Source organism: Aulonocara stuartgranti, assembly GCF_965226115.1.
Source record: "Aulonocara stuartgranti genome assembly, chromosome: 18".
In the NCBI taxonomy this organism is placed as follows: Eukaryota; Metazoa; Chordata; class Actinopteri; order Cichliformes; family Cichlidae; genus Aulonocara; species Aulonocara stuartgranti.
In genome coordinates, this window is record NC_138954.1 from 769,039 (window position 1) to 839,617 (window position 70,579).

Consider the following 70,579-nt stretch of genomic DNA (forward strand, 5'->3'; position numbering starts at 1 on the left):
ACCACTTTTTTATGTCCGATACCGATATCATAAATTTGGATATCTGCCGATACCGAGATGAATCAGATAGTGTTTTTTAATCAACAAAACTGTTTTTTAAATATCTTGCTGCATTTTGTACAAGTTCATACTCAAGTTTAAAACAACAACTACACTAAAGCTATTCTGTTATACCTGTATGCAAAAAAAATAATAATTCATAGTTCAGCAATACTGATCAATCTAATAAACTTAAACCTACACCATCCTCCCTATTCTGGTATTTTAAAGAGTACTTAGCATAAATATTAAGCAACCTAACTAATAGGGTTCCAACTCCCAGCAACAACAAAAATAAAAAAATAAAAAATAGGGAACCACCCCTCACGCTCCACCTCATGATGCTTAATCGACGTAATCAACCTTAATTTGATGCAGTGCGAAAAAAAATGCACAGAAATCAATTATTTTTCAAGAAATATTAAATAGATTCAACATCTTTCTTCAACAAAATTGCAGACTGCACAGATGGTACCTTCCCAAAGTAAAAAGTACTATAGCTTACTAGGGTATATATATTAGACTTAATAGTTACTATATACAGTAATTGACTTCTATTCATTTTACATCAAATTAAAACTTTGTGTGTCAGATAATTATTTATTAAAAGCGAGACATTTTAAATGAGAATAAGAAAGAAAAGTATGTCTTTGTGCCCCCTTTTCCCTGTTCATGCCCTATCGGCCCCCCTGGCTACACTCTGCTAGATCCGCCCCTGCACAGTTACGTCAGCTGTAGAAAAAGATCCTGGTGTAGAAAGTAATATTAAATACATTCTAACAACAGCTGATCAAGCTTAAACCTGCTGCTGTTGTTCAGCCGCTGGTTTCCTCTTTCTGGTGCAAAGTGGGCCAAAAACAAACAAGAGAGACGATCAGCTGATCATTGATCAGTTTCATGATTGAAGTAGCAGCCGGAGAGCGAGAGGCAGTCGCTCGTTACAAACATTCAGAGATGGACTTACACACTTGCTTTACTTCTCTCGGGATAACTTTGTCGGAGATGAAATGCCGGGTTGCTAGCGAAGCTCCACGTGCTATCCAGACCACCGACAGGTCCCGCATGCCACAGCCGCTCTATCACGTGATGCATACTGCGCCGACGTGCTAACGTTCTGAGGCGAGTTACGGCGTGTTGCAAGTTTTGTGAGGTGCTTTCGTGATATTTAATGGATCGATTACATTTTTTATTTTTCTCCGATATCTGATCCAGTAATTTAGGTCAGTATCGGACCGATACCGATACGTAATATCGGATCGGTCCATCTCTAGTACGTATCACTCCGCGAGGCTCCGCCTACGATAGCCGTAATGCTCCGACAATCCATCAAGCGGTGCGGCTTCGTAGCTTAGCAAAGTCGTACTGAAACATTTGACAGATTTTCGAGCGCCGTGCACATAAAATCGTTTCGAGGTCAGTAAACACAACCAGAGTTCATACATAAGGCACACGGGATTATAAGGGGCTCTGTCGACTTTCAGAAAAATCAAAGGATTGATTTTAAGTGCGCCGTATTTTCCAAACAACACGGTAATAACGACGGCCCGCTAGCATGCGCTACCAAAAATAGTGCTTTGTTGTATATCTGATGGACGAAAGCCAAACCAGTTCCACACCAGTGAAGCTGCAGCATTTTTACAAACCAGTTCTGGTTCATCGTTTCATTCAATGATCCGCTTTCGCTCTTCTCATTCTGCGTCGCCGCCGTGTGCGTATGTAAACAAAGGCACTACGCATGCGCGTTTTACCCATATTCTATCGCCATGTTTCATTTTCCTATCGTTGCCCAACATTATACTATTACCGTGAACGGTATGATATGGCCCAGCCCTAACCCTAAACCAGTTCTTTATCTGCTTCAACCAACGAAACAGGGACACCATCACCCATCCTGCCGTTACAGAGAGGGACGACGCCCCCATCCAGCTGGAGCAGCATCAGGTCAGAGCCACACTGTGCAGAGTCAACGTGAGGAAGGCAGCTGGTCCTGACGGTGTAGCTGGTAGAGTGCTTGAAGCATGTGCAGACCAACTAGCAGAGGTTTTCACCACCATCTTCAGCCTCTCACTGCTACAGTCTGTAGTACCATCCTGCCTTAAGTCAGCCACCATCGTTTCAGTGGCCAAGAACACAGTGAGCTGCTTGAATGACCATCGTCCACGTGCTTGAGCAGCCATAATTACCAAATGTTTTGAACAGCTCATCATGTCCCACATTAAAGCTGCCATCCCTGCAGACCTCGATCCACACCAGTTTACATACTGGGCAAACAGGTCGACAGAGGACGCCATAATAACAGCTCTTCACACAGCCCTCACCTGGACAGTAGCAACACCTGTGTGAGAATGCTGTTTGTGGACCAGCTCTGCCTTCAACACAGTCCAACCCCACAAACTGGTTAATAAGCAACTCATGACTCAGCAGCTCACTGTGCAGCTGGATACTGGACTTCCTGCGTGACCCCAGAACATCAGGATGGGAGAGCACACCTCCACCCTCATTCTGAATGTGGGCGTCCCACAGGGGTGTGTCCTCAGTCCCCTCTTATACTCACTTTTCTCCCATAACTGTTCACCAATCCACACCAGTAACACCATTATAAAATTTGCTGACACCACCATCATAGGACTGATCGACAACAGCGATGATTCAGCTACAGAGAGGAGGTTCAGCATCTGAAGCGATGACGACAACAACCTGCATCTGAACACAGCCGAGACCAAGGAGATGGTAATCGACTGAGCACTCCACCCTCTACATTGATGGAGGAGGTGGAAAGTTCCCCGGAGTCCACATCTCGGCCGGCCTCACCTGGTCCACAAACATCTCCCACCAGGTAGGGAAAGCACAACAAAGGCTGTACTTCCTCAGGAAACTACGTCAGGCCCAGTTACCCCAGAGACTGCTAATTAACCCCAACCGCTCCACCATCGAGAGCCTTCTGACCTCCTGCTGCACACTCTGGTTCAACTGCTGCACCATGGAGGGCAAGAGGAAACTGCAGCGGGTGGTGAGGGCAGCAGAGCGGGCAATCGGCACCTCACTGACCCCCCTCAGAGACATTTATACTGGCAGACTTCAGCAGAAAGCCAGCATCATCATCAAGGACCCCCCCCCCCCCTTCCCTCTGGTAAACATTACAGGTCCATCAGGTCAAAAACAAACAGACTCAACAGAAGTTTTTACCCACAGGCTGTCAAACATGCCCTACCTCCACCCTGACTGGAGGATAAGTGCACCGCCAACACCCATAAATAAGGTGTAATGTCCATAAATCGTATTTCTATTTATACTTCAATGCAACCAACACCCCTACCTCTTTAAACTGTAACACACACACACACACACACACACACACACACACACACACACACACACACACAGGTCTAGTGATGCTTTTTGAGTAAAGGTTTAACTACAGCCAGCTTGAAGGCCTGTGGTACATAGCTGATTATTAGAGATAGGTTGATTATATTTAAGATCGAAGAATTAATTAATGGCAGGACTTCTTTGAGCAGTTTTGTAGGAATGGGGTCTAAAAGACACGTTGATGGTTTGGAGGAAGTAATTATTGAAGTTAACTCAGAAAGATCAATTAGAGAAAAAGAGTCTAACTTAACATCAATGGTACTAAGAGTAGCTGTAGATAATATTACATCTGTGGGATGATTACTGGTAATTTTTTGTGGTTCAGTGGTTGTTGATCAGTCATGAGAATTTGCATAATTAAGATTAATGAACTGACCTCACAGCCCATTGTCCTTCAGTGGGCTGGTTTCAGTCATTATGCAAATGTCCTGTTTATAAGATTGAAACCTGCAGTCAGCTGAGACTGAAGACGTCACCTGATGATGATAAAACGTTTCTCCCACAAAACGCTACGTCCAGATGAACAGAATCAACTCTTAATGACCTTACAGTAGGTCTGCCACGATCAGTCGACTATCAAAATTGTGTACGACTAATTTAATAGTCGATGCGTCGTTGGAAACTCTGTAAGATCCTGAAAGAATCAGGAATATGTAGGATTTGAAAAACGCAATAACGAACTGAAACAGAAGATGGCAGCACTGCATCTACAAGCTGCCGTTAAATGCCAAGGAAGAAAAAAAAAAAAAAAAAAAGCAGTGTCCAAATTTAGGTGCCGCATCCTTCCGAGGGCGCAATTGTAGACCGATTAATTTCCCTTAGAGATCAATAAAGTATTCTGATTCTGATCACATGACAGCGACGTGACGAAGGCTGTCCAAATTTAGAGACCCCTCCAAATACACCCTTCATTTCCCCAGATTTGAAGGATGGGTCGGGTGTGTCCTTCGTGGCCCAACCTATCCCAGAATTCATAGCGCGGCCCAGCTCAGTTTCCAACAATGGCGGCAGCTAGTTAGTTTTAATGTTACTCTTATTATTCTTTCTGGGTCACAAAATAAACGTTTAACATATTTTCAGGTGAGAATGTAGCTGTGTAAACCTCAAATATCTGCTCAGTTTATCAGGACACCGCATATTTTCAAAAGCGCTCCGACGTTTTCAGAGACGTCTGTTACCCACTAGCTCGACAGCGAGCCGGGGGCTAGGTCACTAGAGCCGTGAGAACACCGGACTCCCGGCTAATCGTTTTCAAACCCACCGCCGTCTTTCGCTACTCAGGTTAAACATGATATATGAGTCACTTAGATAACTTAAAATGTTATTGTTTGGCTTTTTTCAGTATTTTATTTGTTCCTGAGTAAATCGGTTTGTCTGAGATTAAAGTTTTTACACAGCTGAATAAACATCAAGCAGACAGCTGATTATCAGAAGTGTGTGATGCTCCAGAATTTACTCCAGTGTCCTGTTATATTCCAGTTTGGATTCAGGAGACAGACACTTTCTCTACTTTCAAGATCAGGGTTCAAACTTTTTTTTGCTAAAGCATATCGTTAGGGCTGGACCAGGTGACCCTGAATCCTCCCTTAGTTATGCTGCAAAAAGCCATCAGTCACCATGGTGATGTACCCAGTAAGAACTGTGAGAGGAAAACCCCAACCCTGCCTCACAGCAGCGTCCTCGGGTGAGTTTAAAGCTGAATGTTTGTTTAAACAGAGACACATCCACCTTCTGTCCTCCAGAAACATCCCTGCAGCCTCAAAGTAAACGTACCACAGAGCTGTGATCAGGATCCTCCCTCAGAGGGACACTCACCTGTCCTGTGCAGCTTGATTTGGGGTTTCCAGGTGATATCCAGCAGTCTGCGCTGACGCTCCATCTCTTCCTCGTACTGCACAGGATCATTATGAACTTCAGGCTCCTCCTTCAGTCCCAGCTGCTCTCCCTGCTGACTGCTGCACAGTTCCTCCTCTTCCTCTTTAATCTGTGGAGCTTCTGGTTCCTCCTGCTCCACACTGGAGCTCCTCTCCTGGTTCCAGAGCTGCTGCTCAGGGAGAACCTCCTCCTCCTCCTCCTCCTCACAGACCTCCTGCTGTGGGACGTCTGGAGAGACAGAAGAAAGAAGTCACAACCACAGAAACATTAACAGGACTTTACAGCATGACTGCGTCGCTCGTGTGTGAGAGTAAAGCCGTCCAGTCAGCTGTAAGTCACTGATCTCAGATCTGCATTTATTCAGACGAACATCTGGAAGGTAAAGCCCCCTCAGCACAGCAGCAGCACCGCACTGCCACTACAGTTCATAAATTCAATATTAGGTGTCACTGTGCCGAGCTGCACATTAAACTCTGTGTCACTTCTTTCAGTCGCGTCCGTGACTCTGAACAACAACATGGTGGACTTTGTTGTTCTCACACGTGTGTAAATGTGACCACAGGAACCGTGCACGTGCTGTGTACCACTTTAGCTTTTATGTGACATCATCACAAAGGGCCCGGGCGACCACTCTGACGTCACTGATGGAGAAATAAAAAAGACGTATTGTTATGACGTTAACACTGAACTCTTTACAGCTCTGCAGAAGAAGAAAGGAAACCAAGGAAAAACCTTTTCAGGCTAGATTACTGAGTTTAGAAGGTGCACCTGAACGCACCATCAAACACACGTTTCACCGCCAAACAAAAAGTTTTTCAAACGATTCACAGGATTGAGTGATGGATCCAGGTCAGAGAAAAGCTCAAATCCAGGCTGATTTCAGCGCCTGCTGTTTGAATGCAGCGCAGCGCAGTCCTGTCCTCTGTTTGCTCTTTGTTAGCTCACATCTCCAAAAAGTCCTCACAATCAGAAACGTCCCGCAGAGCTGTGATCAGGATCCTCCCTCAGAGGGACACTCACCTGTCCTGTGCAGCTTGATTTGGGGTTTCCAGGTGATATCCAGCAGTCTGCGCTGACGGTCGATCTCTTCCTCGTACTGGACGATCGTTTTTTCAAACTCCAAGAATATTTGTTCAGCAGCAGCAGTTAGTCGCTCGTTGATGAACTCTCTCAGATACTGAACTGAAGGCATCGTTGCTGCCGCAGCTCACACACTCAGCTCACACACGCAGCTCACACACTCAGCTCACACACAGCACAAAGCCTCCAAAAGTTCACGCTGGAACAACCAAACTGCCGCTTTTAAAAATGTTTACTTCCGCCGGATGTCCCGCTCTGAAGTTCCGGCAGGAGGAGGATGTTCAAATACTTTGTTCCGCTTGGAATAAACGTCCTTCTTTCTTCCTAAAACCTATTTAAATGTACCAAACTGAGCCATAAATACATAAACAGCGTGTTACAAATAATAAAGGAGAGAAAATGGAAAGAAAAGGCCTCGTTCAGGTTTTTATCCATAATGAATCATATCCATTCTACTACTGATCATTCATATACTCAACACCAAAGAGTCTGACGTGAATGAATACTAACACACGGCTTTATTTTATTGTTTGATGTGGGTCTAAAATAAATGAGGAATTACACACGCTGTTCATTAAATGTGTTTGTGGCGTGCTCAGAGTCTTCATTGGTGGAAATCAGATCAAACTTCAGGATCTTCGACGTATTACTGCTGTGTGATTTTTATTACTATTAATGAAATGGATGAAAAGCTGACCCTGAGTAAATGTGGTTATCCCAGCTGGACTTTTGTCAAAGCTGGAGAAGAAAAAACCCTCAGTGATCCCGTATGTGTCAGCAGTATGGGAACAATTGAGACCCATTTTCTCTAAACACAGCGTCTTTGTGGCTTTTAAACCACAAAACAGGTGAACTCAGGTGCCTGTCCACATTCATGAGTGATGCAGTCATGCTGTAAAGTCCTGTTAATGTTTCTGCGGTTGCATCAGTAACTTCTTTCTTCCGTCGCTCCAGACGTCCCACAGCAGGAGGTCTGTGAGGAGGAGGAGGAGGTTCTCCCTGAGCAGCAGCTCTGGAACCAGGAGAGGAGCTCCAGTGTGGAGCAGGAGGAACTAGAACCTGATTTATTACTATTACTGAAGGTCAGCGGCTCCGAACCGTAGTAAAGGGACCTCTGACTAATACGTCGGGTTCGTGTCGGCTCGTAGCTGAAAATTAGCTTTACTTTGTTGTGTGGGTCAACTTTGCTAGCGAGAGACAGAGAGAGGCGTTGAAAGGCTGCTGCAACAGAACTTATTGTTTCAGAGGAAAACACGAACACGGTGTACAGTCGAGTCTTAATAGCTTACTTTCAGCTGGGCTCGTCAGGCACTCTTCTTGGCTGCAGTGGTTATTATTATATTTACATGTTTCCAGCTCCCGTTTCTGCTCCGTGACAGCTCGTACTTTTCCTTTATCTCCCTCCCTCGCTCACAGACACATAATGAGTATGGCGGTCCATTTTCGCTGCAGCACGGACTACACTGCCCATGAGGCTACATTCTTTAGGGCGATGCCTGTAGCATTCTGCCTATTAGCTTAGCCCAACAACAACAACAAAAAGGCGCTCTGTCACCCAGGAAACACGCAGTCGCAGAGAGAGAGTGTCACCCTGTAACCATGGTAACCGTAACGCTGCCGCCTGGAACAACAGAACGTAGCTGTACACTTCTGTGGAACCAGCTTCCAGTTTGGATTCAGGAGACAGACACTATCTCTACTTTCAAGATTAGGCTTCAAACTTTCCTTTTTGCTAAAGCATATAGTTAGGGCTGGACCAGGTGACCCTGAATCCTCCCTTAGTTATGCTGCAATCCGGTTGTTCAGTGATGACGCGACGAATCCTACTTCCGGGTCTAAAGTAGTCTGCGTTTAATATGGCTTTTGTGTTGTTAACATGTTTAATGTTATGTATTTTCTTCTATTTGATCTCAAAAAGCTCCTAAAACAGTCAGTGATCACTGTTGACCTCCCTCGGCTTTTATTACCGCTAATCATTTATTTAAGCTCAGTTTTTAAAACCTTAGGATGTAACTACAGCCCAGCCCATGCTGCAGTATATGAATGACTAACCTCGTATTGTGGATGGATTATCTCAGTTGTTCTCCTGGCTGAAGTTTGGTCCTTTTACAGCATCCTGCCATGCGATTACATTTGTTCCTGACCACCGAGAACACTCACATTAACTTTTATCGAGTGGAAAAAAAGTTAGCTTGTTTATATTATGCTAACATAGCTGTGTCGCTAGCGGTCACGTAGCACATCATTATATACCAGCTAGCCCAACTTCAGTAGCCCTACAAACGTCACTGCTGTTTAGTTTTCTGTCTTCATTTATGCTGGAAGTGATAACAGAGCTGTACGTTTTAATTTGTTTCCAAAACCCCGCAGTCAGGACATGCTATATTGTATTTAGATAGAAGCTAGCGAGCTAACTCCCTGCTAACTTCTAACTCCGTTAAATGTCATAAATTCTGTTTTCATGGATGCCTGGATGTTAAACTCAATTGTTACACCTGGTAGAGCAGAACGCTGATCATTTTATTAAAGATGAAAGACTTTAGACAGTTTTTCAACTCTCAGTAATGCCATAGTGATCGTTTGATATATGGACCTGCAGCGGAGTTTAGGTCCAGACACGGCTAGTGACGTCAGACTGAACAACCGGATAGACATAGGCTGCCGGGGGATTCCCATGATGCATTGAGTTTTTCCTTTCCAGTCACCTTTCTCACTCACTATGTATTAACAGACCTCTCTGCATTGAATCATATCTGTTATTAACCTCTGTCTCGCTTCCACAGCATGTCTTTATCCTGTCTTCCTTCTCTCACCCCAACCAATCACAGCAGATGGCCCCGCCCCTCCCTGAGCCTGGTTCTGCCGGAGGTTTCTTCCTGTTAAAAGGGAGTTTTTCCTTCCCACTGTTGCCAAAGTGCTTGCTCATAGGGGGTCATATGATTGTTGGGCTTTTCCTCTGTATTATTGTAGCGTCTACATTACAATATAAAACACCTTGAGACAACTGTTGTTGTGATTTGAAGCTGTGTAAATAAAATTGAATTGAATACATATGGCTAAAAGGATTCAAATGCAGCAAGTATACACGTTTCACATTAATGTAGTCTATAACCTAGTTATTTTCTGTAGCCTGCATAATTAACCTCCTAGGACCTGGCGTCCACATATGTGGACATCACATTTTGGGTTGTGTTGACCAAAATACAAAAGTTTTCTCTATAAGGGCCTGATATCCACTTATGAGGACATTACACTGCCACTGTCCTATCGAGATTTAAAATGAATATCCTCATATTTGGATCTAATTTTTCTCAGAAACGAAAATCAGGTGAAAAAAAAAATACATCAGGTAATTCTTTGTTTTAACATTCATCTGGTCTCAATCAGCCCAAATAGCATAAGAAATTAAAAATGCATGCCAGGGAAGAGTTCGGGTCTTAGGAGGTTAAACATCTCAGTTACATAAACATGTCATGTACTGTGTAGCCTTGTTAGAAAAATCACATTGTTACATGTTTACATTTACACAAAATGTCAGAAATCTGCACCTTCATAAACAAAAATTAAACCCAATTTTTCATGATTTGTTAGGTTCTCACTCTGGGGTCCAAAATATAATTGTCTATTTTGACTCCTTTTGGTTTTACATTATTTATATGTCACCTTCAAATGTTCTGACCTTTTTTGGTATCATTCTCTTCAGCTCAACCTCATGGTTCTGAATTTAGTTATTTTTTCATTGACATACTGTGTTAACACAACTGATCTGAAATCATAAAAAACAAAAACAAAATCCTAGCAGTAGTTATATTTTTTACTATAGAAATCACACCCGTTTAGTGAATTATTTTCATAACTTGAAATGCAAATATAAATTGTACATGTTGAAAACGTATGCACAAATTTTGTAAACAACTATTTATATAAAAATGCAATGCAATTTGTGTACAACCATTTAAAAATACTGCTATAACTAAATAAGAGAACAATCAGGTGTCACAATAAGATGGCCCACAAACTGTGCCAGTAAAAAGCCACAAGACAGAGGAGGACACCACAGACCTGAACCCTGCAGGCCTATAAATATAACGCTAAACAGCAAAAACAAACTTCACAACTAATTCTGAAATAGATTTTTCAAAATGAAAAGAAACAGCTCACAGTATAATTTGATAAATCCGTGGCAACAACACACTTCCTGTTTCCTGTAAAAGTTTGCATAGACAATTTCCCAAAAAATAAATAAATTACTACTTAATGAGATGCTTTTCTGTAAGAATCCAAAGGACAGCTTGACACCTCACCATTAGCATGAACTCTATCCTGTTGGCACATGTCATTAACATAATCACAGTGAAGCACAGTCCAAAGGTGCTTTCAGTATGAGGACTGCTTTTCTTTTCTACTTTGAAAAATGTATGCATCAAATAAGAACCTGCAACACGTGAGTCCTTTTCTAGTTTCCCACAACTACAGCGTCTCACCTGAGTGCCCTCTCATGTGGGCAGTAAAAATACCACGATCACTGAAACTTTTCCCACAAGTCTCACAGAAATACTACTTTGAGTGTGTTCTTACGTGGACTAACAAGAGTTCACGAGACCGGAAGCTTTTTCCGCAGAGCTCACAGGGATGTGTTTTCTCGCCTGTGTGGATCCTCATGTGGACAGACAGAATATTTTTCTGAATGAAGCTTTTCCCACATGTTTTGCAAACATACGGCTTCTCACCAGTATGAGTTCTGATGTGTCTTTTAAGTGTGGAGGAGTCAATGAATCTTTTCTCACAGATTTGACAGGGGTAAGGTCTCTCGCCCGTGTGTGTTCTCATGTGGATGTTTAAGTTATTACTTTGACAGAAACCTTTCCCACTAATTGTGCATGAGTACGGCTTCTCGCCCGTGTGAACCCTCATGTGATATTTCAGTGTTAGTGTGTCTCGGAAGGTTTTTTCACATACATTGCAGGGGAACGGTTTCTCCCCTTTGTGGATCTTCATGTGAACAGATAAATGGCAGTTTTGGCTGAATCGTTTCCCACATGTTTTGCATGAATACGGCTTCTCGCCTGTGTGCGTTCTGTAATGTATCTGCATCTGAGATTTTTTCTTGAAAGTTTTTTCACAAACGTAACATTTTACAGACTTCACACCTGTACCTGTGTTACTCTCGCTCTCTGACATAACTGAGCTGTCTGCATTGTTATTCCGATGCTTCTTTTTTGACTCTGACTCTACGGTTTTAGTTGATCTTGCTTCTTTATAATGTTCTGCTCGCTGATCTCTGCTGTTGTTGTTCACAGAACTCTCAAAGAGAAGCTGCTCCCTGTCTCCTTCTGGTTCACTGTGGTCACTTTCCTCATAAGTTTCAGTCACCATAAAGGTATCCGTCTCCTCCTTCAGTCCCAGCTGCTCTCCCTCCTGACTGCTGCACAGTTCCTCCTGTTCCTCTTTAATCTGTGGAGCTTCTGGTTCCTCCTGGTCCACACTGGAGCTCCTCTCCTGGTTCCAGAGCTGCTGCTCAGGGAGAACCTCCTCCTCCTCCTTACAGACAGGCTGCTGTTGGATGTCTGGAGTGTCAACAACAAATGAAAGAAGAGACATGATTAAAAACACAGCAAATAAACTCTGGTTAAAATCATAAACCATAGAATCCCCTGGTAAAATGCATATGTTTACAGCCCGATACAGAAACTGGTTTGGTTGCTACAGATACAACATCCTCCTGTATGGTGGACGATGTTGTTACAACTCACCTGTTTTCATTGGATTAAGGCTTAAATTTTACTAACTCAAGTCGTCTGTACAGAGCTCTTGAGTTGTGCTGTTGGTGTATTTCTAACGCAGAATCAAATCATTTGAATATGGTGACATGTCCACGCTATACAAAGAGAGAAGTACCTGTGGCCAAAAAGCTGAACCTCGGTCTCATTAGACCAAAATGTTTTTGGAAGACTTACTGTATTTTTATGCCAACTGTAGCCGGGCTTAGATGTTTTCCTTTGTTCGAAAAGGCTTCCCTCTTTGACACATCCCCCACAGTCCAGACTTATGAAGGGAGACGGCTGTCACTGCTTAACAGAAGTTCTTGCAGCTCCTTCGGTGATGCTGCAGGTCTTGCATCGCCACTGTCGTCCCATATTTTGTCTTCATTGTGTCCCAGGATAAATCTAATGCTGTGGAATTTATTTTCCTTTCTTCTGACTGATGTCTTTCAACAATGAGGTTGCTTTCATGCTTTGTGAGCTCTCTGTAAACTAAGACATTAACCCAAGAAGCCTGAAAGCAGTGACTAAATCAAAGTATTAGTCTAAGTGTGAGCACACTCATGCAACCAGCTTGACCTGACAGATTTGTTGGACTGTACAGGTTAAAGGTCACGTCAAAGGTGGGAAGGTGCTTCCAGGTCCTGTTCCAGGTCTGCCCTGACCTGCTGTTCCAGGGTAACTACTGCTAGCTTAATGAAAGAAGAAACCAAATTAAAAATAAAGTGTCAAACACGCCTGATCACGCGCTCTGATGGACTGATGCAGAGGAGCTGTCACACTCCTCCACGACGCTGTAGAACACCTTAGAGATGCCACGAGAGCTTTGCAGATATTTACTGAGTGTGTAAGCAGCAGCCAGGTGCTCATAACCAGCTTCACAATGAGCTGATCATTGGCAGTGTGAGCCTTGCTATGAAAGCAGATGTTTTGTTGGTCTCGAGCATTCAGGTGTGTGTTAACATGATGCTGAGGAGGAAAGACATCAGCAGTGATCTTAGAAAAGAAACTGCAGCTGCCCATCAACCTGGAAAGGTTATAAGATCATATCAAAATAAACCAAAGTCCATCATTCTGCAGTGCAGAAGATTAATGAAACAGGTCAGAGCATGCAACAGACCCAAGAGCTCATCTCAGACTCTTCAGTTTGCAGGTTTAAGCTTAAACTTCATGACAATATGACTAAAAAAAAGCAGGGGAAGGCCTCTTCTGTCTAAAGAGAAAGCCTCCTGGAGCAGTATCCTTCAGACAGACAAGACCAAGGTGGAGATGTTTGTCCATAACGCACAAAATCAAACCCAGCATATCAGCAAAAACACCTGAGAGCAGCTGTCAGCACGGTGGAGGAGGGACGATGATCTCAGTGCACCGTGAACTCTTGTCTAAGTGTTCTAGAGTCAGTGTGAGGCCGTCTGTCCCATAGCTGAAGCTCGGACCATCAGCAGCAGCACAAAGATCCAACAGAACGGCTGAAACAGGAACGAATGGAGCAACTACGATGGTTTGGTCAGAGTCCAGAGCTCAACCTGAGTGAGACGCTGTCAGGCTCTCAGGTTTGGATTCTGATGAGTGGCTGAGTAACTGGTTTTTATGTTGCTTTGTTTACATATTCCACACTCCGTATTCCAGATGTTGCATCTGTAGATTCCTCGTTTTCATTAAATGATCCTGTTGACAAGATTACAGAGCTCAGCAAAAAAAGGCCTCTATGTCCAGCTGCACTGTTATCTTCAGACAACAATGAAAGTCTTTTTATAAAAGTGAACAAAAAGGCCTCGGCCTCCTGTCTCTGTCTTTCTGTAACATCGATGAGGAGCCCACATTTTCCTCACCACACCACCGATCAGCTGGACAGCTGATTAAGTAGAACATGAGCAGAGAAATAAAAATGGGGAAGAGGTTAAAGTGGATTCAGCAGGAGGGAGAACCCTTGAACCCATCACAGTGCAGCAAACTCAGTTTGATTAGCAGCAGTTTTATGAACAAACACAATGTGACAGATTTAAAAACATGAGGACTTCCATGTGAACGACAACTTCCTCCAGCGAAACTCTGATAAAACATTAATTACTGGTCCCGACCATATGATCTCAGAAATTAGGCAGCATTTCAGCTTCTGTTAAACCAAGCCTTCGAGACCTCGGTGTCGTATTTGACAGCTCGATGTCGCTTGGTCCACAACTGCTTTCATCGTCTAAGGAATATCTCAAAACTCAGGCTAATGGTGTCAAAGGCTGAAGTGCAGATGATTATTAATGCTTTTATTTCTTCCGGTTTGGATTTTTGCAAAGGTCTTTCTACTTGTTTTAGTTCTAACCTTTCAGGCTCCCCAGTGCATATCGGACCTGCTGAAACTGCATTCATCGTCCCGAGCTCTGAGGTCATCAGGTCACAGACTGCTGGTCGCCGCACGCACTCCATTTAAACTCGTGGTGATCGGGCCTTTCAGGCTGTGGAATTCTCTTCTACTGTTTTTACGCTGAAGACATTTTTATATAGACAAGCTTTCAATTAATTTTTATGTTGTATTTGATTGTTTTACATTGTTATTTGTTGTATTTTGATTCCTAGTATTGTGAAGCACTTTATGATTTTTATCTGTGAAAAGCGCTGCATTACAGAAGTGTCGAGCTGCCACTCAGGCAAACAAAAACCAGAGCTACATCATGTTATAATGCAAAAACTTTATTGTTCTAACAATAAACTTTTCTGCCGCGCTTAGCAAACGTAAGCTTATAATACGGTAGGAACATCATGTCAATTCAGACTTTAGAAGCTTCTTCGGTATTTAATCCGGAAAAGGACTGAATTTGATGAATAAAGCGCCAAAATGTCACAGCGTGATAATAAAAGACCCTCGGCTAGCTCCAGAACAAATCTACTGCTAAAGGCTAATGCTAGCCAAACAGCCGTGTTGGTAAACCAACAACTGCCGTGACTACTCGGCTATTTCACTACCTCTCCCAATAACTGAGGATGTGATGGGCGAGTTTCCACCTCTACCAGTCTCATCCAGCCAGTCTCCGGCGCCAAAGAAAGGCGTTGCGCTCAAAGGAAGATAGCGTGGATGTTGCTGAAACTATCAAAGCTAATAAACGAAAGAATGGATGACCTCGCGTTACAGATTGCCGGAGTCAGAAGAATGGTGGGCTTTGCATGTGAGAAGATAAAAGATGTCAAAGGCAGAGACAAGCTCCAAAGAGGAAGAGCGTATTACACGCCTTATAAAACACTTTATCGACGAGGCTAATACTGAGAATTCCTACAGCACAAAGTGGGAAATTTGAAACAAGTGTTGAGACGGTGTGGGGCAAAAAAAGTCGAGTGCAGCAGCAGAAGAAAATCAGATTGTTCTGTCATATATTGACTCCCACCAGACGAGGTCTCGGAGGAGGACAGATTACGTCTTAGGACCTTTCAATCTAAACTGGATGAGATTTGCGCCAGAAAGCTGAAGGAGCTTTTGTTCGTTCAGGAAAAAGATGGATGGACTTATTACTTTAATTCCCAAACCTAAGAAGGACCTACTTTCTACAGACAACTGGAGACCAACAAGCCTCCTAAATAATGATTGTACAATATTAGCTCTATTGCTAGCTAGAAGAATTAAATATATTTTGGATGATATTGTAGATGAGACACAGTCTGGTTTTATGACAAACAGGCACATCTCCAATAATATTAGACTCGTCTTGGATATTCTGGACTACTCAGCATCTGATGACTCATTGATCCTTGTCCTGGACTTCCATAAAGCCTTTGACTCAACTGAGCATGAGTTTATATTTCTTACACTTCAGAAATGTGGTTTTGGTGATATCTTCTGCAGAGCTATCAAAACTCTGTATTCCAATGCTAATAGCTGTGTTAGAATGAAAAACAGCACCACTTCTCGTTTTAGTCTTAATCGAGGTGTAGGCCGATCAGCGCGGATCTTTTTACTTTGCACCCAAATTCTTGCCTCTCATATTTCGAATAGCCCTGTGAAGGGTATAAACATAGCAGTCAGTTGGCAGATGATACCACAACCTTTCTTTAAAATGCCAACCAGGTGCTGACTGCTTTACATTTACAGGATTTCTCAGAAGGGTCTGGATTGATGCTAAACTTCAATAAATGTCAGTTATTACCTGTCAAAGAGTGTAATGTTCAGAGTCTTTGTAATATAACAGTTAAAAATGAAGCAACATATTTAGGTCTGATGAGCAAAGATAAAAAACAAAACAAAAACAACAGAATTTTAATAATTTTCCCCAAATTATTAAAAAATCTCAAACCAAGTGAAATCAGTGGTTGCAGAGAGATTTAAGTTTAAAGGGGGGGTATTGCTCTGAAAAGCAGAAGGTCTGTCTCGACTGACTTATGCAGCAATTTCTCTGCATGTGGACGGCAAAACTTGTAAGGATGTTGACCGAATGCTCTTCCACTTCCTCTGGAAAAACGGGACACATTACATCAGCACGAGTGTAGTGATGAATGACGATGAACACAGAGGTTTTGGATTCCCTGCTCTAAACAATACATTAAAGATTAACCAGACAAAGCATTTTCCTAAAAATCAGGTCTCCATCTGGAATTGTATTCCTCACTACATTTTCTCTAAGTTTGGGGGTCTAAGTTTTGTCTTAGGTTGTGATTATAATATAGATAAGCTTCCAGAAAACCTGTCGACGTTTCACAAACAAGTTCTATTAGCTTGGTCCCTTATATATAAACACAACTTTACACCCCATACGTATTTAATTTGGAATAACAGGAACATAGTGCATAAAAATAAATCATTATTTTTTTCTAGGTGGGTTGAGAAACAGATTGTTTTAGTGAAACAGCTGTTTAATCCTAATGAGCAGCTTATGTCTTATTCAGAATTTTTAAACACTTATAAATTTTCAGCCACACCCAAAGAATATGTTGTATTATTTGATGCAATACCTACGGGTATTATAATGCTTTTTAAAGGTATTCAACCTTGCATATCATCTGCCTCTCTGAACCCTGTGGGTTCACACACTGGAAGAATCTGTCTGCTAATACGAATATTCCTGCTTTGTTCCAGAGAGCATCTCTTATTGGAATTCCTTTGTCAGTGACATTAACGAGAAAAATTCCTAACAAGTATCTGGGAAAAATTAAAGTGAAATAAGTCTCATTTAAAATACTTCATAAATATTATCCTGCTAATCATTATATGACAAAGGTCAAAGGGGACATAAATATGAACTGTGGATGTTGTGGAAGCCATCCTGAGACTGCGCAGCACCTCTGATCTGTTCACATACAACGTTTTGGACTCCGGGACATTCATCACTGGACATCTCGACAAGGACTTTACTCTGAAACGGGAAAATGTTGGATTTTGTTTATTTCGAAGGCAAAAAAGAAGGTGATATATACTTTACAATAAATTTGTTAGTTATCTTAGCTAAATTTTATTTCCACAAATGCAAATACAGTATCCAAAACCTAATTTAAACTCTACTATAATGATACTCTCTTACATAAGATTGATTCGTGGATCACTTAATAAAAACGATTTTGTGCTATTTAAAATCATTTGAACATATGTAACTTCTTAATTCGTGCACATTCTCTGTATACTGTTTTTTAATAAAGGTTTTGGAAAAAAGAAAGAAGAGAAAAAGTCGGACCCGAGAGGAAACCGGAGCCGAGGCTCCACCTGCCGTGATCTCCAGCAGAGCTGTGATCAGGATGCTCCCTCAGAGGGACACTCACCTGTCCTGTGCAGCTTGATTTGGGGTTTCCAGGTGATATCCAGCAGTCTGCGCTGACGGTCGATCTCTTCCTCGTACTGGACGATCGTTTTTTCAAACTCCAAGAATATTTGTTCAGCAGCAGCAGTTAGTCGCTCGTTGATGAACTCTCTCAGATACTGAACTGAAGGCATCGTTGCTGCCGCAGCTCACACACTCAGCTCACACACTCGGCTCACACACTCGGCTCACACCGGAGCAAAGCTAACGGTCCAGCCACCGGATGTCCGTCCTCACAGTTCCGGCAGCTCTTCTTCAACTTCCGGTGCATTACCGCCACCTTCTGGATGAGAACAGCTTTTTTGCTCTTAAAACCCTGAAACTACATCACCTGTGTCGCTTTGTAATATTTCTTTTATTCATAATTGAACTCTATTTTTCTGAAAGTCAGATTTGCCTTTCCCGTCTATATTAACCACATTCTAACATTACTTGCTCAGATGATCCTTTTTAGTGTCATATAAACTGTATGACCAAACCTTAGTGCTGAGATTATATCTTCTGCTCTATGACTTCTTCTGGAGTTTAATCTCTTTTCAGACGACAGAAAAACCCAAATGTTCTATTTAAAAGAAAACCATCAGTATTCATACGCTCTGTGATTTATTCCCACAGGCATTGATTTAGTTCAGCTTTATCATCGCTCCGTCCTGACAGAGCTGTTTATCGAGCTCCGACTAAAGAATAAAAACAGAATTCAAACACAGGACTTAACGGGTACAAACGATCCTGTTTCAGGGTCACATATTAACAGTTGTAGAAAGCTGTTTGCTGCCAACAGGAAAAAGAAGAAAGGATAAATCTGAGAATCTGTTTTTCCTCCAGAGGCTCGTCACAGAAACACGAGACTTTGGAGAAATGTCTGGACCTCCTACGAGGGATCTTCCAGGAATGGTGGCGTTTTCCGGAGCTCTGATTGGTCAGCAGGCACTTTCATACCTGCTGATCTCAAAGCTGTTTGCAGCGTAGGTTACCATGGTGATATGCCCCAGTAAGAAGAAACCAGGGTTAACGCTGGTGACGTGGATTAGAGCTTTAGTGCACAAAAACAACCATAAATAAACTGAGTCGAGTCATTTTGTTGTTGTGGATCAAACAATGACGAACTTCCAGCTGCTCGCCGCAGCAGGTCAGTCAATGTTTTATTGACTCGAGGGGGCAGAGTTCAGTCAGTGGATGGAGAGCATCCATGTATGTCTGAACTCTGACGGGGTCATTCTAACATGTGAACTTGCTCAATCATTTTCAGTTATGCTCTATTCTGTTTACCCGTCACATAAAACCCCCAGCACATTTAAATTTGTGGCTGTGACGTGTGGAACAGCTCATAGGTCATAATCGTTCAGGGGGAGGGCAGCTTCTCTCAGAGTGCGAGGTGAGGGTGAGACCGCTGTGACTGAAACTTTCTCTTATTTCATAAACAGGGCAAAAGAAAAACATGATCACAATTTAGAAGAAACTTTATTTATACAGGTTACTTTAACAACAACCTACACTTTGTTAGTGTCACCTCTACAGTCTGAAATGATACAAAGTTACCGTAAGTATGACACACGAAGGGTAAAATGAAACTGGGAGGATTGCAGCCACGACAGAATCCAGGTCAGGAACCGTGGAGGAGAACATGACAGGAACAGAGCGCGTCGGTACGGTTAGGGTTGGATGGACGAAGCAAAGGAAAACGGCTGCGTGAACGACACGAGCTGACGAGCTCCTTTGCCGTCGGAGCCAAAAGTCGAGGCGGGAGGCAGACGCCAACGCCCCGCTCCGACCTGCAGCTTTCCAGGCTACGACTCCTCACCTGTGTGAGTGTCCAGGTGCTCCAACAAGCTGCGACTAGACGGAAAAGTGGCGCTGCACGCGTCGCAGGGATACAGCTCCTCGCCGGCGTGCGTCTTCATGTGCACGGACAGGATGCTTTTCTGACGGAAACTTTTCCCGCAGCTCTTGCATGAGTACGGCTTCTCGCCCGTGTGCGTTCTCATGTGCACGGACAAGATGTTTTTTTGGCGGAAGCTCTTCCCACAGGCTTTGCAGGGATACGGCTTCTCGCCCGTGTGCGTTCGCTCGTGGATCGTCAGATCGCTTTTTTGAGCGAAACCTTTACCGCACGTTGTGCAGGAATACGGCTTCTCGCCCGTGTGAGTGCGCATGTGCACGGACAGAATCTTTTTCTGGCGGAAACTTTTCCCGCAGGCTTTGCAGGAATACGGCTTCTCGCCCGTGTGCGTTCTCATGTGCACCGACAAAGTGCCGCTGAATCGGAAACTCTTCCCACATTCTTCGCAGGTGTGCGGCTTCTCATCGGTGTGCGTTCTCACATGGACCAATAGGTGACCCCTCTGAATAAAACCTTTCCCGCATATTTCACAAGCGTATGGCTTCTCACCTGTGTGAAGCCGCATGTGGCTCAGCAGGTGACTGCTCTGAGTAAAACCTTTCCCGCACGTTTCACAGGAGTACGGCTTCTCGCCCGTGTGGGTTCTCATGTGACCCAACAGGTGAGCCCTCCGAGTGAAACTCTTCTCACATGTTTGGCAAGTATACGGCTTCTCGCCTGAGTGGATTTTCTGGTGTTCCTTTACGTAAGAGTTTTTCTTAAAGGCTTTTCCACAAACATTACATTTAAAAGGCTTTTTACTCGAGTCGGCGTCGCGCTGACTCTCTGACACCGGACAGCTGCCGGGAGCGCCGTCAGAGTGAAGCTGGTGACCGTTAGCCTCTGGTTCACTGTGGTCACTGTCATCAAAAGCAGTCACCAAGAAGGCGTCGGTCTCATCCTTCAGGACGAGCTGCTCATCCTCCTGGCTGGTGCGCACTTCCTCCTGTTCCTCTTTAATGTGTAGAGGCGTCGGCTCCTCCTGGTCCTCACTGGAGTTCATCTTCAGGTCACACAGCTGCTCCTCCTCACAGACAGAGAGACAAACCACGAAAACATTAGTTCAAACTACAAATGACACAACAGTGTCCTCACACACACACACACACGTATAGTTGTTGTCTGAAAACGAAGCATCTTTATTTCAGTTTCATTGCCACGGGATAAAACAGATTGGTTTTTAATTCAACACGTCGTCTTTTATCCATTTCTGGGATTCCCTCATCCTCAGTCAGGTGATCTACGCTACGCTGCTCTTTGTGGACTTCAGCTCATGTCCTGGTCACAGACCGGTGACCAGCTGACGACCCCTCACTGCCTCACTTCTGTGTGATTGCTCCCAGGGTAGACGAGCGGGGCCCCACATCACCCGAGCCTAAACGCTGGCTCCACCCTTTACACCCACATCCACACCCCCACCCAGTCCAGCAATAGCATCATCAATTCTGAGGACGAGACAATCCCAGTGACACAGAGGAGGAACTGACCCGCAGCACAAGCACAGTACTGGTTTAAAAGCTGCTGTGTCCTCCTGTCACTGCAAAGGGAACGCCCGGACATGCTGTGTGGTTGTCCAACAGCACGGAGGAACGCACTCCCAGAACATCTGGAGATATATCGGCCCCGTTTGTGAAAGATGCGTCTCGAGCCGGACGCTTTGTGTTTGGAAGCTGCACATCAGGAACAAGGACAAACACTTTAAAAGACAACAAATCGTGCGAGACGTGGAAATGTCTGGAACATGTGCTGCTTTTGCGTTTCATAGAAAACGCCAAAAACCGTCTAATCAGAGGCGTTTGAAAGCTTTAATGACATCACTCATTTATGAGCTTGACCGTGCGGCACCTTTGAACACTAAAGAACCACGTGGACAATAAAGCGGCCGTATATACACGAGACAGGAAAGCATGTTCCTACAAAACATGTAACATCCGAAACAGAGACGACGATCACACAGCGTGGCGTATTGTGCCGCACGCCATGAATGATGACCTCCACTTGTGTCCCTAATCTAATTGTTTTGCCTTTAACAGAAACAACAACAGATCCCGACCCTCGCCTGTCTGCTTTGGTGGCACTGATGTCACATCCTGTCAGTATCTGGGAGTCGAGCTGGATGAGAAGCTGGAGAGGTCTGCCGGCCGGACGCCGCCTACAGAAAGAGTCTGAGCCGGCTCAGATCCTTCAGTGTGTGCAGCTCTGAAGCTCCCAGCCTGGAGGAGGTGATCAGTGACTCCCAGTTTCAGCAACAGGTTCCTTCAGCCTGGCTGTGTGAGGGAACAGGAGCTCGTTCCTTCTGCTGCTGTCATTCATCCACTGGTGTCAGATCCACACATGTGGAACGGGATTAGTCACACCTCACAGTTATCTATCAATATCTCTGCTTCTACGCTCGTTTTATACGAGCGCTTGTTGTTGGTTATATATTTGTTGCTATGACGACTTAATAAAGTCTCTCTGACTCTGACAGGGTTTCTGGAGTCATGCTCCACCTGGTGGCAGACGGCTGCATGACATGTAGGAGGAATGAAAACAAACAATGGGGGTTTCCTGTTCCGCCCTCTCTCATGACGGCCGCATAGACACACCTCCTCCGATCAAAAACAGAAACATGTCCTGCAAACTGAGATTTAAAACCTGTTTGATGTTAAAAACGCTGAAAGCAGGAAAAATGGAAACGAGAGGAAAAGAAAGAAGAACGTGACGCAGTAAGTGGATGAGGACTGGTGGGCCTGCTATGTGCTGGCAATGCTGAAGACAACATGAGGCAGACATCCCTCCAACCTGCCGGGCAAATACGGAGATTATCTTACAAGAAATTCAAGAATTTCAAAAGGAGAGCAAAACACACAGCTCGAAGATATAAAAGGTAATTTTACCTTAGATGTCTTAGACCAAGAGGAGAATCGGAGAGGTGGAAAACCGGACTGAAGCAGGCGAAAGCAGAGCTCAAATACTGGAGCAGGCGATGAAACATGTGCTCAAAGCTCCAGCCCGACACGATGGAGAACTTATGGGCCAGGAGGAGCCAGGAGAGACAATATTAGGATGTATAATGTCACAGAAAATGAAGAGGGGAGGTTTTGTGGAGAAACTCAGAGAAAACCTGGACAGTCCACCCGACACTGAGCTGCACACAGAGCGCTCACCTCCAAGCCTGCCTCCACTGAAAGACTCAGATCGATGGTGATCACATTTCACACTACGAAACAAAATTCTGCTTAAAGCACGTCTGTGAAGGTTCTCAGTCACGGATTAAGAAAGACATGAAGGCAACAAATTGGAGGATTTATTTCCATCATGATTATCTGACAGCGGTGCTGAATAAACAAAGAATACAACGAAGTGAAGCTGAAGAAAATCAGCTTCAATCTACCACTCAGCTGATGAGGCTACAAAAGACCCTGAAGGACCGAGGATCCCCGGTCAAAGACCCCCCAGTGGATCCTGTGGAGCAGCTGATCCAGCAAGCATGGAGCATCCCGGGAGAGAACACACCCCAGGGCAGCAGCAGAGACAAGCTCCAGGTCTGCTGAAGGAAATCTCCTCATAAGAACCAAAATAATAGTAAAAGGCAGTTACAGGCAAAAGGTGTGTACATCCCACCCTGCAGTACTTTCTCTTTTTACAAGCAGAAGTTGGTGATTAGCCAGTCTAAAGGTGCGTGGAGGTGATCTGAACATACACTTAAACCCCAAACAAACAGCTCCAACAAAACAACCGGTGCAAAAGTGAAAGAGCTGATGGAGGACATGGGTTTGATTGGTGCTCCCTATTTCACACTCATCATATATCAGAATAGACCAACGCAGGGACAGATCAAGAGCTATCGAGTCGGACGTGGGAACAGTAGACCTGAGCGAATGCGCCCTGATAAATATTGTAGTCGACTAAAGAGAAACAACATGGAGACTTAGGCCCAGCCTACTTAACGATGCTAATCTTAGGAAAGAATGAAATTCAAAAGTACATGAAAGAAAATGATAATGGAGAGGTGTCCTCACAGATAAAATGACTGCAGCAGCCTCAAGGAAAAAGAAAGTTCAGCAGGAAAAACGTCACGATTCCCAAAAAGAGCTGGAAAACAGCCGTGCACTGAACCAGAATCTGAATACACTGAAACAAGAAATCAAAAGAACTTCACATACACTCGGGAGACTGAACAGAAGATGCTACTTTGTAGACAAAGACATAAATTATTGGCACAGAAACATCAATATACAAAAAGGAGATCAAGCTGGCTTTCAACATAAACCCAGGATGATACAAGACAACGGCACACAGAGCGGGCTGTGATCCTTGAAGAGGCTTTTGGCTCTGTTAGTTGGCAGTGCTGATACAGAGTACTGCAGAAGGCTGTGCCTCGTCTCCTCTTTGCTGCAACAGAAAAAAATCACAGGTGTTGCAATAAATGTCAATGATGTACGTTTATACTTCAAAACACCCGAGGAGTCCCTGCCTGAGGTAAAGAACTGCCTCAAAAACATTGGTCCAATGACAGGATGTAAACTGAGGTCCTATAATTACAGCCCATGTGAAAAACCCAAACAAGCAGACCCACTGAAATGGAAACAAAATTACAACCATTTATATTAAAGAGACAGGATCACACCTCCGAGCATAAGCTCCACAATAGAAACCATCAAAAGATTTCTGTATGTTTCAGTGCCTCCCACTCAGGATTAATCACAAAGATTTTACTGAACAGGATAAAACGATCTCTAGATTTATATGACAAAACATTAAAAGAGAACAGTGGCTGGGCCCACCGCGTTCAAAAAAATATTGTACTTGAGCAATGATGCACTGGTGGGATCCATCACATGGAACAACAATAACCAATACGCATGTACAGGCAGTGCTGGCAGACAACTCTACAGGGTAAAATGGTGATAAAAGAAAATAAGCTGGAGAAGGATACAAAATATCGAAATGTGTGCATATGATTCAGAATCTACACCAAATCAGATAGATGCTAGGTTTAAAAACTGGATAGAAAAAGGACTCCATATGTGGCGTTGTGAGGGAAGACGAAGTTTCCAAACTTTAAAGCAAACATTTCATTTAGAAAATCGAGACCACTACAGACATCTCCAGCTAAGAAACTTTATACTCGAAACATTAAAGGCCAAAAACCAGCGAGGCCGTTCATCCAACTCTTTCTAAATGCTGAAAGGTCAGAAACTAAGAAATATACAAAAGTCTTCATGATTTCAACAATCACTCAACAACAACTGTGGCCGAGGCAGCACACCACTACCATGCATGTTGGGACTGTAAGCATATTAATAACTACTGCAGAGACGTTCAGGAAGTGATACAAAACATCTGTAGCACATATTTACTCTTTGATTTCAAATCCATGTTTGTAGGACACTAGGGCTGACACGATTAATCGACTAGTCACGATTACGATCAAAATCGTCGACGACTGATTTAATTGTCGACGCATCGTTTGAAGCTTTGTAAGATCACAAAAGACGCAGGAATAAGTAGCAGGATTTAAGAGTGTAATAACGGACTGAAACAGAAGATGGCAGCACTGCTTGTACAAGGATGCCAGCTGCCGTTAAACCCCGAAGAAGAAGAAGCTGTGTCCCAGAATTCATAGCGCAGCCCAGCTCAGTTTCCAACAATGGCGGCAGCTAGTTAGTTTTAACTTTACTCTTATTATTCTTTCTGGGTCACAAAATAAACGTTTAACATATTTTCATGGAGAATGTAGCTGTGTAAACCTCAAATATCTGCTCAGTTTATCAGGACACCGCATATTTTCAAAAGCGCTCCGACGTTTTCGGAGACGTCTGTTACCCACTAGCTCGATAGCTAGCCGGGGGCTAGGCTCACTAGCGCCGTGAGAACACCGGACTCCCCGCAAATTGTTTTCAAACCCACCGCCGTCTTTCACTCCTCAGGTTAAACATGATATATGAGTCACTTAGATAACTTAAAATGTTATTGTTTGGCTTTTTTCAGTGTTTTATTTGTTCCTGAGTAAATCGGTTTGGATGAGATTAAAGTTATAGTTTTTACACAGCTGAATAAACGTCAAGCAGACAGCTGATTATCAGAAGTGTGAGATGCTCCAGAATTTACTCCGGTGTCCTGTTATATTTTAGATAGCAAGGAGTTTATTAAACTTCACCGAAACAATCTGCAAATGTCATTAAAATTGAATAAACTATCATCTTGTCTTTATTTTTAGTTAGCACCTTAAACACTTCAAGCTGTAAGCTAATGATAGTTCTATAAGAGCAGATGCTGCTGGTGCAGTAAGCTGTACGTTGGATCATCTGATTAGTCGACTATCACAATAACCGTTTGTGGCGGCCCTAGAGGACACACGCCCTCAGACACACAGGGTGTAGATAAATACTTGGTGTGTTGCTGACCAAAAGATGGCCAACACAGGATCCACCAACATTACCCAGCTGGACTCATGTAACGTTACAGATTTATAAGATGGAAAAGATTACTTGACTTTAGAGTATGAGACACGGCTTCGCTGGATATTGCTGATTGTCATCATTGAAGGAATAAATGTTTAAATGTTTTTACTCTGTATAGTAACACGTACTAATGTCACCATGCATGTACGTAGTTACAAACTACATTTATCTGCACGTGTTGTTTTTTTCTGTCCTCACACCTGTGTGAAGGAAAAGTACCTGAAGTGAGTGCACACACCTAGACTACCATGCTCCTCTGTACTTATGAGTCTTAAAACTAAGGAAGCCGTTAAACGAGGTGCATTTCATTCATAATTTCAATAAACACTTAAAAAAGCAGATAAAAACAATAGGATTAAATAACTGTTACGTATGGTGACAATAGCAACAACGTGTAATAATAAGCAGCAATCAGCCGACAGCCGCGCAGCTCCAACAGCAGCACACCTGATGAACATCACGCAGCACCCACGCAGGTCGTGTTTCTGTCTGAGAGGAGGACGTTTGTGCCATCAGGGAGAACTCTGCTGATAATCTGCTGCGGGGTCCTGAGGACTGAGCCTCAGGTGGAGGCAGGGATTTATCCAGAGCTGCGTGCGAGGCACAGCTGACTGCACGTGAACACGGTTTGCTGTCAGAGCGAGCTCATGGCGTGGTGGTGCTGTACGGTTACACGGCGTTCATAACTCTGGGTTTTTCTTTCCCCAGCATGTGACAGCCTGACAGGCCCACAGTTAAGGATCCAGACACTCATCTGCGCCTGGTTGGAGCTGACCCCACGCCTATAAAACAGGTGGAGGTGGTGTGAGGCGGACTGAGCAGGTGTGCTCAGGTAAGTCGGTAGAGAGCTATTTTAAATCCCTGCTGCCTGAGAGCCCACGGGGCGTGTCCTCGCCCACGGGGCGTGTCCTCGCCCACGCTTTAATGAAGCCCGGGTTTATTTTCACAAATAGAGACAACATGGTGGTGACGTAGTTTGTCCTGTGCACTCATTGGCCGCCCGCGGCTCGCGCTCCAGGTCAGGGAAAGGAGACGGGCTCATCAAACAGACCGACGTCAGGGGCCACGTCCGGAGTTGATCGCGACAGTTTACCACGTGTGTACACTGCAAATCGATCAGCTGATATTTGATCACGTGGCTGAGCTGTTGGCGACCTTCCAGAGAGCCCAGACCGCGCAGGACGCACGAGACCTTTTGTTCGGTGCGCGCGCGTCTGTGCGCAGACTTAACGTCCCGCAGAGCTGTGATCAGGATGCTCCCTCAGAGGGACACTCACCTGTCCTGTGCAGCTTGATTTGGGGTTTCCAGGTGATATCCAGCAGTCTGCGCTGACGGTCGATCTCTTCCTCGTACTGGACGATCGTTTTTTCAAACTCCAAGAATATTTGTTCAGCAGCAGCAGTTAGTCGCTCGTTGATGAACTCTCTCAGATACTGAACTGAAGGCATCGTTGCTGCCGCAGCTCACACACTCAGCTCACACACAGCACAAAGCCTCCAAAAGTTCACGCTGGAACAACCATACTGCCGCCTTTTCATTGTTTACTTCCACCGGATGTCCCGCTCTGAAGTTCCGGCAGGAGGAGGATGTTCAAATACTTTGTTCCGCTTGGAATAAACGTCCTTCTTTCTTCCTAAAACCTATTTAAATGTACCAAACTGAGCCATAAATACATAAACAGCGTGTTACAAATAATAAAGGAGAGAAAATGGAAAGAAAAGGCCTCGTTCAGGTTTTTATCCATAATGAATCATATCCATTCTACTACTGATCATTCATATACTCAACACCAAAGAGTCTGACGTGAATGAATACTAACACACGGCTTTATTTTATTGTTTGATGTGGGTCTAAAATAAATGAGGAATTAAGTGTGTTTGTGGCGTGCTCAGTCTTCATTAGCGGAAATCATTTGTAAAAAGTTCAAAACATAACGTCTAGATTTGAAAATGCAAACGCACACCTCTTTGTGCCAAAGATAATGAGATGTGATGATGATTAAAGTATGTCCTGTTATGGAAATGTGAAATAAATCCACACAGACACAAACAGGTTTGAGTTAGCTTCACTCAGGGCACAAAGAGCAGCACAGAGCGTGGCAACAAGCTGACAGTCGTGTGTAGAGATGGGCCCAGCACAGCGTCACAGTGCACTCACAATATCTTCTACTGAAGGAGGCAGAGCGCGATGCTGTGGGGCCGTCGTTCAGCAGCTCAGGCTGACACAGAGAAGAGCAGCATCTTCACATATGCAACACATTCTAAGAGTTTTTATGTGTTTTGACTCGGGCACTCCTGAGGCTCTTCTATGACTGCGGGGGCATCGGCCATCTCCTGCGCTCGGGTCTGGGGACAGGACCAGACCGAAGACCGGTGAGGAGGGCAGGCCCTGTGCTGATGCAGTGGTGGAGGCTGTGAGTAAGGAGAATGGCTTCTCAGCTCTGATGGACCACACTTCCTGCCTCACATGCGATGTAGTGACATCAGCGGGCAGCTCCTTGCTGCGTCCATAGTCCACTCTGTACCACACTGTGAAATAACACTGCACCTCCTGTAAACGATGTAAGGCACGTGATCTGCTGTCTGCCTTTAAAACTCTGCGCACGCAGGTCCTCAGTCATGGAGTTGTGGTAGTCCTGTGGTCTGCTTAGCTTCTCTACAATCACAGCTTCTGTTAACATTCGGCCTGCAGCTGACCTACGACCTCCCTGTGCATAAATGTTACCTTGTTTATATAAGTCTGCTTCAGCTGTGTGCAAATAAAACTCATATAACTCATCTATAGATCATAAGTACTTTGTAACCAATAATTACTGCAAACACTGCTGTGAATTCTCAGAAACACGCGATCATATGAATATACGCCCACAAAGGATTTGTGGTCTGTCTGCAGTTTAAGGAGACGCTGCTCTGATCCAACATCTTCAGCATGGAGGTATAAAAGTATCACGAGTGGAATAATGTAACAAACAGACCAACACGTGACCCGAAGGCTTTACCAGGGTTTGTGTGCCCAGTGTCCCCTAGAGGGCGCTAAAACACAAGCATAAATCTCCACAAACATGAAATAAGTAGCGCCACCAAACAATAAGATACAGACGCTTTAATAAACCAGTGAGGTGCTCAAACAATATCAGACTACCTGCCATAAAAAGGAGAAACTCGGATCCTGTAAGATTCTGTCAAAGCGTGTTGTAATTCTCTTAAATCAAGGAAACACGTGACTTCATGTTTTTACACCGATAGTTGCGCCAGCAGCTCAGTCACATCACTTAACCGCTAAAACCTTTTTTCCAGGAATGCAAGTAAATAACTTTAATCAAATAATAATCGGATTTACTTTTTTCAGCTTTTTTGTAAAACTGTGAATTTTACGCTCATGTGTAACAACAATAAAACATCAAAGTGCACAGTGGCAGACGGAGCATGACAGGAATGCTGTGTCATAAACACGGACTGGATGCTGGTCTAGTACATTTGTGGAGCCAGTAGCGGTTCTTGATACGGGCGACACGGGCGGCAGCCCGGGGCGGGATCACGGGCGTCGGCAAAAAAAATGCTGCCCATGCTCATGCTGCCCGACATCAGCCAGCGCATAGTGGGAATGTCACAGGCACCGATCGGTTTTCTATCGCCCATTTGCTGGGAGTAAGGGCGCCCCCCCGCGTTTGCGAGGTACGCCTGCTGCGTAGGGAGGAGAGGGCGGGGCGGCGGGGGAGTCTCTGGCTGGAGCAGCATCTAATAACCAACTCGCAAAATAAAACAAAACAACAAACACGAAAACACCAGACATCATGATACAGACTTATAATCTGCACCGATGTTTTTTCTATAGGGAAAAGTGAGCGCGAGAGCCCTCGGTGCGCCTGCGCGCTGCTGAAGTCAAAGTAAACTTTATTGTCATCTCCGCTACAGACAGTCCAGCATATAGAGACGAGACGACGAGGCTCCAGTTACAACAGTGCAAGTAAACAAACAATATATATAAGAAAATAAATATACACTTTAGGACTCGGGGTAAAGGATCAATAGCAATTTAAAATTTACAGTTTGATGATTTAAAGTCTCCACACAACCCGTCGAAAGGGGAGGGGCCTGCTGCTTCCAAATAGAGCGTATTTCATTCATAATGATGTAAATCCAAGCTCATTATGGATTCATGATCTGAATCCTGGGTTGTGTGAAATCCCAGAAAAGCACCTTAGACAAAGTGAATCTGTGAACTAAGGTGTAGGTGTGTTAGGTTATGTTGTGGTGATCCTCGGGTTGAGGGATGGGTGTTCAAAATTAAAACCAAGATGGACAAGAAAAGTTCAAAATCATCAGGTGCTCAGTTTAGAAAAAGGAGAAAAGAAGTTGGTTTTAATCACTGAAAGAAAAATAATTAACAAATCAAAATAAAACAAAAGCATTTTGATCAGCCCTATTTCTACTCGATTAACAATAGATAACCATTAGGTGTCACATAAGATAAAGTATCCTTAGTTTTCAGAATTATTAGAGCTCTTTTTTCCTTTTAATTTACTTTGTCCAAACGATTTCTAAATGGCTTGACAGTACGTACAGAAACAGTTCCCGGAGTGGCTTGAAACTTGGAAAAATGGCTTCTTTGGAATGTTAGCTGACTTCTGAAGTGACGGACAGAGACAGAAGAAATGAAGTTCAAGCAGAAAGAAATCCTACAGCAGCTGAACCAACTTGGCAGATCCCGAACAAACCCAGAGTCCGACGTGGAGGGGCTCTGTGAAGGTGGTCTTTACCTTTGCAAGGAGAGTCATGGAGCCGGAGACGCTGTGGAAGGACAGGATACCTGCGCTCTGATCCACGTACACCCCGATCTTGCTGGACTGAGGAACCTGTAGGAACATGGTGGTGCTGTCATGTCTGAACTCGTTACTGTGACACCACAACGCCCACGACTTGTCGTTGAATCCGAATCCACTCTCACTTCCTGTTCTGCTGATGCTCTTGTAGGCGACCGCTATAGCAACAAACTTGCTCCACTTCACCTCCCAGTAACACCGTCCACTCAGAGCTTCTTTGCCGAGGACCTGAAGGCTGTCGAACCTCTCTGGGTGATCAGGGTACGACTGCTCCTTCTTCATGTACGTGACCTTCCTGTTCCCCTCAGACAGTGACAGCCATTTGCTCACTGTATTTGGATCCAGCGTGATTGGACACATATACTGTAAGAATTCGTTTCTGGTCTTGGGCTCTGTCGGCGGTGCAAAAGGTAGCGGCGGCGTCACCAAAGCTGGGTGTAGTGGGGCCAAAGCCGTGGGCTCTGCTGGAGGCACCACATGTTTCAATGAATTTTTGCGTGCTGCTGTTGCCAGAAAAGCTGTTAGATGTGGTGCTGGTGGAAAACGGGGTTGTTTCAAGAAACTCTTGGGCTCTGCTGGTGGAACCACACGTGGTTGTTGGAAGGCTGCTGATTTGACTTCTTCTTCTTTTGTTATGAAGGATGTTGGTGCTGGGACTATATGCGGTTGCTTCCCTGAACCCTCGAGCTCTGCTGGTCTCAGCGGCGCCTCTCCTTGGGTCCAGCCCTGACTCAGAAGGTCTTGGAGTTTGTCTTTGAGCTGCGATACCGCCGCCGTCACCTCCTCAAAGCTCAGAGGAGGGACGTTGACGCCGGTGTGTGTAGATTTGCCGAGTGCTGACAGCGAGTAGAAAGTGAGTAGAAAGCGGTGGTGGTCCTCGGTGTATGAAAGCTGCTTCAGCTCCGAGTCTTTCTTCTTTAACTTGGCGATCTCGTTCTGCAGCTTCTCCTCGAGCTCTTTGACCCGACGCGTTTCTGTTTCCTGCTGGATTCTGATCTGCTGCTGCACTTCGGAGCTTCGTCTCGCGATGAGTTGGGCCAGCTGGCTGAACACCATCTGGCTATTCCTTGCTGCTTCATCGGCAGAAATGTTGATGACCCCCACCTGCTTCTGAAGCACTGTCAGATCTTGCTCCAAGTCTTGGATTCTCTGCTGGATGTTCTGCCGACATGGATCGAGCTCATTCTGCCTCTCGGCCCGCTCTGCTGCCAGTGACACGACGTCGTGGCCTTTGTGTTCGCTGATAGAGCAGAGGTAGCAGATACACTGCTTGTCACTGCGGCAGAAAACTTCCTTCACTTTGTTGTGGAGAGAGCAGATTTTTTCTTGGAGGTTTGCTGAGGCTTCAACCAGTTTGTGGCTCTGAAAGGCCTGAGAATCGTAGTGAGGCTGGAGATGATCGTCGCAGTAGGAGGCCAGACACTGTAGACAGGACTTGGTGGCTCTCTGCTTCCTCCCAGTGCAGAAATCACAGGGCACATCTCCAGGTCCAGCATAGTTGTGATGAACAGGAGGAGCAGCTTGGAGTTCAGTTTTCTTCAGCTCCTCCACCAACTCTGCTAACATGGTGTTTTTGCCCAGCACTGGCCTCGGTATGAAGGTTTTCCTGCACTGGGGACAAGAGTGAACCCCCCTTTGATCCTCTCCATCCCAATGGTTGTTAATGCAGATCATGCAGTAGCTGTGCCCGCAGGGAAGAGTCACCGGATCCTTCAGCAGATCCAGACAGATCGAGCAGCACAACTTTTCTCTGTCCAGTTGAGGCATTTTAATTCTGAGAGACAGCCAAGAGTTTCTCTTCTTCTCAGCAGATTAAAGGCGAGTTCTGATCCGAACCCAAACTTGCGCCAGTCCGTCGCACGTCTGCAAGACACGACAGCAGCAGGAAATATGCGGACAGAAACCAGCTGCTGTGTTTAAGAGCAGGCAGCAGAAAGAAGCTATCAGGTTTAACTTCATTCCAGTCCAAATATGATGCCAACATGCATCACAAGACCACCCCCCTCCTCTTCCAGACCCAGTGAGCTTTACTCATATTTGCACATTTGTGCGTGTGCAGTGCAGAGCTGCTGTTAGAAGAACAGAAATCTGATCACTGTAGAGGAGCTGAAAATGAAGCATTCAGTCGATAATAATAATAATAATAATAATGATAATAATAAATGATCAGCGTGTAACGCACGAGCCTGGAACAGCTGTGCTGAGAAATCTGACACACAGAACAAGACGTGATTTCTACTTTAATAATGAGTGAATGTGTGCGGCCTGGCTCCGCACCGCTTCCTTCTCCTCAACTTGCCATGACAAGAATTTCATGACACTTGCTGAAAAATGCGAATGCTCGGCTGGGAAACCAGCAGGTCTGCAAACAGATCCAACAGTTTCTTTTAACTCTCCTGAATCTGATTTGCAGATAACAACGCACACATCCAACACACAATGGTCGCCTCTCGTCTCTCTTATGTACAGTATTGCTACTATTGCACAACTGACATACAATTCTATTCAATTCTATTGTTTTTCTTCATTTTTGCTGCTCTTATCTTTGTATTGTCCACTTTGTTTCATGTTCAAGCAAATTTCCCTGATACAGGTTTGTCTTATCTTATGTCAGGTGTTTACATGCTTACAGTGTAGGAACAGGTTGATGAAAGGGGAAGATAAACCTCCTGTACTCACGAGTATGTGTTTAGTGCAGAGGACAGTATCGTCAGGTGTGCAGGCTGGATCACAGAGCACCCAACCTCTCCTCGCCTCCTCGTAACTCACGAGAACTGTAAATGTGAAATTACAGAACATGCACATGTTGTGTGCCGAGTCACGGAGAGCAGTCTTTGTTTTATTTGAGGATTACCTTCAGACAGGCAGAAGAAAAAGTGCAGTTTGGTGCACACAGAAAGCTGAGAAGCTGCAGAGGAGGAGGAGTTTATCAGGTTCATCTTCATTCCATGAAGTCACGGAGCGAGAAACTGCGACTGACAGCCTGATCTGGGAGTACAAACTCCTCTAAACAGAAAACCAGAAGACCAACGGAGGAAAGCTTTGACATCATTCAGACTCTTTGCTGTGCTTTCCTTGTTTTCCTTCATTGACACGTGCACAGAGGCTGACCGGAGACCAGCCACAGCAAACCCACCTGAATGTACAGAATTCAGGAAGCACAGAACGGTCACAGGCCTCTGGCCTCATACGGGTCGAGCACTCCATGTTGACCTTTAACGGCAGATTCATGTTGGGGAGTTCAGGTTTGATGATACTTTCTTGTAACTTTAATCCAAACAGTGAACTCACGTAGGAGAGCGACCCCCGGAGTCGTCGTTCGCAGAGCGCCTGCAGCCTCGAGTCAGCACGGTGGCACTTATGCTTAACTGATCTGCAGCCTCCTCTGCCAGCGCGATGCAAACTGATAGAAATGCTCAATAAACACACGTGCTGGCTTGAAGGCAGAGTCAGTGAATAAATCCTGAGCTGCAGCTTCGTCCTCGGCCTCCTGCTAGGACTAATTTCTGAGCGTTCACCATGGCAACTGGCTCATACAGAGCAGAGCATCTATTTTAACCCGGCGGAGCCAAGAAATGGCCGACTTCAGCGTTTCTGTCATAGATGAAGCTGCTTCTTTGATCTGGATCTTGAAATCCAGCTCTCAGCTGTGGCTAGCGGCTCTGCGCCTGTGAACCGTGGGTCAGAGGTCACGAGGCTGGACAGACGGGGGTGTCTGTGGCTCCGTCTGCTGTGGCGAGACACAGGAGCAGCTGAGAGGAACTTTGAAACAGACAGCACTGTTCATCTGTGTGTGATTCGGGGCGATTTAGATTCTGTTGTGCATTTAAAAAGCTGCCTGACAACATTCAGTGACTGTGTTCGTCGTGCGAACAGATCCGGACGCATTCAGCAGCCCGCTATGACCCACAGCTAGTCCTAAAGTCATCTCAACCTAAGCTTCACTTCATCTCCAACAAGATGAGTGTGACCAAACCAAATCACTGCGATTACAGCAACATAAATGTTAATCACATGTACAGCTGCTTCCTGGAGCAGAAGCAGGGATCGTGCACGCGGATCCTTCACTGCTTACTCTTGCTCAAATATGTGGTCTGTCTGAGCGGACACGAGGGGATCAGGTTTAACATCATTCCAGGACGAGCAGGACAGTTTAACAAAACAGCAAACATCATCGCTGGAAATGTTCTGTCAAAACAACAAAAGCAGGCCAGCACGTTCCCATCAAGGCCGAGGCCGCGGACGCCGCTCTGACCTGCTGTCAGCTTTGGTCTCAGGGCTGCAGAGAGCCAGCTTTCTTTGGGTTAGCTGCTTTAACCAAACCCCAAAGCCTGTTAACATAATACAAGTCTTTGTTGTCATTGCACAGTCACACCAAGCACAACAATGCAACAACATCAAACTGTCCCATGTCGGCACTACGCACAACTAAACACAACACTGTAACTTGAAGTGCCAGAAAGGTAAGCGCAAAAAAGGATGACTTGATAAACAAATAAAAGAATGAGTGCATGTTTATTATTATTGTTATTGCCCCCAAAAAGTCCAGGGGGGTAGCCAATCAGGTCAGCTGTGAGCATTGATCAGGGCTGTTGTAAAAGCTGTCGTGGAGTCTGTTCGTTCACAGATAATCAGTTTTTGTTCTGTTAGCCTAACCCAGAGCTTCAGAGCCATTGGGGGGGGGGGGAGAACCCTTGGAGGACACTGCTAGCATAATGGACAGGTTTGTGATGAGGCGCCCACGCAAACGCAAAGCAGGAGATGAAGCATCGCTGAATATGTTTCTAAACCAACTTCATTCAAAGACTAGAAAATATGGTGAAGCAAATCTTCCCTTTGGCTTCACCTGCACAGGTGCTGAGGTAGGTCTCCCTGCAGGATTAGTTTCCCTGCGTCGGGAGCAGCGCTGGGCTCTTCAAATCACGGACAAACAGGATCCCACATTCTTGATCTTTAGTTCACAAACACTTGTTGTAATGACTGACTACTCCTGACATGTTGGAGATGTTTGCTCTTTATACAGTAAAGTTACAGCAGGATGCAAATAACATCAGGCTGATCCTGCCACGATTTGTTCCCCCTGTCACAGACAAACAGGATCCCACAGCTGTTTATGTTTTTGAACACATTTTGCATTTTTTGAAAAGTGTATTGAGATCAATGTTGAACATTATTACACAGGAAAAAACTACTACATGTAAAATAATGACACCGTGAGCCTCTGCCTTTGTAAATGGAGGGACAGTAACTGCGTGTAAAACCTGCAGACAGTCAGATTAACAGCATTGTGTCTCTATCATTCTGCAGTTCATCTCATGTAAACAATAACGTGGCCACAGCGTGACGTGGAAAAGGCTCATACCTTTGACGCTGCGTGACGAACTCTGTATTCCTCGTCCACACGGAAACGCAAAAAAGGAGTTTTAAAAATCTGTTTTCTGTGATTCGAAACGTTGTTTACGTGGACGAAACAGCTGCGTGTTCAAAAATACCCGTGTAGGTGCGGACGCAGCGTAAAAGAGTTTATTTTATTACTGCCTGCAGATTACTTGTGTTTGCTTAATTGTTTACTAAATGTTGGAGGTGAGAAATAAACCACAATGGAGCAAAACATGGGCGTGTGGTTGGAGGGTGTGTTTGTGCCTGTGCACGCGGGGGGGCGGGGGCGAACATTTTTGTTGTAAAACAAAGGGGGGCCAGTAAAAACAGTTTGGGAACCACTGCGTCATTAGTGTTCGATGGTGTGCGTCTCCTGGCACTGGGCGTAACTGCTAAATGAATTTCCTGAGTGGAGCTGTAATCATCACCCTGATTAAATCTGTCTGCTCCGTTTAGACCTTCATGGCCAAAGAAAGACGCGAGTTTAGAGAGAAGCTGGTCGTGCTCGGCGTCTGTGCTGCTCAGGTTACATAACACCACGCGACACAGCACGTTACATTTTATTTTAATAATAAAAGACCAAAATCACCTGAAATGCATCAAAATACACATGTACGGGTATTACTGTGGAGTATCAGGCCCTCTGTACACTGGCACACAGTGTCTCGTCCACAGGCTGCAGTACAGGGACGGCTCACCCCCAAATCAACACATTTTAGAGTAATTAGTGCAAAGAAAATAGTTCCTGAATGAAACGCTTGTTAAAAGCTCGGTGTCGGTGCATCTCCTCACATCCCCGTGAGGGAAGAGCAGTCGGACCTACAACACACCTGATTTTGAGGTGAACTGCTCCTTTAACGGCGCCCTGCAGGTCCTCGCACAGTTCATCCACAAGTGGGACAGTTTCACATTAAATCTGTCAGCTGGTTCACTGTGCACTCACACCACAGATCTCAAACATCGTTTTCCACCTGCAGTCTGACGTGCTCAGCGTGCTGACACTAGGTGGCGCTACAGGAACAGCCTCACTGTCCAGGAAGTCCGGTGCAGGGTTATCATCAGCTGTTTTTACACGCTCCTCAGAGGGCCACGCCACCGCTCTGACTAAGAGCGTGCCGTTAACGGCTGACCTCGTTACATGCAGGTGGCACTGACTCGCTGCACCCTGTGGGACAAACACAGGAGGGTCCGACTCCAGGCCTCGAGGGCCGGTGTCCTGCAGATCTCACCCTGGGTCAGCACACCTGAATCACATGATTAGTTCATCACCAGGCCTCTGGAGACCTTCAAGACATGTAAGGAGGTCATCATTTAGCCTGCAGGACGCCGGCCCTCGAGGCCTGGAGTCGGACCCTCCTGATCTGACAAGTTTCCTTCTCAGTCTGCTGACAGCTTTAGGCTACGTCCACACGTATTTTTGAAAACTGAGATTTTCCGTTCTCGTTTAAAAAAATAAAATAAAATAAAATAAAAAAAACCCGTCCACAGACGCAAAAATGAAGCAAAACGCTGCTATGAACATGCCAAAGCAACAGGTGGCGATATATTCCTAACCGTGTTGGCCAATCAGAGGCCTAGAAGCCTGGGTGGGAAAGAGTAAACAAAGACGGGGCATAGAAGCAGAACAGAGTGCTGTTTGTGGAGGCACAGCAACTGTGTAAGCATGTAAACACTGCAGAGAGTAAAATTAACAGCATTTTGTCCACGTCCGCCACTGTAGAAGTTCTCAATCTAACGGTGTTCACAGCCGACTCTGAAGTACGCTGTGGACGCTTGTGTTTACGCAAAGCTAAGCTAACCGCGGCCGGACTTCCTGCACAGTGTGGACTGTTCCTTTAACTTTGAGAGCTGCAGTGTTAATATGAAAGCATGCAAATGCAACACTGTTTACCTGAAGCTCCTGGCTCATACAGTATTTACACCCCAGTGCTACATAAAGGTACATACTGGCAAACAGAACCGAGGCACAGAAAACCGTTAGACAGGCCGCAGCCTGTAGCGGAAGCGGACATCTTCAGCTGGTAGCATGACTCCCAGGCCGGCTCTGCTGAGGTCCAAGGTGGCTTTGCTCTGGCCCTCCTCCAACTCCAGGTCCAAGTAAAGCAGGATCACGGACAGGAACTGTTTGATCTCATTGATTGCGAAGAAACGTCCGGGACACTTGCTGGCACCTGAGCCGAAAGGCATGAGGTAATGCTTGAGCTTCTGGCCACGCTTGTAGAAGTTGGTCTTCTTCTGGCCGTTCTGCACGTAGCGGTCGAACCGGAACGTCTGACGGCACAGAGAGAAGAACGACAGCGTGACGAACAACAGTCAAACGTGGCATCCCTTCACTGCAAATGACTGTTACAGCTTCGGCTATAAGCCCTGAGAGGAAGAAACCACCGACTTAATAAACCTGGGCTCAGATGGAGCCCTGCCACAGAATGATGACCTTTCACCCCGTCACTCCTGGGACAGGCTGAGGTGCTGATAAGCTGGAAAGCGGAAGAAAAATGGATGGAAGATGGAGTTTGACTAAAATGCCAACAGATGGCACTATTGTTCCCTGTGCTGCTTTAATAACCCATCATTTCCCCCAACAGCAGATAATCAGTCTGTGTGGATTTCAAAGGTTTCCAGACTTTCCTCTTAATTTGGAGTTGATCACATGACTGGATGAAAACACCTTAAAGTTACACAAAAACCAGAACTGTGATTCTGCAGGGATTCAAGGCTTCAGGGGTAACAGCCCCTCTGAATACAAACGCAAAGAAAGACATGCCACGCTGTCATTTGGATTTTTTAAAGTCTCACCTTAAGGCAGGTATGTAATCAGTTCAAAACAACAAATGCATGTATTAAGGTGCACTGAGTCCTTTTAAGTTGAAAAGTGGTCCAGCGTACCTGTGGGTCCTCGTAGATCTCGGGGTCCAGGTGCATAGCCTGAGGGTACAGGGCAATGATGTCTCCCTTTCTGACGGCCGCCGAGCGCTCGGCATCCAGACGCAGACTGAAGTCCTCCTGAGCCACCCGGATGTTCATGGAGGCCGAGCACAGGCGGAGGCTCTCCTCGATGGCGCTCTCTGTGGAGACAGTCGGGTCAATGATCTTCAGGTTCACATCTCTAAGTGTACGAATGCAGAATCTCTGTGTGCACGTACCCATGTAGAGAAGTTTCTCCAGGTGCGCTGGGGTCAGCATCACATCCTTATCTCTGCTGAATTCCACCCCGCTGAGTCTCAGGACGTCCTCGAGCTCCCGACGGACGAACTGCAGCGCCTCAGGGTGACTCACCAGGTAATACGTGACCCAGAAAATAGCAGGAACCGTGTTCCCCAGAGACGCCCACAGGATGGCAAAGTGATGAGCTGAAAGTCAGCAGGATGCAGAATGTCATCCACAAAAAGCTTCCACGCAGCATTTACACTCAGGTCACAAAAACAATTATTGTCTATATTGTGGGCTGTTGAGCTGCCAGTGGCACTGGTACACTGCACAGGGAGGGAAGAAAGGCCTAAATCCATCAGCAGCTGCAAACACATAAAGCAGGCCGACATTACGCTTCTGCAACAGCCTCCACAAAACCCCCGTCAAGTATTTGAGACTGTGCTTAAAAGCCGAGTCAGTTCAATTTAGATGAACTCTACCATTAAATAAACATCATCATATAGAGCCAAACTTGGTAGAAGCTTGATGATGGAAACCAAAAGCATTTGGTCAAGGTGGGATTTGCTGAGGGACATTTATTAGAAGCGTTCAAAGAAGTGATTCAAAACTTGAAATGACCAAGACAAGTTCGCGCCCACGATGGGTGGATGTTAACCTCCGACCACAGCTGCACATGAGCCACTCGAGGTCTGGGCTGTAGGACAGCAGAAACATGTTTGCACAGCAGCTAATTATCTACCTGCTTTGTCGAAATCCCTCAGCGTGTCATACTGCTCAAACATCTCGAATCGTGTCCTGATGAACTCTGAAGAATGTGACCAGCAAGACATCTGGTGCGGCAGGAAGTAGTTGATGAGCCTCTCGCGGATCGCCCTAGTCCGTCCCAGCAGCCAGATGGGTATCTGAGCGACGAGGAGCGGAAACATCTTGTCAAACTTGATGAAGTCCGTCTCCAGGACGCTCATCCCGCTGTGGCGGCTGGCGGATGGCGGCTTGCCGTACATGGTGAGAAAGGTCGCCTCGAACATGATCGAGTTGCAGAGCTTGTACATGTAGGCGGTCTTCCAGCTGCTCTCCTGGTCCAGGTAGTCCTGACGAAATACCAGCATCAGGTTACCCATCATGCTCTCTGTCAGGGGCGTGAGGTTATCCCCTTGGAGGAGAATGAAGCCGCGTGTGATCTGCTCCTTCAGGCCGGGGAACTTGCTAGTAACAGGTGGATAGCCAAAGGCAAATGATGCCACCCTGTTGGAGAACTCGTGAAAGTCCAGCTGCCGGCCTTGTTTGATGATGTTGGGATACAGTAAAGGATCCATGATGAAGGTCATGTATTTACCTGTATTTATAAAAGATGCAAACCGTATCAGGTGTTTAATCTCAGACTGGAGCTTTTTAAGATAAAAGGTCAGCAAGTCTATAAAAAGTTGGGACAGAGCAAAAAAAAAAAAAACAGCTGGAAAGATCAGTGGTCCCGAAGAGAAACAGCTGGAGGAGCCGACTGATCACTTTGAGCATGTGCGTACATATATACACAAGATGGTATTCTCCTTCCTGTATATACAAGCGCGTATATACAGGAAGGAGAATACTATCTTCTAGCTCAAAGAGCAGTGGGAAGAAGTAACGTAGCTCAGCTCAGGCATGCAGCTTCTTCCTGAGTGTACGTAACATGTTCTATTATCATGCTGCCTCAGCCCATCACTGCATTTAAACCACGTCTTTATACACGATTTAACCCAAACACAGACTCACAAAAACCATTCCCAGACGTTCTCACCACGAGCACGTTAAAATCAACCATCTCTGTGGTCCAAAGGATCTTAAATATCAACTGGTAATAGATTACTTTGTGCTCTAAACATTATCTAACTCTAACAGCTCGAACACCAACTAACAAAGCCCTGAAGTTTTAATTATTTTGACTGTAAAAATAAGACATTTGTATGATGAAAATACCCATCTGTGTGTTATAAGAAGTGTCCTGAAAAGATAATTTTGTGCATTTTTATCATTATTTCCTCACAGCTCGACACTAAAACATCTGCAGAGACAGTTATAATCTTTAATTTGGTCATGACTAGGTGTCTGATATTATCAATCCTAAGAATTTATTCTGCTTTACCATTTCAGCTTTTTCATTTTCTACTTGTGTCTGCGTCCCATCATTCACCTTAATTCTGTCTTATTCATCACCTACATTATTGATAAGTTCCTCAGAATCATTCCCAGAAAAAACATATTAGTATCACAAGTAAATAATATAAAGTTTGACTATTTAGAAACCTTGAACATTGATATGTATAATGACCTGGAAACAGCGCACAGCTTCACTGGCTCGTGGTCACTCAGGTGATTGGGTATAGAAGGAGTGTGTCAAAAGTAGGGCTGCCACAAACGATTATTTTGAGTCGACTAGTCTGCGATTATTTTTGCGATTAGTCGACTAATCAGATCATCATCCATTACAGCTTATTGCACCAGCAGCATCTGCTCTTATATAACTATCATTAGCTTACAGCTTGAAGTGTTTGTGCTAACTAAAAATAAAGACAAGATGATAGTTTATTAAATTTTAATGAAGTTTGCAGATTGTTTCGGTGAAGTTTAATAAACTCCTTGCTATCTAAAATATAACAGGACACCGGAGTATATTCTGGAGCATCTCACACTTCTGATAATCAGCTGTCTGCTTGACGTTTATTCAGCTGTGTAAAAACTTTAATCTCAGCCAAACCGATTTACTCAGGAACAAATAAAATACTGAAAAAAGCCAAACAACAACATTTTTAAGTTATCTAAGTGACTCATATATCATGTTTAACCTGAGTAGCGAAAGATGGCGGTGGGTTTGAAAACGATGTGCCGGGAGTCCGGTGTTCTCACGGCTCTAGTGAGCCTAGCCCCCGGCTCGCTATCGAGCTAGTGGGTAACAGACGTCTCAGAAAACGTCGGAGCGCTTTTGAAAATATGCGGTGTCTTGATAAACTGAGCAGATATTTGAGGTTTACACAGTTACATTCTCGCCTGAAAATATGTTAAACGTTTATTTTGTGACCCAGAAAGAATAATAAGAGTAATATTAAAACTAACTAGCTGCCGCCATTGTTGGAAACTGAGCAGTAGTGATGTTCGATTCGTGAACGAATCGTTCAATACTCAAGAATCACTTTACTGACTCGTGAATCATGATTCACAAGCCCAACTGACTCACTGACTCATCCCTGTTGCTGTTAGCAAACTAATTCCATTAGTAGAAATATATCTAGCTTATAATTAAAATTGTGTGGGGGGGGGGGGGGGGGGGGGAAACAACAGCCAGTTTCGTAACAAAAGCATTTCTGCTCTGAACTGGAAGAAAAACCCCTGAGTAGAAGCTCACATCAAGAAAATAGCTCCTCCGTTCACAGTAGCATCGTGCTGCTAACATGCTAACATCACATTTGAGCTACTCACCCCCTCCCTCCTGTGCTGAATCAAAGAGCGAGCGAACAAATCACTAAGGACTCACTCACCCCCTCCCTCCTGTGCTGAATCAAAGAGCGAGCGAATCACTCAGGACTCACTCACCCCCTCCCTCCTGTGCTGAATCAAAGAGCGAGCGAATCACTCAGGACTCACTAACCCCCTCCCTCCTGTGCTGAATCATAGAGCGAGCGAACGAATCACTCAGGACTCACTCACCCCCTCCCTCCTGTGCTGAATCAAAGAGCGAACGAATCACTCAGGACTCGCTCACCCCCTCCCTCCTGTGCTGAATCAAAGAGCGAGCGAACGAATCACTCAGGACTCACTCACCCCCTCCCTCCTGTGCTGAATCAAAGAGCGAGCGAATCACTCAGGACTCACTAACCCCCTCCCTCCTGTGCTGAATCAAAGAGCGAACGAATCACTCAGGACTCACTCACCCCCTCCCTCCTGTGCTGAATCAAAGAGCGAGCGAACGAATCACTCAGGACTCACTCACCCCCTCCCTCCTGTGCTGAATCAAAGAGCGAGCGAACGAATCACTCAGGACTCACTCACCCCCTCCCTCCTGTGCTGAATCATAGAGCGAGCGAATCACTCAGGACTCACTCACCCCCTCCCTCCTGTGCTGAATCAAAGAGCGAGCGAATCACTCAGGACTCACTCACCCCCTCCCTCCTGTGCTGAATCAAAGAGCGAGCGAACGAATCACTCAGGACTCACTCACCCCCTCCCTCCTGTGCTGAATCAAAGAGCGAGCGAACGAATCACTCAGGACTCGCTCACCCCCTCCCTCCTGTGCTGAATCAAAGAGCGAGCGAGCGAATCACTAAGGACTCACTCACCCCCTCCCTCCTGTGCTGAATCAAAGAGCGAGCGAACGAATCACTCAGGACTCACTCACCCCCTCCCTCCTGTGCTGAATCATAGAGCGAGCGAATCACTCAGGACTCACTCACCCCCTCCCTCCTGTGCTGAATCAAAGAGCGAGCGAACGAATCACTCAGGACTCACTCACCCCCTCCCTCCTGTGCTGAATCATAGAGCGAGCGAATCACTCAGGACTCACTCACCCCCTCCCTCCTGTGCTGAATCATAGAGCGAGCGAATCACTCAGGACTCACTCACCCCCTCCCTCCTGTGCTGAATCAAAGAGCGAGCGAATCACTCAGGACTCACTCACCCCCTCCCTCCTGTGCTGAATCAAAGAGCGAACGAATCACTCACTCACTCCCTCCCTCCTGGCTCACAGCTGCTTCTTCTTCTTCTTCTTCTTGGTTGGCAACCAATGTTAAGGCGCATTACCGCCCCCTGGCTCACAGCGCAGTGGACATTTAGATGAGAAAATGTATATTTGACACACTTAAGGAAAATACTAATAAAATACAAATAAACAAAATAAATGTTTATTAAGCAATTTTGATAAGAAATTGCTTAATTTTAGAAATGTTTTTGCTCTTTTTTTCTCTATAAAATAGTTGTTGTTTTTTTGTTTTTTTTATCATTCATCTTAGCAGTGGGATTTACATGAAAAGGGAAACAAATTAAGTTTGAGTGAAAATGTAAAATTTTTGCACTCTCTGGTCAACTGACTCAGTGAATCAAATGACTCAAAACACCCGATTCACTTTGGTGAGTGACTCATTAACACTCGATTCAGCAAAAAGAATCAAATTTACCATCACTACTGAGCTGGGCGGTGCTATGAATTCTGGTACACAGCTTCTTCTTCTTCGGGGTTTAACGGCAGCTGGCATCCTTGTACATGCAGTGCTGCCATCTTCTGTTTCAGTCCGTTATTACACTCTTAAATCCTGCTACTTATTCCTGCGTCTTTTGGGATCTTACAAAGCTTCAAACGACGCGTCGACTATTAAACTAGCCGTCGACGATTTTGATAGTCGATGTAATCGTGGCAGCCCTAGTCAAAAGCAAAGATGGACACAGGCTCACCCTGTCACCTGCTCCGTAATAATCTGTGCGTCACACTTGTATAATTTACAGGATTTTGATTTTTATGAATGACTGAAGTGCAGCCCTGGACTGTTTTAACGAGTTTGTGCTGCTAACGTGCAGACAGGCCGTCTCTCTTTAATGGGGCTGGTAGGGACGCTGGAAATACCAACCTGCTATCTGGACGGTAAACACATCTCCAAACTTCCTCTTATGTTCTTTCAGAAATTTGTGGGCATCTTTCCCAAACTCCAGAGCTTTTCCAATGAAAGGAATCCAGCCTTTTATTAAAGGGGGCTCATCTTCTCGTCTGCAAGCAACACACAAGAGAAACCACATTATTTCACCTCTGTGAGTTTGACATCAAACAGTTTATCTGGCGTCACACAGCGTGTCTGATCCTTTGAATCCTCCTGTGGACGGAGGCTCAGGTGTTCCTGTTCACTGAGATTGTGAAACTGTAATAAAGGGTAACCTCAGGCAGAAAAACACTCCCTCCTATAAAACACCTTCAGAGTCTGCTGCGGTTATTAAACAGACGTCTGCCTGCTGTGAGCTTCAGGATCTGTTTTCTATCGGCTCGCTGCTGTTCGGTCAGCTCACATGTAAACTTGCTTTTAAACAGAGAATCAGTCAGTGCAGTTTGATTTAATGCAAGGAGCCTAACATGCTGCATCAGCCCGTGTGTGCACTGTGCCCCATTCCCTGGATTAATGGCCGTAATCCTGAGCAGTCCGGTGTTTACCCAGAGCTCTGCCGTGGAAGCCCGAATGTCGTGAAGGCATTTCTCAGGAAACACGAAAACGTGTCCGGGCCAGTCACAATCTGAGCTCGACTTCCTGACCTAACATCAACGGTTTAAGCGCCGAGTCTCCACTTTGATCCGAGTTACAAACCCTAAACGAGCTGCGAGTGCAGAAAGCCAGAAACACTCCACCCAGCTCCACGTTTGGACAGAAAGGTTCAGTTTGATAACACAGCAGGAAACAAACTATCACAACAAGCGTCACATTTACAGGGTTCATGCCTCAACAAGACTCCGATGTTCTGCATAATTAGCAAACAGGGAACGAAACCCTGAATTAACGAGGGACGAGGACACAGAATGACTTCAGCTCTCTGCCAGAGTTTACAGCCGGATCACCTCGAAGCAGTCGTCGGTCACAGTGATGCTCTGTGTTCACACTACTGATGGACTCGTGTACACAAACAAGCACACACAACGTGACCCCAGAGAAGTGCAACACAAACACAGCATTTCTGAAAGTGAGGCCTTTCTCTCCGAGCTGCTCCCTCCAGGAGTCACATCTTCTGTTCCAGCGTCCTCCTCTGTCACTGCATGTCCTCCTTCGCTACGTCCACAAACCCGAGGCTTTCCTTCACTCATTCCTACATTTACATCTGTCTTAATCACCTTCACCTGACCTTCAGGTAAAAAGGACGCACACAAAGGCAGAAAGTAACGAGATGTAAACAGATGTCTTTAAACGTAGCCAAGGAGTGAAACTAAGACTCCGCACGACTCCCACGGGCCGTGAGAGGAATCGTGACTCCGGGGGAACAAAGAGAAACGCGGCCCTGCCGGGTCCGAGCTGAAGGGCGCCTCACTGCCTCGAGAAAACAACTTGTACAAAGGACCGAGCAGCAGGGTCATTACTGCGCCGCATTCATGCGCAGCGGCTGGAAACGTTCCACCCTTTAACCAATCTGAGGTTCCCGCTGTGAGTTTCCTCCTGAGCTGCTAAGTGTTCCCCTGCACTTCCAGTCTTTGTGCCTCACACTGAGAGGAACTTCCTCCTGGGAGCAAAAGGTCACGGGACACCCTGGAGGCGGCCCAGTTGTCTTCAAACACAGACAGGAAGCCTTTCATTGGGGCCAGACAGCCAAACATCGCCGACACCATCAGTTAATCTGCTCTCATTACGTCATCTGAATACAAAACAACTTTATTTCTATCGCACATTTAAAACCAAAGGTAAACTAAAGTGCTTCACAACGAGGTTAAAACACAACAGATATCTGAATCAGACCAGAGAACCGGGTGTGAGTCTCTCCCGGTAGCTGGTTGGGTGTAAAGTATGAGTGCATCTGCAGAACGAGTCACCTGACCAACAGCCGGTGTGTGTGCACTAACGTGCGGCCAAACCTAACGAAGCCGTGTCTGCACATGCTCAAACATCAGCCTCCCACCTCCAGTCACTCCCTGCAGATGCGTGCCTTTCTATCCCACGCTGTGCCACGTGACCACACCGTCCGTCTCATCCAGGTGAAACCCGTGAAGCCGGGTTACTGATATTTCAGAGACATCGTCCCGTTTCATGTGCTCAGTTTAGATGAACCTGCAGCAGCTGTGTCAGACTGCAAAGTGTGGAAACTGAGGAATGACGCACTGTGTGTCGGTCCAGACACCGAGTGTCCGCTGTGAGACGCCGAGTGTGTCAGAGACCAAGACGTAGAGGCGATCGGCGCTCTGAGAACGACCGCGGGGACAAAGAGTTCAAGAATGCAAGACAGAAATATTTGGAACATCCCACCAGATGGACATCAGCGCTCCCACTCAGCTGTGGGAATCCAGCATAAGGATCCAGAACAGGACAGAGCTGGACGGAGCGTGCAGTCTGAGGAGGCACTGTCCTGGAACAGCAGAGTTTGAAGCCTGAGCGTTTAAGTCCTTACAGTCGTTCGAAATGCTCGGAAACTCTGGATGTGCAACCACAAATCTGCTGCGAGAAGAAAGAAACCAGAGAAATCTGCCTTCAGAGTTTCTGTCGATGCTGCAGGATTCTCAGGGTTAGCCGCTCGCTTCAAACGCTGAGTGAACGACGTCACTCGTGAGCCGAGGGCGTCTTCAAACACCCCACACTGTTCTGGAGTCAGCTTCACACCAGGCGCATCAATCAGATGCTCCTCGAATGATTCGGTGCCGACCAAATTCATCCAAACGTGGCTCAGAGATCTCACCTGTCCCACCTGCAAAAGCATTTGTCTATACTGCGCTGGAGCCGAGCACAAGCCGAAGGGAAGCCAGCCGTTCCCAAAACGTGTGATAAAGGCTGTGAGTGGCGTGCTGCTGTCCTCCATGATGGTCCGCCTTGCACCAGCGCTGAGAACCATGCGCTCCTGCTCAGGACGCTGAGCATGTGTTGAGCAGGAGGGATGGGATGACGTCCTGCTGCATCAGAGACGGGATGCATCCCATTTCATTCTCATCTTTGGAAAAAGCAGCCGTCTCACCTGCTGATCTGGGGTCAGCTGAAACAGGTGGCTCCCATAAATCACGGCTGCATTTCTCCCCCTCACCGTACGCTCCTTCCCTCCAGTGGCAGGAGTCAACTTACTTAACCAGTGATCGCCGTCTACAGGGCAAACAGCTGTAACTCGCTGCAGTCGCCCGGCGCGGCGCGAAGGATGAGGGTGATGTCATGGTTCCTGCTGGAGGTGGGAATCACCATACATCCCACGATACGATGTTATCACAATACTTAACGCACGATACGATGTTATTGCAATTTTTAAAAATATTTTGCGATATTCAGATTCTGTCCATAAAGTTAAACTTTATCAATATTCATTTTATCTAATATCAAAGTCTCACACTCAGTCTTTCTCTCATTTCAGTTTTATTGTTGACAAACTGAACGGTTTGTATTACAGTCTAGTCCAACTGAACTGAAAACATCTGGTACAATTACAGCTATTTATAAAAACTATGCAATATGAAAACTATGCAGCCCCTTCAGCAACTGAAGAATTTGAAAGTAAATTAAAACAAAATATAATTTTACATTAAATAAAAAAGTTTTAAACTTAATTAAAATAAAACATGTCTTAAATTAAAATAAGTAAACTGTCATGTTTATTGCTGCCATAAGAAAAGTTAAACACATTTGGACAGTGTCAGGATTGTTGCTCAGAAAAAGGATCAACATGCTCTGAAGTCAGAGCACAAAAACCTTTTTTGTAACAAAACATCGATTTCTGCTGTCCCTGTATCGATACATTATTAGCAAACAAAATATCACGATACTACACAGTATCGATTTTCCCCCCACCCCTAGTTCCTGCCATTAGTAACTGGGATGACCACGCTGGACCGATTTCCCCTCTGCAGGGCGATGACGGTTTGCCCCTCTGGTAATGCTGACACGTCCTCACACCCTCACTGCAGGAGTTTTGCGGCCCTCGGGTTTCTCCACCTCAGCTGATTGTTTTGCTCTTCTGTGGTTCATTAACTTTCACTGATTTGCTGCCTGTATTTTTCTTTTGCATTGATCGTCTCTCTGATCTGCTTCATTCATCTTATCGATGAGTCTGTCACCCGAGGATCATCGAGATGAAGCTCGATACCCGAAAGCTCAGTGCTGACAGACCTGAAGTCCTTCTGCACGAGTTCTGGGCTCTTCATCAGACCCGGAGTCTCCCGAGGGGAGCAGAAGCCTCTCCTTCAGCTACAGTTGTCCTGAGGAGGAGGTTTTGAGGAGATTCACGGCTGACCAGCCTGCGATACTGGGGTAGGGGCAGGTCACCATCCACCTGAAGCTGCCTCTAAGACTCAAACTAAGACTTCAGCGCAGCTCCTGTAGCGTCTCTGTGATGCACCGGGTCTGTGCGTGAGTCTGAGCTTCTCCCCACTTTGACCTCTGGTCGTCTCTCACTCAGTGACCTCATCCTCCATCTCTTTGTTTCCTTTCGTGTGCGTGTTGATCTTCTTCCACTTCCTGTGGCAGCATCGATCTCAACACACTTCCATCATGTGCCCGAGTCTGGAACGGGACAACGAGCACTTCCGTCCCGCAGTGACCCCAGGCTACCCCACCCTTTGCTTCGCTGCTGGGAAACATTACAGTCGGACTAGCAGTGAACGTGACCCGGGTCAAAACAGAACAAACACGAAAACATCGTTCATGAAAAATGTTACAATGCCGATAATCACCGACACGTTTCAGAGCCAACCAGGAGCTCCGCGTGCAGCAACTTTTCTCATCAACACAGACACGAAAAATCAGAGCCGAGCCGAGCCGGGCCGGGCCGGACAGAGATGCGGGCGGACTCACCTCGTCCTGCCGCGCAGGACCAGCAGGAGCAGCGGCAGAAGCAGGCCGAGCACCAGCAGCAGCAGCGGGGACATGATCCTACCTCTCTCCGGGACTCACACCGGAGCGCTACTCTGCGGGAGCGCGCACACACACAGATACACGCGCACATCACCGGAAGCTTTCAAAATAAAACACACCAACTTCAGTTTGTTTTTATCGATCATATGGATGCCACATGTGACACACAGAATACAAAGTTATAAGAACAAAGATAAAAACGAGGCCGCGAAGACTCAAATCTCCTTCACTGAGTGCGTGTTCTTCGTGGATGTGGGGTTGGAGTGGAAGCTCGCTGTCAGCTGGGACAGTTGCAGTCCACGCCTGTGAAAACGGAGACCACCAACACTGTTAGGGACCGTGAAAAGAGCTCAGGCAGCTTTCTCTCTAATCACATCACCGTGTCTGATGAAGGGATGAAGGCAGATCAGGGTGTTTCCTTTCATGAGACCAAAATATACCTGACCTAATAAATACGTCTCTGGGAAGTAAAACGAGTTTCATGGCTGTCACAACACTGCAGAGCGTTGTGTGTCTCGTCCTGTTCTGTCTTATCTTGTTTATTTGTGCATTTGTTTGCACATTGCACTTTACGTAGTCCTGTGTTTGTGTGTTACATGTCTGGTTGAAATGACAATAAAATCTGTCGATTCATTTCAATGAGAGTTTGTTTGTGGCAGAGACCAGCTAAGAGAACAACAGCATCCATTATTAACCAAACTTTGGATTTGCAGACTCAGCAGGTTTTGTTTTTCCACACAGTTAATCCAGGAAAGGCTTTAAAGTCATGCAGAAGTCAGACGGCCGAGTCCGCACCGCCTGCACCAACACACCGAGTTACATCCTGAGAGGACAGAAAACTGGCTTTCATGAAGTGATGCTTCTCAGCCGGGGAAAGCGCCACAGTGTTACTGATGATCGGTAACAGTCAAAGAAGTTCCTGTAAAATTAGCTGAAGTGCAATAAGAATACTTGTGACATAAAAACCAAAAACAATCATTTTAAGTGTTCTGTGAGTCTGTGTGCTCGGGCAGACTGTAACAGGAAGCAGGCCGAGCCAATCGAAACCAGATATCTGGAGGTACATTCATGGCTTTTCTGTCTCTGTATGAAGCACTGCCGTGTACCTGATAAAACACCGCCTCTCCTGAAAGCCTAGGAAACAAGCACTGCAAACAGCCGAGTGTGTGCGTGTGTGTTGTGCTGACATGAAAACTACTATCTAGGAACAGGAAGGAGACAGAACACGAGCTGAGGCGCTGCTCTGGTTCTGCAGCGTGACATAATGTAAGTGTAAACCTGCTCAGTGCACACTCACAGAGTCAAAGTCCACTCACAGAGGAAGCAGCGAGTCCCTGCTGTGTACCTTCTGCCTGCCAGACACGCGAGCTGTGCTCCACCCGCCAGCGGAGAAGAACAAAGGCCACGACTTCATGAAACTGCTGCAACGAGTATCAACAGGAGGACGTGTTTTTGCAGGGCACAAAAGAGAGACTGCAGTTTGGTGAAAGAGCCTCTGTAATATCTCTGATCTCAGATAACGTAGCTTTACAAATCATGGCTCTTACACCTGTGTTTGCGCAGGTAAATGTGTTTTAGATGAGTCCAGCGTGCAAAGGCAGCCCTCCCTGTATATGCAGGAGAAACCGGTCAGATGACCTGTGAGCACAGCTCCATAATTCAATTAACCTCTTAAGAGCCAAGTCTACCTGATCTCCTGCCTTTTGCCCCTGGAGGGGGGGGTGTTGGGGCTTAAGGGGTTAAAGGGAAGTTGCAGAAGTCCAAAATCTCCTCAGCTGGAGACAAAAATTACATTTATTCCCCAAAATCAAGTTTTGAGCTCTACGGACTGAGAAATTCTGACATTAGAGAGAAACCACCAATCAGATCAGACGATGCACAACGAACACTTAGAGAAGAATTTCCTTTTAACAGGAAGAACTTTGTTGGAACATGTTTCTGCAGTGAACTTTGCCGCTGGGATTCGCTCACAGATTTCATCTGTTGACTCTAAATCTGGACACTGTTCCCTGTTTTTTAGTTTGGAGCGTCTCAGTACTGGACAGCCTGGATGACCGAACAGGTTTCAGCTTTTAAGTCTGTGAAGCCAAACTGAAGGCAGGCTTTTGTTGGTCCTGAACTGATGCTCGACGATCACTCCAGAAGGAAACTGAATCAGGAGCAGAGCGCCGATGCTGAATGTCTCTGAACATCCACTTTAGACATTCTCATCTCGACTGTTTCCCACCAAGTCTGTCAGCGACGAGTGTGGAAAGAAATCATCTCAATCTGAGAGTGAAGGCATCCCAGCGTGATGGGTGACCAGTGCCGGCTTGTGTAAAGAGACATTGCTCAAACATTTCTGAGACAGAAACACGCTTTAACGTGTCTCTGGCATTAGCGGCTCATGTGTTTGGAGATCGGCCGCTCCTCTTTACAGATCAGGAACTTTGCCACCTGAAATAAAAACATTAACGATCAGTGAAACAGCTGTTCTTAAATGTTTCTGTTATTATCGTTTTATTTTGTCGTCTAACCAGGGTCAGGTCTGTAAGTGAGCCGTGGCCACAAGCAGCACATGTTTGTCTATCAGCGTTAATGAAACACAAAGACAATAACAGTTAGTGGGAAATCGATAAAATTCCAGACATTGTGTTGACACATGAGCGAAACCCGACGTGGAAGCTTAACTCACATCAGTGAAAACGCCGATAAGAGCCTGTGTGAAGCTGCCAGCACAAACACAAGCAGTCATGTCACGCTGGTCCTGTGCAGAGACCGTTACCTGTAAACTCACGTTGCATGTCCTCTGATTACACCAACATTTGTTTCTTCTGCTCTGCACGGCTTTTATTTTGGAGGCGAACGCCGAGTTCTGCACTAGATGTGCTCGTCCTCACGCGGACAAACTGTCCCACAGCTGCTTCACAACAGATCCAGAATATGTCTGTTAAGTTACAGCACGTCAGCGATGACCTGCAGAAACACACAGTGCCAGCGTGGGCGCACGGACTCAAACCCTCGGCTCGCCGGGCCTCTGGGCTGGGATCGGGGTTCACGCTGTGATTGTCTGACCTGATTCTGCTGAGTGAAAGTGTGCGAGCAGCGGGTTGAGTTCAGTGCACGTGTATGTGCAGCCAACAGCCTGCAGTGTTAGAGGGATGACCCCTGTGGGCCGACACGAGGCGACAGCAGGAAGGAAAAACTCCCTTCCAACAGGAAGTTAAGAACCCGGATCAGGGTTGGGTTGTGAGAAAGGAGAGCATAAGGAAAGAGGACGTTTCCTCCTGTGCCATCAATGTGCAGGAAGTTACAGCTGTTCAGCCTTCAAAATAAAAGCCCAAATACTCTCAGCAACAGTTTTCAATTTGTTCGGTTATTTTTGAAACAGAAACGTTTGTATGGAGGTCAGAAGGAGTTTAATGTGTAGCCAGTGCTTTGTGCTGCATTTTTCTGAAGACTGTATATAAAAGATGGACATAACCACGACACAACATTCCTTGATGTTAGGATTTGTTGGAAAGCGACCTCCCAGATGTTTTTCTGTGAAGCGTCTTCTATTCTTTCTGAAACCGTTACGCTCAGAGGCGGGCTGAGGTCTCCAGTTGGAGCCTCGTCAGGCGTTTATTGAGATGCGTTAAACGTCGTGGGGCTGGAGCTCTGTCAGGACTCACTGAATAGATGCAGGACTTCAGCTCTCTGCTTGAGCAACAGTGTGAGAAAAAAAACTCTGTGAGCTTCAACATCACATCTGATGTAATCCGAGCGTTCCCGCAGGAGGCCGGCTCTTGTTGGGAAAGCAGCCGTCTGGTTCTCATTAACGGCTCCGAGCTTCACGTAGACTTCCACAAAATTGGATTACACTGAAAAGACGTCACTGATGTCTTCGTGTGGCTCTCAGCACAGTCATCGTTAACTATGTGAGGACGATGAATCATGACACTGTGTCAGGAAATGAACGAGGATCCAATTGCAGGCACTCATTGAATGTGGTTTATTGTAGAACAAAAGTGGAAATGGCAAAACGGAACAAAACTAATCTGTACTGAGACAAACTAAACTACTGAACAGCAAACATACACACAAAGGTACATGATGGTGACAGCAGGGAAACCACACAGCAGATACACAGACGGCCCAACGACTACAACAACAGAAGACACGGCTTAAATACACTCAGAGAACAGGGACATTACACACAGGTCGGGAACACAGCTGCAAGTAACTGACAAGACGAGACAAGGAAGGCAAACTGAATACACACATAAGACACGGACTTTCACAATAAAACAGGAAACAAGAAACCATCACACAAGGACGCAGACTCGACACAGAGAGGCAGACAGAATATAACACATGGACCTCAAACTATGCTAAACATGAGACACAACCGAAGAACAAATCCTTAAACACAAAAACCAGAAACAGAACCAGCAGAGCACACGAGCATCAGAAAACAAACCGAAACACATGAAACGACCCAGAACCGTGACACCGTCACAGGAAGCTCCTGCTCAGGTTCTCGGCTGGAATGAGTCTTTGATGAGTCAGCGTTTGCTCGGCGTCACAGACTTTCAGGCTGAAGGCTTAAAGTCAACACAGTCCTGTGAATAAAGAAGTCTGTGTGACTGTACGCTCGATCGCAGCTCGAACGCTCAGAGGAGGAAACTGGATGATTAAACACCCGCGTCCGTTACTCTCACATCCTCCCTCTGACCTGTCAATACTTTAGCCCCACCCTGCAGTACTGTGCAAAAGTCTCGCGCCACTCCTCATCTTTAAAAAGGAGCCAGACAGTGCTCTTCATCAGCAGTTGGCTGCATTTTCACAGCAGCTTTTTTTTATTGAGCCATTAACTCTGACCTGAGGTTCAAGCAAAGAAAGCTGTGGCTGTAGCCCAGAGCAGGAATCTGCCAATCAGAAGGTTGGTAGCTCGATTCCTGGGATATCTGAATCCTCGAATGTCCGAAAACCAGTAAAGCTCCACCAGCAAACCTCCACCAGTAAAGCTCCACCAGCAAACCTCCACCTGCAAACCTCCAACAGTAAAGCTCCACCAGCAAAGCTCCACCTGCAAACCTCCAACAGTAAAGCTCCACCAGCAAAGCTCCAACAGTAAACCTCCACCAGCAAAGCTCCAACAGTAAAGCTCCACCAGCAAACCTCCACCAGCAAACCTCCAACAGTAAACCTCCACCAGCAAACCTCCACCAGTAAAGCTCCACCAGCAAAGCTCCACCAGTAAACCTCCACCAGCAAAGCTCCACCAGTAAAGCTCCACCAGCAAACCTCCACCAGCAAACCTCCACCAGTAAACCTCCACCAGTAAAGCTCCACCAGCAAACCTCCACCAGCAAACCTCCACCAGTAAAGCTCCACCAGCAAACCTCCACCAGTAAAGCTCCACCAGTAAAGCTCCACCAGCAAACCTCCACCAGTAAAGCTCCACCAGCAAACCTCCACCAGCAAACCTCCACCAGTAAACCTCCACCAGTAAAGCTCCACCAGCAAACCTCCAAACCTCCTTTTGTTCTGCCCGTTGTGCAGCTGCAGTAAGAGGATCTTACGTGGTCAGTACACACAAACAAAACAGTGAAGAAGGCGCAGCAGCGCCTCTTCTTTCTCAGGAGACTGAAAAGATTCGGCATGAGCCCCCGCATCCTCAGGACCTTCTATCACTGTGCCATTGAGAGCATCCTCACTGGATGCATCACCACCTGGTATGGCAACAGCACCGCCTACAACCGCAAAGCTCTCCAGCGAGTAGTGCGGTGCTCTGAACGGATAATTGGAGGTGAGCTTCCCTCCCTCCAAGACATCTACAGGAAGCGGTGCCTGAGGAAAGCGGGGAGGATCATCAAGGACTCCAGTCACCCCAGCCATAAACTGTTCAGACTGCTTCCATCAGGAAGGAGGTTCTGCAGCATCCGGTCCCGTACCAGCAGACTGAGAGACAGCTTCTTCCATCAGGCCATCAGACTGCTGAACACGTCATAGACACCTCAGCTTCACTACTGGAACTTCAACATTATGCACTCCACACTGTATATAAATGCCACTTGTTTTGCACATATTCAACTCTGTATATTTTATATATTTTATTATTATTATTATTATTATTTTTTACTATTTAATTTGTAAAAATGTGTATACACACACACACACACACACACACACACACACACACGTAGGAAAATATTTAGTATACACATCCAGAAATGCATACACTATTATATATTGTACATATATTTATTAGTTTCAGGTTGGCCATTCTTGTATTTTGCTCGTTTGTGTTGTTGTGTTTGCACATCTCTGTTGCTTGTGGAGCTCGCACACAAGAATTTCACTCACATGTGCTGTGCCAGTGTGCCTGCACATGTGATGTGACAATGAAAGTGATTTGATTTCATTTGATTTGAGCTGGGACTCTCCAACCTCTAGGAAGGGAACGGGCACTGAAATAAGGGGTTATGGGTTATGACCACGATCTGCAGAAGAGCATCTCTGAGCCTTGAAGCAGGCGGGCTACAGCAGCAGGAGACCACGTCAGTGTCACTGCTGTCAGTGAGAACAGGAACCTGAGGCTACAGCTCACACAGACTCGCACAACTGGACAACACAAGGTGGGAAAGCGCTTCCTGGTCTGAGGAGCCTCGGTTGGCCTGTTTCAGTGTTCAGGCTGCTGCTGATTGGAGCTTCTTCTGAAGCTCGAATTAAACAGGATGGTGAGTTCACTGCACTCAGACGGCCTCCGCAGCCACAGATCTCAGTCCTGCAGAGCCGTTTGGGATGTGGGGGAACGGGAGAGTTGCATCAAGGATGCACCAGCTGTGTCATGATGTCGTGATGATATCATGTCAACAGGGACCAAAATCTGTGAGGAACATCTGAGCCATGAAGAATGAAACCAGCTCTGAGCTTCACCCTGACACTAGCAAGGTGTACCTAATAAAGTGACCAGCGTATTACTGTAGGGTCTGTACTTTACAATAAGCACCTTGAGACAGCAGTTAATGCTAAGTAAATCAAACTGAAGTGAGATTGGAGCGCTGCAGTACTCTCATGGCACTTAGACCCCACAGTGTACGATAAACTCAGTGTTTGTTTGACGCTGTGGGTGTCAGGCCCAAAATCTCTGCTGGAAAATAAACCAAAGCACACGGAGTGCTGAGGGTCATTTACCAGAAATAACACAAATGATATGCACTCATGAAGTTATGACAAATGCTGATAAACTTTCACAATAACTGCAGCAGCCGGTCCCGCAGTCAGCGTGTTAGTCTCTCCCTCACAGTGAATGCTGCCCATCAACCCATCAGGAGCTGAGTTCATTGTTTACGATGGGACTGCTGGAGAACAGCTGCATGTTTATTTGAATGTGCAGGTGAGACTGCAGGAGATACTGTTCTCTGCTGTTCTCAGAGGACGACACGCTCACTGAAGGGAAAGCAAACGCAGGCAGTGCAGCAGCAGAAGAACGCTGAGGTTTGCACGCTGCTGGTAAAAACAGATTTCCAGATGAGACACGGTGAACACTTCAGCTGAGTGGAAATATCCCACAAAAGTCTCTCTGCAGGCTCGTGTCAAGGTGAGCAGTGAGATTATTTTAGGACAGTAAGAGGAGCGTGTTGTGTGCTGCAGAACATTCAGTGCTGGCTGACAAACTTTAAAATGCATTCAGATTGCTGATGAACGATTTGGACGCGGTTCAGAAAGAGTTCAACGAGCCAAAGACACCAGGACGGCGACCCTCGCCGACCCTCTCGCCTGCTGCTGCTGCGTCTGTGCCTCTGAGCTGTCCACAGCATGTGTGGTGTTTACGATTGTGTAACTCTGTGTGAGCTCATCGCGCTCGTGTTTTTGGACGCAGCACGGCCGGGCCTCCTCTGCGTGAACTGCAGTAACCTTTCAGCAGCACGAACAACAGCAGCTTTTCTTTTTCTGCACAGAGCTTAACAAAAGCTTCCTCTCAGCGGACGAGTCAAAGCCGCATTGAGCCAGAACACTCAGAGAAGCCGCCGCCCCTCTCTGAGCCCACTGCAGGTGGCGCCGACGACCTGCAGGCAGAGACGTGTCGACTCGTCTCATTTGCTTCTCACTTTTGGATCTTTCTTACATTTGGAGCACAGCAAACCAACCCCACGCCTCACACCAGTACTGGGCCCACAGTGGGCTCTGCTCCCTCATCCAGAGCTGATTTTTCCTGACATTCCCCCGGCGTTCATGCCTCCTCCCACACCCTAAGCAGGGATCTTTGCTTCAGTGAGACAAGTCATCACTAATCAGAATGAAAAAAACCAAACAGGTTATTCTGATTCAGAAAATGGAATCTGGCCTGAAGACATGCCCTTCCTTCCTCCCTTCCTTCCTTCCTTCCTTTTCTCCTTTCATGGAGGTGTTGGATCAGTCCTTCCTCTGCCTCACACCTGATATTGTAATAAGACCTGTTCTGTGTTTCATCATCTCCACAGCAGACATGCTTCCCTTTTATTGCCTGATTATAAACCATGTGCCAGCAAACATGCCTGTGCAGGCCCACAGACGGCAACCCACACCGATCCCACAGAGGACCCAGGTGGGTGTGCCCACACTGCCCCACGGCAGCTTTGCTCCTCTGGGTCCTTATTCATGTTTTCTGTGGGAAAGCCCTGCATGGGCATGTTTTCCAGGTGACTGGCCCACAGCAGGTGTGGAAACAGGAACAGTGACAAACTCAGGCAGACTTTTGTGTTTCTGGATTGTTACCACAGAAAATCCCATTGTGAAATCTGTGAATCCTGAAACGGTGGAGTGGAGAAGATCAGCCCACTCACATCTTCACAGGTATATTCAAGCCGGTCGGCCGTCCTCCCAGTGCCACAGAAACCCTCAGTCAGCTCAGGCAATGACCTTCGACCTGTAGCACTTACATGCTTTATAAGGTAGAGACTGATCAAGGATCACATCACCTCAGCTCTTCAATCGGCTCCACGAGGATGCCTTACCCACCGAGGATGCCTTATCCACCGAGGATGCCTTACCCACCGAGGATGCCTTACCCACCGAGGATGCCTTACCCACCGAGGATGCCTTACCCACCGCACCGGAACAGCTCAGCTCAGCATGTAACACCACATCTCCCAGCAGCTGGTAAACAGACGGGGCCCACTCAGGATGAACCCACCCCTTCAAAACTGGATCCATGACTTCCTGACAAGCACACCTCACTTTGTGCGGGACACAGGGACTCCACTTCCTGCCATTGAGGATGTCCACAAGAAGAGATGTCTACGCAGAGCACGCATCATTCTCAGGGACGCCTCTCATCCTGCCAATAAACTCTTCCAGCTCCGCCCCTCCAGGAGGCGCTACAGGACCCTTCAGACTAAAACCAGCAGGTTTAGGAAGATCTTCTTCCCCACAGCTGTCACCCCCCTATCCCCCCCAGTGACCATGATGTCATTCATTCTCAACATTCACCACACGCTCACATTGGTTACTGACATAGTCTGTTACACTGCCCACACTGTTAGTCCAGAGAGCCACGCTCCCACTGATGCACTCACAGCACTCTGTAGATGTTCACCTCACACTGCGACATCTGTATAAATGTAACACATCTGTATATCCTGTATAACAATATCCTCCTGAGCACCGGGCCGCCTCAGGGCTGAGTCTTGAGCCCTTAAACGTTCAATGTTTGGTACAAATCACATCATTAAGCACAGACGCACAACAGCATCTGCTTTTTAAGGAGGCACACCCGAGTCCTCAGCACGTTCTACAGACGCTCCACTGACAGTGCTGACGGGCAGCATCTGTGCGCGTGCGCCCCGAGGAGAGCGGCGAGGTCGCCGAGAGGACCAGTGGGGCCACGGCGTCATCTGTTGAGAGCCCGACCACGGCCTGCTCTCACAGGAAACCTCTTTCCAACCGCCATCAGACTGCTGAACGAAGCAGCGGCCACTCTCGAGGTTACTACACAATCTGTCAACAAAACGTTTCAGTGCGATCATAATTTATCCGTTTGGATATTTACCACTGTGTTTATGACATTTGAGGCCCGTGTGTGTTTTTGTGTGAGCAGTGCTGAGTGACAACACAACGAATCCGAAACATCAAACAGCGAGCGCGAGGTTCACCAGTTTTTATTCAGCAGTCACCACACAGACCGTTTCTACGGCAACACACATCACGATGAAGAAAATGCACGAGTTTCAGCGAAGAAAACAAAAACATGACGTCAACACAACATCGAAGAAAAGCTTTTATTTCTGACACATGTGAAACTTCACACTTTGACCTGAGCAGAGGAAACAAGAGCAGAGCGCACGGGTGGAGAAGAGCGCGCACGGGTGGAGAAGAGCGCGCACGGGTGGAGAAGAGCGCGCACGGGTGGAGAACAGCTCACCCATGTGCGCTGGGTGTTGTTTTAAAGATGCTTCAGTCACATGACCTGTAATAACGCTGTAAAACGCCGCAGTGCTCAGAGCTCGGCTTTAACACGAGCGTTTAGCGAGGCGGCAGAACCGTGATGTCACACAACACATCAGTCAAGAACCTGGAGGCGGGGCGTCGCCCTCCTCGGGAAGAGGCGGCTTCAGCGGTCCCGTGGTTACCATCAGAGCGGGACATCCTCAGGAACCCGAGGGTTGGAGCTCGACGCTCTGTGGAGGCTCTACGACGGGGCGTTTTATACAGCGTTTCCATGGAAACGCCAATGACATCACCGATGCGTTTACCTGCTGTCCTAGATTCAGCCGACACCGCGTTTGGATTCAACAGGCTACTCTGAATGTGATTGGACCGTGCGTTCTGTGGGTGGAGTCGTGAGCACACCTGGCAGGTACACAATTAACACAGAATGAGACGACAGCAGAAATCTGTATATGGAGGTCAAAGGTCACTTCCACTGCCAATCAAATCAGTTTGTTTCACTCTGAAATATCAACAATGAAGCTTCTGATTGGCCGCTGAGCGGAAACCACAGCGTGAGCGAGCGTTCAGGGGAAACAGGAAATGATGTCAGGCTGTCAAAAGTTCTGCAAATTTCACTCCAATCGACTGTGCTTTGATTCTTTAACGAGCTCGTTAAAGCTCCTTGGACCTGATGCTCGGAGCGAGCGGTCACTGGATCGTGCTCCTGTTCCCCGCGTCGTCCACAGAGTAACACGCACGCCGTTTACACTCAGCAGCCTCAGATTAAACCATGTTTAATAAAAAAAAGGTGGTGATTCCAACCCTTTGGTCTCCGAAGTGAAACAAAAGCAGGTAACATGTCTCCATAAACACGACGGTGGTCGGCAATCAAACCTGTGACCTTTCAGTTTCTCTGATCGGCCTGCAGCTTTTAAACTGACGCTCTCTGCTAAACGTGACGGCAGCAGGCGGCGTGATGGTGGACATGAGTGCAGAAAGGCTCGTGCATCTCATCACAGCCGGAGCAAGGACCCAGGCACCGTGTCGGACCGCCTGTTTGAATAACTGCAAACGTTCCTGTCCTGATTTGGAGGTGGTTGGGTGTGTGGGGACGACACACACACACACACACACACACACACACACACACGCACACACCCCAGTCTGGAATCATCAGGTCACCTCCTGTTCATCAGCTGAACACATTTAAAAGCTGGATTCTTTTCAGGCGACTGCTGCCGTCTCCACACGTTCTTCCACTCCACGAGGACCACAGGTCAAACGTGGTTGGTCAGTGGAACTTGCACAACAGTGGACAGCAGGAACATGAAGTCCTCTGAGCTCTCAGTGAAGCTGTGAGCTGTCTGCCCACAGGGACACGAGTCAGGAGTTTTATAGCTGAAGTTAGCCAAGGTACGTGATGGTTCCCGTGGAAACCCCGAGGGCTGACTGATGGAGCAGCAGCTTCATTTTTTTTACCTGTGCAAACCCCCGCAGCTCCAACCTGTGCTTCTGACCCTGCAGGTCAGTAAACGCCTCTGCAGCAGAGGGTTAAAGCGGCCGCGTGCTCCTCTAATGACGCAGCCATGATCTGCTCCGTGTCCCCAGCACGCGGCACAAAGCCCTGAGGGGTCTCAGCTGACTGAGCTGTGGTTATGTCCTTCCTCACGTTAACACATCTGCCACATATGAGCGGAACAGTCGTTCACCTCTGACCCCGACACGCGGCTCACGTTACGAGCCCGCGCTCAGACATTACAGGAAACGCTCGGCCCGGCGCAGTGTTTAACCACCTCTTCTTCTCTCGCTCGTGTTGGTCGATCTCTGCAGCCCCAAAGGAAGCAGCAGGAAGTTTGTGATCAGAGAAACTGAAAGGCACGGCTCGCCGCCGCCGCTCCAACACGTCAAACGGCACGAGGGCGAATAAATAATAAACAGTATAAAGGAGGAGGAGTCTCGTTTGTTCTGACTCGGCGTTTGTTCACTTCCTGTCTGTTAAGACATTTTGGTTTGTAACACAAGGACTGGTTCACGGAGAGGACGTCGCCACGTGCAGGTCAGACTGAGCGTGGGACCCCAGGAGGAAACGGTTTCCACGGCAACATTTCACACTTTGCGTCGTCTCTCCAGCTGAACATCCTGATTTGGCAGCTGTGAGTTTTTGTTCTGAGACGAGGACGAAGGTCCGACGGGGGGAGGCGGGGCCGCGGGGCAGCGCCGACCCTTCCGCCCGGTCACCAGTAGAAGGAGCGGGACAGGAAGTTGGCGGCGGCTCCGAGCCAGCTGTTTCCGTCCTGCCCCGATCCCACTCGGCTCACCGCCTTGTCGGGCTCCTGAGATGGGCTCTCCTCCTCCGGCAGGTAGTCCGGCAGGTCCACGTTCTGCTCCACCTCCACAGAGCCGTCCTCCGGGAACGGGATCAGGACCTGCACACACGGACGGGAACGCACACGTTAGACGCGCTGCGATAGGCTGCACACCTGTTCTTTAAGCATGACCCCGCCCCTTGGTTTTTGTGCGTCTTCCTGTCAGTGAACTCGTGCCCGTCATCTTGCCACGCTCACAAACATGAGCTACACCCACTCCCACTGATCCCACTTTGATGGTGTTATCGGCCGGGTGTAGTAAACCCGGCTGGTGCTCCACCTGTGGGAGGCCCACAGTGGGTGCAAACTGGGTGTTACTGTGTGAGCAGGAAATGTTGTAACGTGAAGTCTTTGATGCAGCAGGCCTGAGTGGGCACTCCACAGTGACAGCCGGCTGAGCGAGCACATTTCTAACTACCAGGTGTGAGTGTGTCTCTGCTGCCCCCTGCTGGCCACACAGTGTCTCAGCTCTTTAAAGCCCACAGCTGACAGCACTGCTCCACCTTCTCTTCTGGTGCTTTTAGGTGCAACGTCAGAGCGAACGACGAAGCTGCGAGCACGAGAGCAAGCGTGACGTGCCAACGAGCTGAGAGCCAAACTGACCTCGTCTCCGTCTTCTCCTTTCACCACCTGCAGCGCCTTCATCACCTCGGTGGCGGCGATCGCGGACGCCAGAGCCTGAACACAAAAACACCGTCAGTCATTCACAGACGACCTCCTGAAACTCACATTTCAGCAGCTGATTCACAGAAAATGACAGAAAAACTTCAACAAAGGAACAAAAGCAGATTTCAGGAGGAAGCTGTGATCACGTGATTATACAGCGAGAACCACGAGGGGGCGTGGTCTGGTCTGACCTCGGCCGTCAGGTCCGAGCGGATGCGGACGATGCACCTCTTCGCGGCCATCTGGAAGGTGAAGCTGATCACGCCTTTGATCTTCAGCAGCGCCTCCTCACACATACTCCTCCGACTCTGCAGGGTCACAAAACAAAACGCTCATGACTCCTCCCACCGCCCACGCCAAGGGAATCATTACTGAGTGAAAGGCGCGCTGACCGAGTCGTCCAGGCCGTCGATGTGGAGGACGACGGTCTTGGCTCTCTTGTTGCTTGAGCCCAGGAAGAACTGGGCTTTACGGCGGCTGCTGACGGCCTCCTCGGCCGGTTCGGAGTCGGCGCTGCCGGACGCCTGCAGGAGCTCGTAGATCTCAGACGCCAGCAGCTTCGTCTCGCCGGGCGTGGTCGACCTGGATGGAAAGAGCAGAGCTGTGGAACCTCGTTTTCCCAGCAGCAGGAGCGTCAGCGCTCTGCTCACAGCGCTGCAAGTACGAGCGGGTGAGCAGGTTGGTCTCTACGTACACGTCACTGATATCGACGAGATAAAGCGCCACGATCAGCAGCGACTCACGACATTCCTTCTTCCTTTATTCTCCTCTAAACTTGTTTCTTAGAGCTCACAGCAAACAGGAAGTCACTTTGCTACTGTGCTTGCAGAAACCTGGATCAGCTCCATCAGACTCACTTCTGCATGATGTTCTGGAGGCTCAGCATCATCCCCAGCTCCGCCCTCAGCTTCTCCCGGTTGGCTCGACATTCTGCCAGGTAACGGATCGCCTGGAAGGACACCCGGAAAGAGTCAGAAACTGAATCAGAGAGACGGCTTCCCACACCAAACTCTATTCAAATATCGTCTGATTTAAAATAACAGATTCTGTTGCTGTTCGAGGCGTTTCAGCGCCGACGACCAGCAGCCTCCAACTCGTTCTGATGTTTGGGTTCAGACACCTGGAGCAGATCTTTGCACACAACAGGTGTTACATCAAGCTGAGCTGATCCGGGTGTCTGAAATCCTCATGTAAGCTCCGCCCTCTCTCTATTGCACAGAGTCTATGTGTTTCCACTGGACTGTGAGCTCACCAGCAGGGCGGAGTAGACCACCTGAGGGTTGGGGTGGTCCAGGAACAGGATGAGTCCGGGCAGGCAGCCCTGGTCCTGGACGATGGCCCTGCGGTTCATGGGGTCGGCGGCCAGGTCCCTCAGCTGGTTGACCACGGCCAGCGCGTCCGGCTCGGCGGTCATGGCTGCTGCCGTTCACTCGCCCATAAAAGAAGCAGCTGAGGGGCGAGCAGAGTAAGGTATTCTACGTCATTTATTTTCCTCTCACGACCTCTGACCTCTGAGAAACCCCAGACCATGAATATCACGGGAAACAGAAAACGTGTTTCCTTCACACACATTTTACTGTATTCACAGCCTGACAACAGCCTCTAAGAGCTTTACATCAGAAGGTAAACAGCATGACCTGGTGACCTCAGGATCAGAGGCAGCACGGGGGCGAGGAGATACGAGGACCGTAGTCAGACAGTTTTTATTAGACCCTGTGTCAGATTAAGTATTTTTAATCATCACAGAGGGCGTGGGACCGATTCAGGAAGGTCAGTGCAGGTGTTGCACTACGAACCAGAGCTGTACCCATCAAAGCCGCCGAGCTGTGAGAAACTAGCAATGTTTCCTCTGTTTCTATTCTAGTTCACCTGGTCTTCATTTTCACATCTACGTTAACTGGACGCTTTGTCACATCGCGCTCTAGTTTTCAGTTTAGTTGTAGTTAAGCTTGGTGCTGCTGGGGTGTTGGACAGCACAGTCCCAGCAGCAGGAGGTAAGCCTTAGACCCTCGCTCTTGTTTGGAAACGACCCGGCCCCTCTCGTTTCCTCTCATCCTGCTCTGCAGCCGGTGATGGCTGTCCTGGTTCTGCAGCAGTGGGTGGAGAGGATGCTGGAGATGAAGCTCATCTATGGGAGGACTCGTAGGAGACGCAGCTGGATGCAGGTGTCTGTAATAACCCGTCAGAGCGTTCAGCAGAGATATTAATGAGAGCACATCTGAGGCTGTAGAGGCCGGAGGGCTGTTTCCTGCTGGCGTCTGGCCTCCAGCTGATAAACTCATGTTGGATCTAAAGCTTCATGAACAGACACAGGAACGTCTTCCTTAGAGGAGCCTCGCTGATGATGATGAAGAGAAATGCTTGCTGCTCGATAAACGCTCTGATATATTTGATTCTGACAGCTGTCAGACTGAAGTCTGGATGGACCCACCTGTCCTACCTCCCTGTATTTCATGTCAGTTGTTAATGTGCTGCCGAACCGACCGGAAACCTCCCCCGTGTCTGCCGTTTCTCCGTTATTGCGTCTTTGATCGTGTTTCTTTCTACAGAAGCCGGAAGAAGCTAAATCAGCTGATTCTCGCGCTAACTTTGGAGCCGGCCTGCGGTCGCGGCTCAGCGCGGGTCTCAGGCGCTGTGTTCGGCTGCCCGAGCCCCGGGAGCACTCACCTCTCTGACGGACACCGAGCGCCGGCTAGCGGCTAACTGGTCGCGTGGGCTGTCCGGTCGGCCTCTCCTCCGGCAGCCTCGCGCGGTGGTGACGACTCCGCACCTCTTCGGGGTTCGCGTGCGCGCGGATTTTCAGTCTCCGGCGCCGTTAACGACTCGAGGAAAACACCGTGAACCGAAGCAGCAATGCTTCCTGCTGAACGCCACCCGGCCGTCCACGGCGCAACATCAAAGCCTGCGATTGGCTGAGCCGAGACCACCTGATCGCGCCGACCAATGAGCTGCTTTGTTCCTACAGCTAATGGCGCCGCGCCCTGAAGGAACCGGAAATTGACGCAGGATCAGCTGGAGACAAAAACGTCACATTTATCTGAGTTTTAAAAAGTGGATTTAAAACACTTCCATGAGCTCATTTCCTGTTTTCACCTGTGGCACTATCTCACCTGCACATTTCTATCACGTGTTGGAGAAACTGTGGCCGCATCGTTTCCGGTGGACGTAGTAAAGCAGTTTAGCTTCCTGTTGTGAACACTGGAGGTAGTGATGGCCAAATGAAGCTTTCCGAAGCACTGAAGCTTGTATTGAAAAACGGTTCATTACTCGAAGCTTTTCAACACAGTCCTCTCCGGTGACATCTGGTGGTGAAAATTTTGAAGAGCAGCTTGAATCTGCAAAATAAAACGGACTGCTCAATTATCACTGCTCACTCAAGAGTGGAGTTCTCTCTGATATTGGGCCACCGTTCCGTTGCTTTGAACATGTAATTGGTTTTGTTTTCTCGATTGGGGGGCTGAAAAAAATGTAATGCGTATTTGCGTAATACATTTTGATCAATAAACTTTCCCTATTTAAACATGCACTATGGTGTGGCCTTTCTTTGCTCATAACTCCTTGATGTTGGTAAATACAATAAGTGAGCAATATATACATTATACATATGATAACGCACAGCACATTATGGAGTATGCCCCTGCTGTGAAGTCCTGCCTCCATCTACTTGTCGTTTAATCACTGGACAGCTGGACAGGTTCATACAAAATATTAGATTAGGCCAATTGTCCTATACATATTTTTGACCTAGGGGTGGGATTGATTGTGAACTGGAAAGGGAAAATGCTTAGGGGGCTGAGTACGGCTGCATCGTCACTGATTTGTAGAATCATTTTGATTCGATACAGGATCCGATTCAATTTGAGTGGAATCTGGAAAGTTTTGCCTCAGTCAGAAATATTACAAGTCTGATCATTTAACAGTATATATCCATAATTTCGTATCTATTAAAAGAAAGCTGACACATGTGAGACTTAATTAGAGATGTAAACAGAGAGTTATGAAACCTGCAGCTGCAGAAGCCAGCGAAAAAAAAGAGGCAAACACAGCGCGGACCTGACGACGCACCAAAATCTGACTCTGACGCGTCGGGTCCGCGCTCTGTGTTCACGTTTGTATGCAGAATCCGTAAACCTGCTCCCAGTTACTGTTTTAGCTGCATGGTGTTTGACGACATGTTGTGAGGTTTAACCTGAGATGCTGGCGTTTCAGGCATAATAACGTTAATTTACAAATCGACACGGGATTGTAATGAATCAATATCACTTTATTCAATTTAGCATGGATTGTAATCAGAAAGGCGATAATCAAAACCCACCCCTAATCAAGAACTTGCAAAGTAAAAACATGATCTATGTCAGGTAGCCCTTTTGTTATTTACATTTAAAAAGAGGATTAGTGTTACTGTGCGCTGGCTGAGTCTGTTTCTTTTCTTAGAAATAGTTTCTCCTGCCCTGGAGAAAATCCACTTGCATGGAACAGAAGAGGCTGTGGAGTGCAGGAACTACACTGCAAGCTGGTAGATATGCAGGTATTCCTGGGTCCTGCAGACTATCACCTAAAAACAATAAACAAAATGATTTTCTAAACTGTAGCAATGTCATGTACGTATAGTGTCAAATACATTTTTGTAGTCTTCATCAGCTTTAATTCACATGGAAGTGTTCCTAAAGTCATATGCTGTAATGATATTTACATTATGAAAACATGATTTTGGACATTTCAAGTTTTTCACTTCGGCAGATAAAATGAATTGAGCAAAATCAACTCAAAATATTCCCACACGCCAGAACGTCCTCTCTTCCTCGCTGGCTCCATATCTGTCAGTGGAATGATCACCTCGTCGCTATCTGTCACCATCAACACACTCCACGAATCCCGTGGATGATTCACTTCCTTATATCCGTTTGAATCAGGTACCGAAGCAGTTACGTGCGTAATGAAGCTTCGGACGTCACTGGTCACGTGACTTTTGCCAAACGAAGCAAGCCTCGACACAGTGCTTCTGAACCAGTGTGTTGTTTTTTTCGACACACGCTCCGGAGCGTCAGCTTCAAGCGGGCCATCACTAACTGGAGGTGCGCAGAGCTGGCTCCGAGTGAGATGCTCACAGGAGGAAGCATATCCTGCCCGGTGACATTAATTTGGTGGCAGTTTCTACCAGAGTAAACATGTTTGCCTGGAAGCTCTCCTGGACCCGTGCGGGATGAAAATGAAGTGATCGGAGCTCCTGTGACTCCGAAGATTTAGCTTCGTGAAATGTTTCAAGTTTCTGTACAAAATAAATCAGCTGATCCTGAGGAGCTCAGCTCAGAGTTGACTCATAGACAAACACGTTTTATTAAAGCAAACATCAACCACTGTTTGACGTCAGACTTCAGGTAGCAGGTAAATGTGGAGCCAGTTACAGATCTGCAGGTGACGCTTTGTTGCTGCTTTGTCTTCATTGAACCCACACACCGTCAGACAGCCACGATCGTTCTGCATTTCCAGAGAAAATGAGTCATTGCGAGCTTTTACCGCGTGATTCTGGGTGACATGACGCGCACATGAATGCGGACTGCGGAGGTTTTCTCCTCAACCTGATTTTTTAAATCCCTGCATTAATATTTTCTTTGGACTTCGCTTTTAAACACACTAAAACAAATGTGTGCGAATTGAGGAAGTGACGAAGCACGTGACTGTGGCAGAGTGCACGTGTCAGCGTTCAGTGCTGTCCAGCAGAGGGCAGCAGAGGGCCACGCACAGGTGCCCAACAGCCTTTGTTTATGTCACTAGAACAAAAACACCCAAACAGGCACCAGGTGACAGCTGCCCTCACTGCTGTATCTGCTTCGTCTACATTTTTATTAGGGAGGAAACATTTTCAAAATTGAAAATACGATCGAGGGCTGTTTTTCCAGCTGCTTCAGTCCAGCAGGTGGAGACAAAGCCAAAGACTGTAGTGCAAAGATGAGAGGAGAGCGTGAGGAGCTGCTGCAGCGTTCTGCTGTAAAACCAGCCCCTGACCTGCACACACCGCTGCTGATGACCCCCAGAATAAACTGTAAGGTTTGTGTGTGACTGTGAGGGTGGAGGGGGCGGTGGTGCAGAAGGAGTCCGATTGAGCTGACTGAGCGAGGACAGCTGTGGATGAAGAACGAAGAGCCGGGCGCTGTTCGCTGAGCTGAGGGAGGAACAGCTGCCGTGCTGCGAGGCCCACAGTGACAGCAAAGCCACAGTCGCTGCACAAAAAGCTTGTCAGGAAGGAGACGCACAAACAGCTGGTGCTGAACATGCAGCAGCTCTTCATCTGCTCCAGCAGGTCCAAACACATCTAGTACAACTCCAGCTTCACTACAAGCACGCCTCCCTTCATACTGCACGAAAAGCACATTCTAGCCGCAGGTCGTCGAGTCTGCAGGATCCCCCGCTGCACCGCGAGGCCTAGACTGTGATTTCAGAATCATCAGAATCGTGTTTATTGGCCAAGTATATGTGCAGACACATACAGGGAATTTGGTTCCGGTAGATGGTGGCTCTCAAGCACAGCAATGTAAATCACACACACACACACACACACACACACACACACACACACACACACACACACACACACACGCTGTGTAAATCAACTATAAATAACGAATCTAAACTTGTATACATAAATACAGAAATGAATGAGGTGGAATGAATACTACAAAATGTACATAAGGTGCAGCTGCAGTCTGGCAGTGGGAGCAGTGTGACAGGTCAACTGTTAAGAAGGGACTTGTTGAGGTTGCAGCAGCTTCATTTACAGATTACTCAAACAAGCCGGCAGCTACGATTATTTAACGATAATATTAAGAACTCTGCAGACGGTCGGAACAGCGAATGAGCTCGTGCGCACAAGCCTGAATACACCGGGAGGGTTGCATCAGGAAGACGTTTGACCCAGGATAACAACAACTGTCTCCATGGAAACTGTGCTACTGCTGGCCAAAGGGGGTGGGGCTGTGAGATGATTAATGTTATCAGTCTGCACGCCTCACAGGTTGGAGACAAGACAAGAACAGGAAGTGTGAAGTAAGTGGGACAGAGTGG

At 46.8% G+C, this 70,579-nt stretch overlaps 5 protein-coding genes across 7 annotated transcripts in view; all 5 read right to left on the reverse strand.

Moving 5' to 3' along the window:
- Positions 1–7,779, reverse strand: part of LOC309693946 (uncharacterized protein) — an 11,719-nt gene extending 3,940 nt beyond the window's left edge. The window contains exons 1-2 of the mRNA XM_082513625.1: positions 7,653–7,779; positions 5,224–5,511 (exon numbers count right to left, since the gene is read on the reverse strand). Coding sequence (XP_082369751.1) covers positions 5,224–5,287 — 64 coding nt within the window. The 5' untranslated portion in view covers positions 5,288–5,511; positions 7,653–7,779. The remainder of the gene's footprint in view (positions 1–5,223; positions 5,512–7,652) is intronic.
- An 11,559-nt stretch (positions 7,780–19,338) lies between these two features.
- On the reverse strand, positions 19,339–27,602 carry LOC309693951 (uncharacterized protein). 3 transcript variants are annotated; one of them, XM_082513636.1, is made up of 2 exons: positions 27,502–27,602; positions 19,339–20,802 (listed from the first exon to the last, which is right to left on the reverse strand). In XM_082513636.1, the coding sequence occupies exon 2, from the start codon at positions 20,776–20,778 to the stop codon at positions 19,684–19,686; it is 1,095 nt and encodes a 364-aa protein (XP_082369762.1). In that variant the 5' UTR covers positions 20,779–20,802; positions 27,502–27,602; the 3' UTR covers positions 19,339–19,683. The 3 variants fall into 3 exon arrangements, with proteins under 3 accessions (XP_082369762.1, XP_082369763.1, XP_082369761.1); XM_082513637.1 differs by having other exon boundaries at positions 19,339–20,799; positions 27,502–27,575; XM_082513635.1 differs by lacking the exon at positions 27,502–27,602 and adding an exon at positions 26,672–27,130.
- Positions 27,603–27,889: 287 nt separating this feature from the next.
- LOC309693929 (E3 ubiquitin/ISG15 ligase TRIM25-like) lies at positions 27,890–36,798 on the reverse strand. The gene is made up of 2 exons (XM_082513598.1): positions 33,727–36,798; positions 27,890–32,910 (listed from the first exon to the last, which is right to left on the reverse strand). The coding sequence occupies exon 2, from the start codon at positions 32,812–32,814 to the stop codon at positions 30,904–30,906; it is 1,911 nt and encodes a 636-aa protein (XP_082369724.1). The 5' UTR covers positions 32,815–32,910; positions 33,727–36,798; the 3' UTR covers positions 27,890–30,903.
- A 174-nt stretch (positions 36,799–36,972) lies between these two features.
- Positions 36,973–50,191, reverse strand: cyp7b1 (cytochrome P450, family 7, subfamily B, polypeptide 1). Its single transcript, XM_082513616.1, has 6 exons — positions 50,049–50,191; positions 45,168–45,304; positions 40,316–40,912; positions 39,570–39,776; positions 39,313–39,491; positions 36,973–38,697 (listed from the first exon to the last, which is right to left on the reverse strand). The coding sequence occupies exons 1-6, from the start codon at positions 50,120–50,122 to the stop codon at positions 38,404–38,406; spliced, it is 1,488 nt and encodes a 495-aa protein (XP_082369742.1). The 5' UTR covers positions 50,123–50,191; the 3' UTR covers positions 36,973–38,403.
- A 10,007-nt stretch (positions 50,192–60,198) lies between these two features.
- LOC309693967 (armadillo repeat-containing protein 1-like) lies at positions 60,199–66,410 on the reverse strand. Its single transcript, XM_082513657.1, has 7 exons — positions 66,185–66,410; positions 64,770–64,966; positions 64,375–64,466; positions 63,910–64,099; positions 63,709–63,825; positions 63,455–63,529; positions 60,199–62,911 (listed from the first exon to the last, which is right to left on the reverse strand). Exons 2-7 carry the CDS (start codon positions 64,929–64,931, stop codon positions 62,720–62,722), a joined length of 828 nt encoding a protein of 275 aa, XP_082369783.1. The 5' UTR covers positions 64,932–64,966; positions 66,185–66,410; the 3' UTR covers positions 60,199–62,719.
- Between the last annotated feature and the right edge of the window lie 4,169 nt (positions 66,411–70,579).

Excerpts from the sequence above, each read along its gene's own strand:
- LOC309693951 (XM_082513635.1), bottom strand. The coding sequence starts at position 26,737 with ATGGCACAAACGTCCTCCTCTCAGACAGAAACACGACCTGCGTGGGTG. Across the intron at positions 20,803-26,671 it reads TGCTGCGTGATGTTCATCAG|GAGGAGCAGCTGTGTGACCT; the intron begins GTGTGCTGCTGT and ends TCTGTCTGTGAG.
- LOC309693929 (XM_082513598.1), bottom strand. The coding sequence starts at position 32,814 with ATGCCTCAACTGGACAGAGAAAAGTTGTGCTGCTCGATCTGTCTGGAT.
- cyp7b1 (XM_082513616.1), bottom strand. The coding sequence starts at position 50,122 with ATGTCCCCGCTGCTGCTGCTGGTGCTCGGCCTGCTTCTGCCGCTGCTC. Across the intron at positions 45,305-50,048 it reads GTCCTGCGCGGCAGGACGAG|ACGAGAAGATGAGCCCCCTT; the intron begins GTGAGTCCGCCC and ends TGTTGCTTGCAG. Across the intron at positions 40,913-45,167 it reads GTTTACCGTCCAGATAGCAG|GTAAATACATGACCTTCATC; the intron begins GTTGGTATTTCC and ends TTATAAATACAG.
- LOC309693967 (XM_082513657.1), bottom strand. The coding sequence starts at position 64,931 with ATGACCGCCGAGCCGGACGCGCTGGCCGTGGTCAACCAGCTGAGGGAC. Across the intron at positions 64,100-64,374 it reads CTCCAGAACATCATGCAGAA|GTCGACCACGCCCGGCGAGA; the intron begins GTGAGTCTGATG and ends CTTTCCATCCAG. Across the intron at positions 63,826-63,909 it reads TCGACGGCCTGGACGACTCG|AGTCGGAGGAGTATGTGTGA; the intron begins GTCAGCGCGCCT and ends GTGACCCTGCAG.